The sequence below is a fragment of the Hemitrygon akajei genome, chromosome 14 (genome assembly GCF_048418815.1).
Source record: "Hemitrygon akajei chromosome 14, sHemAka1.3, whole genome shotgun sequence".
In the NCBI taxonomy this organism is placed as follows: Eukaryota; Metazoa; Chordata; class Chondrichthyes; order Myliobatiformes; family Dasyatidae; genus Hemitrygon; species Hemitrygon akajei.
This window is the reverse complement of record NC_133137.1, coordinates 18,569,776-18,630,723: the sequence shown is the minus strand read 5'-3', so window position 1 is coordinate 18,630,723 and position 60,948 is coordinate 18,569,776. Positions and strand designations below refer to the sequence as shown.

General features: G+C 42.0%; 1 protein-coding gene across 1 annotated transcript; it reads right to left on the bottom strand.

Moving 5' to 3' along the window:
- Nucleotides 1-296: 296 nt before the first annotated feature.
- vps37ba (VPS37B subunit of ESCRT-I a) lies at nt 297-33,776 on the bottom strand. Its single transcript, XM_073065540.1, has 4 exons — nt 33,554-33,776; nt 21,934-22,105; nt 5,077-5,159; nt 297-2,745 (listed from the first exon to the last, which is right to left on the bottom strand). Exons 1-4 carry the CDS (start codon nt 33,650-33,652, stop codon nt 2,287-2,289), a joined length of 813 nt encoding a protein of 270 aa, XP_072921641.1. The 5' UTR covers nt 33,653-33,776; the 3' UTR covers nt 297-2,286.
- Between the last annotated feature and the right edge of the window lie 27,172 nt (nt 33,777-60,948).

The following is a 60,948-nucleotide window of genomic DNA, read 5'->3' as shown; positions in this document are numbered from 1 at the left end:
CAGAATTAATATTAAATTTCATTGAGAATGGGAATGTTATTTCTAACTAAATTTCCTTTCCTGCATTTCATTTTTACAAATACAGAAAGGATTAAAAAATCCCGATTATGATTAAAGTAGAATCTAAGAGTCTGTCTCCCAAAGAAAATGCAAGAACCAGGTGATATTCAACTTTTACCAGAGAACTACTCAAAAGCCACTTTAATTACCTGGAATGAGCAAGTCAAATTCTGATTCACATAGTAATGAGACAATCTTTCAAAATGCATAACTGAAAGCAAAGACAGCAAAATAGATAATGTACAATACATTTTATTAATAGAACTGATTAAAATGAGGTAATTTTTTTTAAGCTCACCACTACATTAGTAACAGCAGTCATGAACTATAAGACTTTACAAATGTACTGTCAAACATTTTAGTTAAAACATGTGAAACTGGAGTGAGGGTTTTTCCCTGCGGTATTAAAGAAGTTGTTTTAATTTACTGATGAATGAGGAGCTGTAGTAGAGACAATCTTGAGGCCTTTCAAGGCAACTTAATTTTAAAAAAGTCATCCTACAAAAAGTGTACTCAAAAGCAAATCCAACTGTAGTGTCTGAAATGTTGCTACAATCAATTTACCAAAGTCTTGAGTGAAGCAAAGAATTTGTGTAATTTCAGGAAACCATTTAAGATAAAAGTTTCAGTCTCCTGCATTCGCAGTAATGCATTCTTGAACAAGTTATATTGCCACCAACTAATTTGCTTATTTTTAATATTGATTAGTTTTATTAATCTGACTTTGATGTACTATAGATCAACAAAATATTTTGATTAACTGCAACACTCCATCCCTTGGAACATAAATATGAAAATCTATGGTGCTACCTCATGAGTACCACAAGTAACATTTCCAACAGTCCCTCAATGAATATTACTAAGGCACATAAACATACAGCCACATATGACACTTCTTGAGCTTGCAAATAAATAAGGTAGTCCATCTGTTTGAAGCCCTAAATAGAACTGTTTCTGAATGCAGATACAAAGGATAGAAATATGTAACACAGCTTAACACTAAAAAAAAGTTTTTTCCCCTCTTAATACACATTAGAAAAGCTATCTAACGCTTCATTTTTAAAACTGTTCTGCTTCACAATTTTAAAGTATCTGTTTCATTGTACCTGTTCACCCAATGAAATTCAGTTTGTTTTGACATAATTCCCCCTCAACCAATGTAGTCGAGCAGTTTCCAGTCGGTTTGCAACCCAGCATTAATTTCTTGATTTACAAACATTAGATTGACAATTTTTTTGCTATAACATTGTTAACTCTTTTGGATATGAATCTTCAATATGAAATGTTGTTATAAGAAAAATCTGTTACACTCCCCACACAGGAAGACACTGTACTGAAACACCTAAAATGCATTTCACACAGTTTTTTTTCCATTTATGAAATGTCACAACACTTTCAAAGAAAACATCCCTGTTGCAAATCCAGGAATCATTGTCTTCTAGGGTAGGGAGCATCAAAAACAGCTAAATCGGTGCCTAGTTTTGACAAAATCTTAAGACTATTTTTCTACCAGAAGTATTAAAGCTAAATATCAAATGTCAAAATAAGTTTATTTTTTAGTTATTAGAATGATTTAGTTTTAAGTGGTGCGTATGTGAACAAATATTCAAAGCTAATAATTTGACAGCTTAGTGAGAGTTAATCAGGATTCAATAAATCTGTAATGTTAGCATTGACATAACTGAAACAATGAGAAGATAAGTATACCCAATCACATAGGCACAAACCTCAGAGCCCTGAAACTCCAGTACAAATTACCTTTCTATAAAAGCTACATTTATACATAACCTATGCCTATGGTCGATCACAGTATTTTTTTTCCCTAACTGAAACAGTAAATGCATTTCTAGAAACTGTGCTAATTGACTCAGTAAATTATGATTTTTTTTTGTATCAGCATTTGTATTTTTGTGGCAGTTGCTGCTAACGAACTTCTAAAATGTCCCTGCAGAAAGTGCAATGAATTCCAGAAGTAAAAGGTTTAGAAATCACAGAAAGGCCCCATTATGTTTCGTCTTCCATCCAAATGCTTCACAAAATAGAACTTCGTGGTTGCTGGGTAATTTAAGAGATTCGCGTTGAAGTAGGTGCAAGGTTCTGATCTGCAGTCTACCAATAGAGCCTTATTCTCCCACAGAGAAACGCAGATCACACACACACATCAGACACTGAACTCTGCAGAAGTATCTATGCACAGAAGGGTGCACCGGAACCCATTCTGCAGGATTACTGGTAAATAAAGCCTGGTTGAGGAGGATGTCCGGCTTTCTGAGTGGCAGGCAGAGGGCAGGGTGGCCTGTACTGTAGTGGAGAGATGAAATTTGGAGCAGCGTTCCCTGATCTTGGTGGGATGGGTGGATATGGAACAGGGTAAGGTGCTCCTGATGTTGCTCCCAGGGCTGCACTCGTAAAAGGAGTGGGAGAGGCTCCAACCTGAGGTGGTGGTGGAACCCTCCGAGGTACGACAGATTCTGCATTGTTGGAATTCCAGCTTGTCTGTGGTGGCTCAGGTTGCATTTGTGGCTGGGGTAACCGCGGCCGGGTTAACTTTGGTCCTTTGATGACCATTTCCTGAAGCTTCTCAATTTTTACACGCCGTTGATGTGCCAGTTTTCGTTTTGTTGGATACTGCTCTATAAACACATCCAAGGGTACTTCACCATCTAGAAAGTGTTCAGCCATGATCTACAACAAAATTGAGAGTAAAGCAATCAGTTGTTTGATCAACAAAGCAAAAAGGCATTTATAGGTATTGTGAATTCCAAAATAGCAAACTGCTGGAAACACTTGATCAGACAGCACATGTGGGCAGAAGCACTATTAACAACTTTCACTGGATCTGGGAAAATGTTAGAAAAGTAACTTTTTTTAAACTAAAGCAACACACACAAAATGCTGGAGGAACTCAGGAGGTCAGGCAGCATCTATAGAAATGAATAAACAGCCAATGTTTTAGCCGAGACCCTTCTTTGGGATGGGAAAGGAAAGGGGAAGACGCCAGAATAATAAAGTGGAGGGAGCGGTTAGGAGAATAACTAGAAGGTGATAGATGAAGCCAGGTGGGTGGGAAAGGTCAAGGGCTTGAGAAGAGGGAATCTGATAGGAGAGTGGGTCATAGGAGAAAGGGAAGGAGAAGGGGCACCAGGGAGGTGATAGACAAATGATGACATAAGAGACTAGAGAAGAGGAGAGGGGAGGGGGAGGGAAAAATAACAAAAGGAGAAATCAATGTTCATGCCATCAGGTTGGAGGCTACCCAGATGGATCCTCCACCCTGAGGATCAACACCCTATTTTTTAAAATTAATGTGCTGATGAGGAGGGTGGAGGTTGGGGTAGGAGGAATAAAAAGTCAGGTCTGGACAGGGCAACTGTGAGTAAGTTCACAATGAAAATGCACAGCAAATGCAGACAAGCTGGGTTGGATGAAGGCGCAATGGGAACAGCAGGAACGATTGTTGGCCATTGCTGAATTCAGTCTCAAGTATGGAAGGTATTTTGCAAGTTGTCTCCTTGAGCTTAAGCAGAAAAGGAGACGAGGAAGGCTTGAGGTAATGAAGAGTGGAGCAGCTCCACAGCAACACACAGATTAGGCAAAGGCAAGTTACAAAATGATCACCCAGTTAGTGTTTGATGACCCACTAGGGTCCTATATAGTAAACAAATACAGAATACCAAATTGAAATTAGAATAAGAAATTTACTTATCACCTGAAGGTAACATTTGGTGTTCAACACAGAGCGAGACAGGTGAAGGATAAGTATAGCAACTCCTGCACTTGATAAGGATCACGGACAGTGAGGGGTGAAAGATAAATAGAAAGGAGAGATAAAAGAGGGATGATGCTTATGTATACAATCTGTTACATACAGAAACAGATGAAATGAATAACAAGCACATCTTTATTCTGCTTTTGGAACCAAAGCAAAAGGAACAAATGCTGTTGAGTTATCAACAATGTGGAAGGGGAAGTCCTTTAAAAAGGAATATGAGGAAAAACTTAGAAGCAGTGGCATTGAACAGATTTCACTAAGACAAAATGGGGAGCAAGCTTGGAAGTGTAGAAAAATTAGCTTTGAGCTGACCTGGATACTGGTTTAAAGCCCATCCTCAAAAAGACTGAGAAATTGTGCAACACAGGAGGATAGTCAGTGATGGATCACATGAAGGTGTGAAAAGGCTGGAAAATTATTAAATATTTCAGTTCATAACACAAGTTTGAAAAGGCACATTATACACTCAAAATGGTATTGAATAAAAGGGACCATTAGAATGGGTCTCCTCATGGGGATGATGGACTGGACAACAAAGGAGAAAATAGTTTGCTGTCTTTTTGCACACTGGTTGAATGCGAAGTTGGTGCAGTGTTTCATTGACTCTTATGATTATAATTCTACTATGGATTTATTGAGTATGCCTGTTGGAAAATAAATCTCAGGGTTTTATGCTGTGATATACATATACTTTGACTAGCAAGTGGTGATAGATGAGGGTAGGAAGAGATTGGACAAAAGGGATGGAAAAGAAATAGAAGTTTAAAAAAAAATTGTGGGGCAAGATTCCACATCCAAAACGAAGTCTCCCGCCTTTATGATTACTTAGTCTTTCTCAGTCATTATCATAGAATTACTAAGATTACTTGTGTTGGTTTACAGTAGACATTGTCTCCTTCAGTCAGAATGATCTCGGAGCACAAGAGAGAATGAGAACTGAAATGAAAGGGGATTGGGGGGTGGGGGTCATAATTTAAAGCAAGTCATACTTGAATGCATTTTGAGAATTGCAAAATGAACCATCAATAGCTCATTTGACATTGGGGAGCAGTTTAACTAATTATAGTTTTATGCAACTGCCAATCTCACCCAAAACTCTTTTCCTCCCCCCGTCACAAGATCACCAAACAATTGTGCTTAGTCAGCTCAGCTGATAGAAGAGTTTACGATATCAGTGGTGCTCTATCATGACTGGTTGTTCACTGAACAAACAATTTGCATAAACTGAACCGTGAAACATTTACCTCAGTTTCCTCTTCAATTTTTGCTCCTTCTGTCTGTAGGAGTGCAAGTAGTGTGTCTAGGGAAGCACTTCTGGATTGGCTTTCTGCAAAGAGGAAGGAAAAAAAACCTGTTCAAAGTCAATTTTTTCCCCACCCAAAAATGTACACTGTTGAATTCTAAATTTAAAAATGGGACAAATCTTGTTAATTTAAATTGACCTGGGAAAACTACATAAGATGCTGCAGCATGAATGTTATGAGTTTACAGCTCAGTACCAATCTATTCAGCCTGTTGTATCTCCGCTCGTATAATGTTGGAACAAAATGTCAATGCCCATTTCCATAGTTCTGTCCGCTTATTTACATTTTCTCCATAAAGACAATGTATTCTTTTTCAATATTACCTGCATCAAGACATTCAAGGCAATGACCACTGCCTATCTTCAGTGGCACTTCAGTACATTGTATTGTACAGAAGCTGAGACAAAAGGGAAAGTTTGGGTAATATTTCATAATCGAAACCTGTAAGAGAGGCTTGGGTGAAAAAAATAGGGAAAAAAAAGATACAATTCAAATAATTAAATTACCTTAAGTTCAGATTATTTGGACCATCTTTTACAGAGGAAAAACATTTCTTTAAAAAAAGTGCCTGATCTCAGCAGCTAACCCTCTTGGATTTTAAATGTTTTGTAATGATCTCAACAAATCACACAGAAAATAGTCCAAAACTTCCAGAATTACGTTTTTGAAATGCTAGTTTCAACAACTAGAAAAAAAGTACAGCAGATCCAATAAATTTAATTAAACATTTACATAATAGAAATAAGGAAGATGTGCTCAATAATTTGTTCATTGTAATCTCTGGAGAAAATTATTGTTTGAATATCCAGAAATTTTTTAACAATTCGTAATATGAAGCCCATCTGGACCATTTGAGGGACACATTTCCAACAGTTTTAATAGACACGAGTAGAGCAGCAAGAGATGGAAACTGGCCAGCCTAGATTCATTCTTCATGATTCAGTGGAAGGGAAATAAAGCAGCGATGATTGATACTGGACTGGCAATTTCAGGTTTGAATTACCTGCAAGGAATAGTACTGGAAGCAGATTATCCACCTTTCAAAATGGTGCTGTAAGGAAATGTTTGAACTATACGGAGCCTTTTCTACAGTGCTTATCTGAAATATTCCTGATGTGAAAATTGTTTTTTTGTTAAATGGCTGCCAGGACTCTTTACAGTGCAAACCAATTGACCTTGTACTGCAAGTTTCGCTTTGTTGATTACATATTAGTTAAAATTCAAAGGTTCAAAGTACAGTTATTATCAAGGAATGTATAAATTATATAACTTTGAGATTTGTTTGCTCACAGGTAGCCACTAAGCAAGAAAGCAGAAAGAACCCAATTAAAGAAAAAAAAAAGACAATACCCAGTATGAAAAACCACAAATCATGCAAACAATTGATGCGAACAACATTCCAAACCAAAAATAGAGTCCTCAGATCCGATCCCGGAGCAAAGCCTCGTTTATTAGTTCAGCATATTAGTGGGCACTGAACACAACAGCTGGGGCAGTCTTAAGACAGAGCCATCACAGAGAACGAGCAAAATCAGCTCTTGCCCTGGATCCCGACACCTGGCTTTTCAGTCTATCTGGGCTGGCATTTAAATTGACCAAAGGAGCAGTAGTAAAAGGATCTGGCACCCTGGAGAGAGGACTGAACATCATGGAGAGTGGGCGAAATTGGCTCTTGCCTCTGATCTGGGCCAGCATTTATACTGTCCAAACAGCATATCGTACCTTGCACTAGGACTCGGGGACTACTGCAGCGAAAGGTTCCGGGACTAGACCACACTACCCAGCGACTTGCTCCGGGCCCAGATTTCACCAAAGCCGCTTTCAAGCCCTTAAAATCAGCTCAGCAACTGATCTCACATCCGAGCTGATTGTACGGGCATCAAATCTCCTTCTGCCCTATGCCCGACTTCTCTATTTGGTGCCAGAGTGATCCAACCTCGCACCTGGGCCAATTGTATGGGCATTGAACTCAACCTGCAACACACACCTCAGCCCACCCCCCAAACTTGCTCCACCATTGCTCGCCCCTTCACTGTTTGCAGTGATAATTTAACAGAATTTACCTCAGAAAAGGCATTTTTAGTGGTGTTTTTACTACCAGAAAGCTGTTGCACACATTCGATAGTGCCATCTCAACCAGAAACCTGGGTCTATACCTAAACATTGATTATATGGTGTTATGATACCAGCCCCCTCCTTTGTGAGAATTGCAAGAGCCCTAGTGAAAGGGGGGTCAATGACCCGAGAGAGAGCAAGAGAGAGAGAGAGACATGCCGAATGGACACAGGAAATGGAAAGACAGCGACGTGCTGGATACCGCATTCCACTGGGACAAAAGCTGGCGACTGTGGCATTGTTCTCAGGAGACACCTGGGAACTGCAGACGTGCCAACTCGCAGGGACATTGTAAAGCCCTCGGGCAAAGTGGGCTGGTTGAGAGAGAGATTGCATCACCTGCAACCTGATTGACACCTGAGATCCCGTGAGGCAGTATAAAGAAGGGTCTGAAAGAGGACGACCCTCAGACGCACCAAGGAGACACCGAGAAGCACGATACCGCTTCCCGTGGGAACGGGAAGCCATTTTGAAGGAAGCCACGTGCGTTAAATTCCGAATGCGGAGTTTGTGGCTAGAACCAACGGAAAACCGCTTTTATTTAACACCAGGGAAGCCAAATCCTCTGAGGCTGAGGATTTGATTCATAAAGACAACGGCAAGTGTTCTCTTTTCCTAACAATCTCTCTCTCTCTCTCTCCAACACGTGAAACCAAAAGGGAAAAGCCTGCAGACTTCAGAGTGACTCTTTATATTTCCAATTGGACTCAGTATTATACCCTAGACAACGAAAGAGCTTATTTCTGAGTGATTACTAATGTACCTGCGGTTTTAGATTGAGTATTGACGCATGTTATCTGAATGTTTGTATTAACCTTAATTTTTGTGCCCCTTTATTAATAAAACTTTTGAAAATAGTACCATTGGACTTCAACTGACATATCTATCTTTGCTGGTAAGTGAAACCAGTTACTGGTTTCATAACAATGGCAACAGGGCAACTTTCTTGCCATAACTTAGAAAGATTGATATTAAATTTTTAATTTCACACTCAAAAGTTTGTCAATGAAGAAGATTCCCACTGCCATTAATTCTGTTGGTTAAGTGGAAAAAAACATGTTCAAACATGCAACATTTCTACTGTTAATTATTGATTAGCACCACAGCTAATTAATACAAATCCTGCAGAGACACAAACCGAACAGTCTTACAAAACTTTTCCTGTTCTAAACTAAGGACTTCTGAATTCTAGCCAACAGAAATAAAACAAATTCAACCTCCATCCATCAAGTAGAATACATCTCTGTAATAAATGCAAAAGGTACATACATTCCTCACCCAATCAACTTCACCGTGGCTGTCTGTTCTGAAAAGTGCCAACTGCTTTCAGCTACTTTAATGACCACATGTTCTGATCTTAAGTGGACTTGCTCCTACCATTTGACTGGCAGATGATGCTGCATGCCACCATACTCCTGTGACTGAATTAAGCGGAGTTCAGTGGCAGAGACTAACCTTGTGTAAAGCTCTCCCCATCACGGGTAAAGCTCTTCTGAGCACATCTACATGAATGCTGCCACAAGAAAGCAGAATCCACCATCAGGGACCCCCACCATCCAGGATATGCTCTCTTCTCACTGCTGCCATCAGGAAAGCGGTACAGGAGCCTCAGAGCTCACTCCCAGGTTCAGGAACAACTATCAGGCTCTTGAATAACTTCACTTGCCCCATCGTTGAATTGTTCTGACAACCTATGGACTCGCTTTCCAAGGACTCTTCATCTCATGTTCTCGATATTTATTGTTTATTTATTATTATTATTACCTCTTTCTTTTTGTATTTGCACTGCTTGTTGTCTTTTGCTCCCTGGCTGAACACCCAAGTTGGTGTGGACTTCCATCGATTCCGTTATGGTTATTATTCTATGCATATATTGAGAATGCCTGCAGGGTTGTATACAGTGACATATGTGCTTTGATAATAAATTTACTTTGAAATGCAAAGTGAGAAAATTCACTTCCACTAAAAACAATAAAGGTCAGAAGTTACTAATTCAGGGGTGGGGGAGAAGGGGAAAACAAACTGGACCAAATGTTCAGAGTTGAGACACAGATTGGTGCTTGCAGGTCAGTGCGTATTCACTGAGTCAAAGGGATTGTTTCCAATCCTGGCCACTCATTTCCTTGGAGAGAAAGCAGGGACATTTGAGAGGTGAAGCTCTGGTGTAGGTGCAGCAATCAATTCAGAAACCAACAGCAGGTTGGTCTTCATGTTAGAGGAATGGAACACAAGAATTAAGGCATCTTACTACATTTGTGCAAAGCCTAGGTACGATCACACCTGGATTTTGAAAATCTGCTTGCCATAGAGCAGGGGTTCCTAACCTTTTTTTTTTATAAACGTTGTGGGTCAATACTATTTAGCAAGAGGTCTGTGGACCCCAGATTGAAAACCCCACTGTAAAGGAAGTGCAGTGAAGATTCACCTGACTGATTCTTGGAATTGTAAGTCTGAGATTAGGTAACTAGGGTCCTGATGTTAAGATTTTAAGAATGAAATGTAGGAAACATTGTAAGATACAATTCCTAGAGAACTCAACAGAATAGATGCAGGTAGGACATTTCCCTGGCAGAGAGATCTAAACTAGGGTCAATCGCAAACAAGGGATAGGCCAAAGAGGAACAAGCCAAGAAATTTCGTTCATGAAAGATAGAACTGTGGAATATCATCAATGCAATTCAAAACTGATCAACATATTTTTGGGTATTAGTAGAAGAATGACATTTAGGGAATAAAACAACAAGTTCGGGCATAATCACGTTAACAAGCAGAACAGTCATGGTCTACTCCTACTCCCATTTGTTCCTAAACTTGATACTTTACTTTGAAATGATGAAATAATTTAATAAATTAAAGGTCACTAGAGTTGCCTAAAGTAGTTGCATCTTCCAGAGACAGTATGTCTTTTCTAAAGCACCAAACAATGGACTCAAAGGACTGAAAAATGGTCTGAGATTTTTAGTTGAACAGTTTATAGAAGAACCATTAAGAGAAGCAGTAATAATCTCAAACAGACTGTTATTGAACAATTTGTACCAATGAGCCTGCGGAGGCTCACTGAACACATTTTTATTGGATTCTACTGTTCATAGTCCTGCAATAAAACATTTCCAATGATTATGCAAAGAAATCTACGAGAATAGCAAACTCTTGCAACTAGCATCTTATATCTATCTGTGGCTCAGCAACAGGGTTTTGATCATCAGAACCATGGAGATGTCCAGACCAATTCCAGTCAGGATTTTTAAAACAATAAAATCTGGTGCATTTAAATCCTCTGCTTAAACATGTGCAATCAACACAACAAATTGTGCAGTTCGAAGATGGTGTTCATATGTGCCTCAGTATAATCAATACAAAACCATATTTGAAAATTACTATTCAACCATGACCATAGATGTGTCCTGTTAGGATCCATATTCTAATTGCAACGGAAATCTCACTAGAATGTGTGATACCACATAATTACTGATTAAAATGCATCTGTTCAGTTCATTTCAGATAGTTAAAACTGCTCTTAAGTTACTTCCACTGTTCTGAGGTTCCTCCTGCCCACAGGCAAGGCAGAGGTCGTGCAGTAGAGCAAGCAAAAAGGTTCTTGTTAAATTAGAAACCCCAGGAACCAAATTTCTTTATTTTTAAAAAAAATTGTAACAAGGTGCAACTGATGCTACAATGCAGAAATTCAAAAAAAAAGCAGAACAGAATTGCAGAACTCTCCCCGCAATGTTTTCCCCTTTCACATAATACAACGTACTTGGGGATGATTCCACAGCCTCAAAAGACCAAACCACTTCCACAACTACTCCACTACAGCTGCCTGTGCAGCCAAGTGTAATCTTGTAAATGTATGCAGGCACTGTTGGCTAGTAAGAGGGAATCCCATCTACCAACAACAAGTATGCTGCAGTATGCCTCACACACCTCCACAGCTCAGATCAATACACGTGACTAAACCTACAACCTGTCCTGAACTCAACAGCACATCCTCAATGCCTCAACCAGAAGGACACTGCAAGATTGAGATTGTTGTGCCCACTCCATACAGGAATGTAATGACTGTTTTAAATTCAAAAAATCTGAGAACTGAATGCTGTACATACACTTAAAGATAAACAAATGTTGGCTCAGTTTATACAAAATTGTACATCAAATTTTAGTTGTACAAAATTCAGTGGATGACTCTTACTTCCTACAACACTTAATTCTCCTTTGCATAACAAGGTGACTCTCAATAGTCCAGTTGTATTAGTGGAAATGTAGTGCAGTTCAGAGCAGTGACAAATTGAAATTTAATTCAACCAGCCGTTTACAGGATTGTCAGTGGGGCGCTAATGCTAAAAGTAGACTTGAGAAAAAGGTCACAATATGCCAAAATTATATATAATACACACACACACCTGTAAGATGCTCAGAGGACAGACAAGATGCAATAAAGTGACAGACAAGAACCTCCGCAGACCTCAAATCTACATCACCAACAGGCATCAATTGATGCCCAGCTTTAGAGAACTCGACAGCTAAGATTAATGGCTATGCACTTACCAAAAAAAAAGTCTGATTTGAGAATTGTTATAGAGGTTGTTATCAACAAGTTTCATACCGAAGACTCACTTAAAATGTTCAAAGGTTCATTTTACTATCAAAGTACACAACTCTCAAATTCTTCTTCTGCAGATTGCCACAAAACCAAGAAAGAATGGCAGCACAATCATCAACCCTCAAATTTCAACTCCCTGTGCAAAAAAAAATACAGAACATGCACATCGACCCCCAAATCCCCCTCCCTGCACACAAAAAAAACAAGAAAGATCGAGCAAAAAACACAGAATACAAAAACTATAATGCTGAGAAAAAGTCTACAGTCCAAGGCCATTATCAAAAATGCAGAAAACCTGGGTCACATACTTTGGACACAGCCACAGGCCTTTCCCTCTCCGTAGCAGAGCAGTCTCACCAGCAATCAAAGAAGTGAAACATAAGGTTTCATGATCTATCCAGAAGATGTTGACTGAAGGAGTATTGTACCCAGGTGCCATCTTGATCAGAGGTAAGACAAGTTCAACCAGTGCCAGACCGGCCCAGATGTGTGCCGTGGAGCTAGCTCTGCTACTGGTGTGGTGAGGCGGGCCATGTGGCCCTGACCTGACCTGTCCCACAACCTCTGGCAGGGCAGCTCCAAAAGCAGACCAGGCAGGCACAGCAACCACCACCACTGGTCTCTCAGTGGCCCGTCACAGTGCAGCACACCCCGCGGCAGCCCAACGCAATGCAGCGCACCATCGCTGGCCACTCCACTGCAGCACATCATGCCCCTCATTAGCAACTGCATCAGTGTAGTGTGACGACACTGGGCCACCCAAGCAGTGCGGGAGCTGTGGCATCGGAGCAGCAAGGGCTCGGATCAGGACCTGCGGTGGTGGCTGAAAGACCTCCTGGACCAGCCCCTCAACATCTCCGCAGCCAGTGACGAGGGCTGCAGATGTTCAGGGCTGGTCCAACACCACATTAACACTGGGGACGCCCGGCCCATCCACCCAAGGCCCCAATGCCAGGCCCTCCCCATGTGCCAGACAAAGAGCCCTCTGACACCAGTGGGCAGCCTCGGTGTTGTTGGTCAGAAAGAAAGACAGGTCCTGGTGGTTCTGTGTATACTACTTCTCAATGCCGTGACCCAGAAGATCTCTTGCCTGCTGCCCCGAATTGAAGATACCCTGGACTGTATCATGGGTTCGACCTGGTTCAGCTTTCTAAATCTTTGGAATGGCTACTGGTAGGTCGAACTGGCCCTGAAGGCTCAGCCCAAGACTACCTTCACCACTTGTGAAGGGCTGTGGCACTTCCAGGTAACGCTGTTTGACCTGTGTAATGGCCTGGCCACATTCGAGAGACTGACGGAGAGGATGGTGGCTCACATTCTGCAGGGTCACTGTGTCATCTATTTGGACGACCTGCTGGTGCACGCTGTCGTTTTTGTTGATGCTCTGCGGAACTTGGAAGAGGTCTCTGCCGCCGTCCACCAGGCTGCCTACTGTGCTGTCAGATGAAGTTCCTGGGCCTCGTGGTGAGCACAGAAGGAGTGGCGATGGATCCCAGGAAAGTGGCAATGTTGACGCCCTCTCTCGCTGTCTCCGTGAGCCCAACGAGTGTCGCTGCCTCAAGGAGCGGGGCCAGGGGCAAGCGGTGGTGGCAGCCGGCAGTGAGGTAGACATCCCCACTATTGACCACCAGCAGCGAACAGGAGAGTGATTCAGCGCTGGCCCGGGTGAGGGAATGGCTGATCGTGGGATGGCGGCCAGAGTGGGCAGAGGTCTCCGCCCTGGATCCAGGGACCAAAGCCCTATACTCACACTGGTGATGCGCGATGGGTTGCTGTTCTGGCTTTGGCAGTTGCCCCCGGCGACAGACATCTCCTGCAGTTGGCGCACGGGCTGGTGGGGGCCGGCCATTTCAGTGTTGCAAAGATGTTGGGCAAACTGTGGGAATGCGTCTATTGGCCTGGGTGCAGGCAGGACGTGGAGCTGTCGCGCACTGCTGCGACCCTTGTACGTCCCAGAAGGGGCCGGGCTGCTAGTCTAGGGTACCAATGCAGCAGTACCTGGTGGGTGCCCCAATGGAGCGTGTAGGGATGGACATCCTGGGTCCCTTCCCCCACACTAATGCCGGGAACCACTATATCCTTGTGGCCATGGATTACTTTACAAGTGGCTGGAGGTGTAGGAGGCCCTGGACCAGAGTGCCACCACCACCGCTAAGAGGTTTGTGGAGGAGTTCTTCAATGTTTTGGCGCTCCCGAGCAACTCCGCAGTGACCAAGGGTGCAGCTGTTTAGCAAGGTCTGCAAGCGGCTGGGAATCACCGAAACACAGACCACCCACCTTCACCTGCAAAGCGATAGGCTGGTGAGGTGCTTTAACCACACTCTGGCTACGCAGCTCGCCATCCTTGTTAGCCAACACCAGCATGATTGAGATGGCCACCTACCCCTAGTATTGGTGTCCGAGAGTCCACCAGGTGTACGATGGCTGTGCTCGTGCTCGGGTGGGAGCTGTGCACGCTGGTGAATCTGGTGTTTGGCTCCCCCCACCCACCCCTAGCCAGAAATTCTTGGGGAGGCTGGATTGGAATATCTGTAGCACCTCAGGGGGTACAGGCAGGCTCTTTATGATGCGGCTTTGCAGAACCAAAGTGCAGTTCGTTGCCAGCAAGAACAGGCTTATGATGCCACAGCTGGGGACAGGACTTTACAGTGGGGGTCCGAGTATGGATCTACTGCCCCTCTCGGTAGGGACTATTCTCTAAGCTTTGAAGCAACTGGAAAGGTTGAGGAGAGGCGCTCAATCGCTTCTCTGGCGTGACTTACAGGGTGCAGCTTCCTGAGTGGTGAAAGGCAGTCATGATGCACTGGGACCGGCTGGTACCGTATTGACCGACGGCCAGTGAGGTTGAGGGAAGGATGTGACACACTGGGAGCCCTGCCTCTTACCTCACAAAACAGGGGGTCTACAGACACCCCCCAACACCCCAGGCAGCAGTGGTGTCGACCACCATTGGGACTTTTGCACTTTGCTGTGGACGGCTGACTTCCCAGGTGGGGGCAGTGCGGTGTTTCAGGAGCGTGGTCACAGCTCGCCCCAGCATTCCTTGCAGCCAGTGCTACTCATTGTTATAACGAGTATAAATAATTTTATTACTTTGTCACTTTAACCTCTGCCACAGACTGCGGTGGAGGCCAAGTCCGTGGGTATATTCAAGGCAGAAGTTGATAGATCCCTGATTGGTTGGAGCATTAAGGGATATGGTGAGAGGGCAGGTGTATGGGGTTGAATGGGATCCGGGATCAGCCATGATAAAATGGAGGAGTGGATTCAATAGGCTGAATGGCCTAATTCTGCTCCTATGTCTTATAGTTCTGGTTTTAAAATGGCTTTGTGGTGTGTGTGTGTTCAGTAGAATTATGGTGAGATGTTCAAGTTTATTTAATGTTACATTTTAGCATGGTTATATCTAATTGTTAACTAGTGTTTGTGTGCCACCCTGAAGATACTGGAATGTGTATAATCAGCTGGCCCATCTGTATGTGACTGAGTTAGTTCTCACTGAGCTACAGCGGTCTGTTACTATGCTTGTCGCAATTTAAAAAAACAGTTCAGATATACGAGCTTTTCTAGTTTGTCATGAACCAAATGCTTGTCATGGTATGTTCTTTTACTCACCATTTAAGAGGTGAAAATTACAAAAATAATAAAATTAATTATACTTGTTATAACAATTTTTGTTACCTTGAACATAGAGCTCTGTCAAGACAGTTAAGCCCCAGCATAGATCCTTGTGCTAAAACCTTCAGTCAATTCTTTCTATATTGTCCCTAATATCTGTGTGCTCTCCAAAGACAGAGCTAATCCTCTCCATATTTTAACTAAAATTAAAGCACGTGAAGCCAAGGCACATCTTCTACATTAAAGCTTTCTGAATGTCCATATGTATTTTGTCTCCCCCATCCCAAAAAGAGCCCAAGTGTTTTAATTGCAATTCAGAGTACCATTCAGAGTGCATTATATTTACATCTTTCCCAACTTGTGAATGGCATAGGCTTTGGATGGCTGGGTGGAGATATGTCACTACTAAAGGAGGTTTAAGGCACTCCTTCCCTCCACTAGCCCGAGTTCACCCTTACGCAAGGTGTAGCACCTGCTTAGCACCCGATCGGGGTCACATGATAGCATATGAGCAGCTGTTGCATATCACAACCTTGGTTATGTAACCACTGACACTAGGCAGCCAATATTTGAAGAGTATTGATAATAGCGGGAATAAAGACATTGCCCAGAAGAAAGGAATGGCAAATCACTTCTGTAGAAAAGTTTACCAAGATGAATCATGGTTCTGGAAAGACCATAACCGCTCTCATCATATGACACAGTACACACTGAATGAATAGGCTTTAAACAAGCAATTCACTTCAAGGAACTTAAAAATAGATGAAGAGAACTTAATCATAGTGAAGAGCAGAATAATGTTCCATTACTCATCTATGACAATCCTATTGAGTTAGGTTCACAAAGACAGGAAGATCTGAGATGCTGGAAATCCAAAGCAACACACTAAAAATGCTGGAGGAACTCAGCATATCAGGCAGCATCTATGGAAAAGAGTAAACAGTCAATGTTTCGAGCTGAAACCCTTCATCAGGGCTGGAAAAACAGAAGTCAGAGCAAGTACCTTCTTACTCATTTTTTTCCTAGTCCTGATGAAGGGTTTCAGCCAGAGACGCTTTTCCATAGATGCTGCCTGGTCTGTTGGATTCCTCCAGCATTCTGTGTGTGTTGATTGTAGGGTCACATCCATTTCTGAAAATGGTGCACAAGAATCTAAGCTGACACTTGTTCAGTAAAGGACAAGTTAACTATTCAGCACTGGGATTGTTGTACAAGGCACTGCACATGAATCTTTTTTTTGTCCTTGTACGACTTCAAAATCTCCATTCAGCTCTGCCACTGATCAAAGTAAAGGAAAATCAATTGCAAAAATGATTAAAAAGGAATATTGTCAGTATCTACAAGTACAATCAGTACACTCATGGTGACTAAGGAATCTTACTGTTCCCACGTTGCTAATTAATCTTTATAAAATATTCAGACTTGCTAGTTACTTTGCTTTTATTGGTACAATTCCCTTGTTACAGATGAAGGGAACATCTGTCTGATGAGTTTGAGCTGAGCCATTACATTAAATTATTCCATGATTTTTCATTAATTTGTTTTATTAAATTGGGCTAATTGCAGCAATCAACAGTTCCACCACTACAAAATATTTCCTGGAACAGCAGTGAGGAATGCCATTTTGGAAGAGAATGTATTTTTTTTGCTGGTGCAAATACAATGTGTTAATTGGAACACATTGGGGCCAGTGCATGTTGGCCCAATTAAGCAGATAGCCCAATTAGCCAGTTTAATAGAAATAATTTTTAAAGTATGACAAAGGTAAACTACCACTTAACTGAATAAAAAGTAACTGAATGAAATACAGAACAAATTGAACACTATCAATACTACTGCCATACTACGGATCGGCAGGTGGCGCAGCGACATCAGCGCTGGACTCTGGAATGGAGTTTCCTGGGTTTGAATCCAGTCGGGCGGTTCTCAAGTACGCTTTCCATCCGTGCCGGGTTGAGTGTTAAGCTCACAACTCGACCTCGTAAAATAAAGAAAAATACTGCAAAATGTCTGTGTGAGGAGTGGCACGCCACACAGTCTTTCATTCTGCGCCTTGTAAGGCATGAAAATGCCCGACGCTGGCCTCTCAGGCCTGAGTCGACGTCATCATCATCAACCATACTACAAAACAGCATACTAGTTCCTAATAGTTACTGATGTTGGAATTTATCTACCGTACACTGCTACTTTTTTTGACTGACTGTAAACTAACAAAATCAATAATAATGGACTGCCTTCATAACATGCTTTCAATGATTGTATCCTCTTCATTTTACCTGTAACATTAAAGATGATTGTTGATACCTTCAAAATTTTCATGGTTCCTGGTAGATTCTGCCCGTCTATTTTTGTGACTTAGATGAAGATTTTATGAGTAATTAATGCACAAAACCAGGTAAGTACAAAGGGTTTACAAACTTTTTCTTGCAACTGTGTATTTAAATCTCTGCTTTAAATATACTCAGTGACTTGGTCTCCACGGCTGTCTGTGGCAATAAATTCCAGACTCACCATCCTCTGGATACAGAAATTCCTTCTCATCTGTGTTCTAAATGGATGTCCCTCTATCCTGTGATCTAGACTCACTTACTACAGGGAACACCCTCTCCATATTCACTTTATCTAGACCTTCTAATGTTTGATAAAATTTCAATGAAACTCCCTCTCATTCTTCAAAACTCCAGCGAGTACAGGCCCAGAGCCATGAAATGCTCCTCATATGTTAACCCCCTCATTTCTGGCATCATTCTCGTGAACCTCCTCCGATCCTCTCCAATGCCAACACATTTTTTCTTAGATAAGGAGCCCAAAACTGCTCACAATATTCCAAGTTCAGTCTGACCAATGCCTTATAAAGCCTCAGCATCACATGCTTGCTCTTATATTCTACTCTTCTTGAAATGAATGCTAACGCTGCATTTGTCTTTCTTTAACACAATTTCAACCTGCAAGTTAACACTTAGGGAATCCTGCAAAAGGACCCTTTTCACCTGGGAGTTTTGAATTTTCTCCATTTTGAAAATATACTACACCTCTACACATTCTACCAAATTGCAGTACCATACACTTCCCTACACTCTATTCCATCTACTACTTCTTTGCGCATTCTCCAAATCCAAGTCCTTCTGCACACTCACTGCTTCCTTAACTCTATCTGCTCCTCCTCCCATCTTTGTATTGTCTGAAAACTTGGCCACAAAGTCAACAATGCAGTAATCCAAATCATTGACACATAACATGAAAAGAGGCAGTCCCAATACTGGTCCCTGCAGAATACCACTAGTCACTGGCAGCCAACCAGAAAAGGTCCCCTGTATTCCTGCTCTTTGCCTCCTGCCAGTCAGCCAATCTTCTATCCATGCTAGCATCTTTCCTGTTATGCCATGGGTCTTATTTTGTTAAGCAACCCCCTGCTTAGGGCCATGTCAACATCCACTGATTCGCCTTTGTCTATCCTGCCAGTTATTTCCTCAAAGAATTCCAACAGATTTGTCAGGAAAGATTTCCCCTTAAGGAAATATACTGACTTTGGCCTACTTTATCATGTGCCTCCAATTTCCCTGAAACCTCATTCTTAAAAAAACTGGACTCCAACATCTTACCAACCACTGAAGTCAGGCTAACTGGCCCATTTTTTTCCATTCTTTTGCCTCCCTCCATTCTTGAAGAAATGGAGTGACATTTTAAAGCTTACAGTCCTCCAGAACCTTGCAGAATCTAGTGATTCTTGAAAGATCATTATTAATGCCTCCACAATCTCTTCAGCCACCTCTTTCACCTGGTCCTACATTCAGATTTTATCTACCTTCAGCTTCTCAAGCACCTTCACCTTAGTAATTACAACAACAATCACTTCTACTCCCTGACACCCTTGAATTTCTGGCATACTGCTAGTATCTTCCACAGTGAAGACTGAATCAAATACTGAAGTTCGCCTGCCATTTCTTTGTTATTTCAAATTACTATCACTTCATCGACATTTTCCCCATGGTCAGTTCTCCACTCTTGCCTCTTCTACTCTTTATATACCATATCTGATAAAACTTCTGGTATCCTCTTTTATATTATTGGCTAGCTTACATCTATTTCATCTGTTCTTATGGCTTTTTACTTTTAGGTGCTTTCTGTTGTTTTTTTTCCCCAAGAAAAGCTTCCCAATTCTCTAACTTCCCACTTTTTTTTGTTATTTTGTATGTCTTCTCTTTTGCTTTTATGCTGTCTTTGACTTCCCTCAGCCATGGTTGCCTCATTCTGCTTTTAGAATACTACTTCATCTTTGGGATACATCTATCCTGCGCCTGCCGAATTGCCTCCAGAAATTCCAGCCATTGCTGTTCTGCCACCATTCCTGATCGTGTCCTATTCCAATGATCTTTCGCCAGCTCCTCTCTCATGCCTCTAATTCCCTTTATGCCACGGTAATACTGATACATTTGACTTCATCTTCTCCCTCCCAAAATGCAGGGTGAATTATATTATAAACACTGTTTTCAAAGGGTTCCTTTACCTTAAAATCCTTAATCAAATCCTGTTCAGTACACAACATCCAATCCAGAATTGTCTTTCCTCTAGTGGACTCCAACCACAAGCTGCTCTAAAAAGCCATCTCAGACGTTCTACAAATTCCCTCTCTTGGGATCCAGCACCAACCTGATATTCCCTATCTACCTGCATATTAAAATCCACAATGACTATTGTAACAATGTCCTTATTACATACCTTTCCATTTCCCATTGCAATTAATTTCCCATATCCTGGCTACCGTTCAGAGGCCTGTAAATAACACCATCAGCATCATTTCACCCTTACAATTTCTGAACTCTACCCAAGCTGATGCTGCATCTTCCCACCCTATGTCACCTCCAAGGACCATATGCCTTATTCCATAAACAGTGTAACATTCCAATATAACACCTTCAGTCCTGTATTCATCTCCATTTTTGATTATGCTCCATCATCTGCTTGTCCTTCCTTACAGTTTCACGACACACTGCGTCAACTTGTATACCAACTGGCCCTTCCTCAGCCCTGTCATTGTGATTGCTTCCAGGGAAGGTATGACCTCTACAAAGGAAGGGATACACCTGAACCCGAGGAGGACCGGTAAACTTGTGAGCAGGTTTGCTAGAGCTGTTGGGGAGGGTTTCAACTAATTTGGCAGGGTGATGGAAACTGAAAAACTGAAACTACCCCCTGCACTGATTCCTCAGCCACTCACTCATCTGTACTGTCATCCTCTTTCTGTCCTGACTAGCACGTGGTACTGGGAGTAATCCAGAGATTTCTACCTTGGGGGTCCTGATCTTCAGCCTCTTCACCAACTCCCTATACTCACTGAGCAGGACCTCTTTCCCCCCTTTCTACCAATGCTATTGGTGCCGATGTGCACCATGACCTCTGGCTGTTCATCCTCCCTCTTGAGAATCTTCTGCAGGCACTCTGAGATATCCTGGACCCTCGCACCTGGGAAGCAACACTTCATCCTGGCTTCTCTTTCACAGTTACAGAATCTCCTGTCCGTCACCTTAACCGACTTTATCCCTCTCTGCTCACAGCCAGCCACAGTACCACTGGCCTAGCTGCTGCTTTGCCTTCATAGATCATTCCCTCCCCCACCCCCAGCATTATCCAAAGGGGTATACTTGCTGCTGAGGGGAAACCTGCACTGCCTGCTTGTTCCCTACTTTGTCATTCATCTACTATCTGAAGACTGCTCTCTGGATATGACCACCTCATCTATGAGGTTTTCAACCTCTTGTTGGTCCAGAGTGCTTTTAGCTCCAGTTCCTTGACCTTGTCTGTCAAAGCTGAAGCTGGGTGTACTGCTTGCAGGTGTAGTCATCAGGGAGACCACCAAGTACCCGGAAATCCCACATCTCACAGGAGCATTTTACTGCCTTAACTACGATCCTGCCCACACTTGTTATACATCTAACTTCTCAAGCTTAAGTTCTAACCTGCACCTGTTCTTGCTTATGCCTGTTGAGCAAATCCTGACCACTTTAACACTAGTCCAGTCACATAATGGCTGTTCCACTTACACCTCATTTTCTATTGGCCCCTGCTGAGTGCCTAAAAGATTGCAATAATTGCAGGCCACCAAAAAGTTCTGAAAGCCCTTAAGCTCTTTTTAAACCTCACACAGCCTCACTGATGAGCAACTTCTCACATTGATTTCAACTTTTTATTAAAAAAGTTCAAAAAGTGCAATTAAATCCCCCATTTAGGAACTAAAAACAATTAGCATATTATGTCATGGTTGTAAAGAAAAACATGGGAGATCTGCTGCATACATTAGATGCAAATCTCAAAATTTGGAATTGTTAGAACACATTCAGATTCCCGAACCTGATTCTTGTCCAGGAACTGCACACCAGATGATTTTTTAAATTGTGCATTTATAAAACAACACATCAAAGCAGATATCAGAAAATGGTATATTTAAAGAAAACTCAATAGGTTACCTAATCTCGATTTCCTCACTTGATATGCTTCAAACAGTGTCTGGAGCTCTTGGTATTTCCTAGTCAATTGAAGTTTCAGGCTGTCCAATTTGGGATGAAACTGTAGATTCTGTTCTGCTAGACTACGGTTACTAGCAAGACTCATTTCTTTATTTGGTTGTATATTCTGTACCTGAAAAACAAGAAAATTCTGATTGTATACTGCATAAATACACTGGAATTATCAAATCATCCAAGATGCCAATTTGTTGACCAGAATCCTACTGTGTCCACATTTGTACCTTTTGATTGGGTTTTAAAAGGTACCACACATAGTACTAAAATATTTTCATTTATTAAGTACTGTCATGGAAACTAATGGTATTTTGCAAATATTATGGCAACAGATATTATGTCAAGATATTCTCCTTACAAAGACCACACACACTAGGCACATAACAACTGAAGAATGTTTGTCCCTGAGATGGTGGTTAAATTACCAGTGACCAGAGTTCAAATCCCAAAGTAGCTGTGAAATTTAAATTCAGTCAGTATTCTGGAATTAAAACGCAAAGAAGACAGGCACGAGTAATGAAGATGATAAAATTACAAGGTGAATTCTTATAAAACCTGGTTTAACCAATGTCTTCCAGGAAAGCATTCATGCCCTGTCTGACTAATGGGAGGCTAAACCCACCAATGTGCCCGACTCAAATGCACTTTGATTATATAAAACTGAAACAAAGAATAAGCCTAAATGTCTGCCTGGCATGGCTCAGTAACAAAGTCATTCTCCATCCAACTGAACTTGCAAAGCTCTCACAGACATTTGAAGGCTGGTGTCTAAATTGGGTTGGACAAGTTAACCAAAAAGCCTGACAAATTCAAAGTTTTCTATCACAATCTCAGAGTACGCTCGAGCAAGTCACGATTAAATCATAAGCAGCTTTAGCCACTGTTTTCCATCATTAACATCCTAGTCTCACTGATCAGAAACTCAGCAGGACCAGACACTTAATGAGGCTACAAAAAGATACTCAATTTTATACAACAATTCAGGTCTCATTTTAACAACATATGCTCTAACACCAATTTGCTTTTAACACCATTTTAAAATCAGAAGGCCAAGAACAGTAAGGGTTGAGTAAATAAAAGGGATATAGGAATGAAATCATTATTTGGCACTGGTGACATGACTTAGTTATTCTGAGTCACCTTATCAGAAAGCTGCCATATTTGGGATACAAGTTCAATTATCATGTAGGATATTTGGAGCCAGTCAAACATACTGAATAGTTAAGATTCAATTATCTTATGCAGAACTAGAAGAAGAAAAAGAGGGGAAATAGTTTTTATTTGCAAGGCATATCACAAATTCCTGAGGAGTGACATTCTCTGACTAGACCACTAAACACAATTCGCTTTGAGGTGTATAGATGTCTGCAAAATTTACTACACAACCCTTACTACTTTGCAATCCTGAAGGTCAAACTCTTGGCATTGTTGATGCAAGGACTTTAACATGGGGCAGAGTATTTACAAATCATACTTCTTTCCTTATCTACACTAAAATTAATCATGAAATGTCTGATGATTAGAACTGTGGTAAAGTTCTAGAGCAATCACCGTGTGATGTACTTTGTAGATTTAAAAAAATACGAAAGTCAACTTAACTATACAGATCAGATACACTTCATGAGAAGAAAAAACCCTGACAACAGCAGCACTATTCACTGAAAAGAATGTGAAAGCACCGATTATGTTCTCCGATGTCCAAATCCTCACTCGTCCCGAGCCTGCTGACCTTGCTCCAACTGCTGCAGACCTCCTATTGTTAATTGCAATGCCAGCGATGGAAAAAGACTTGTTTTTGTCTTAAAGCTGAAATGGCTATTGATATAGATCTCATTAGTTCACTTTTGAAGCTCTGATCATTCAAATAGAAAAATTAGATGGAATTTAAGCAAGAGAGATTTACAAATAAACATCATTAACAGCCTGAACAGATGCCATTCAACTTCTAGTGTCAATACAGATGTTGTTTCGTAACGTCAAAACATTAAACTAATTCAAAGGAAGACACCAGAGTCCAGGAACGTGGGTCGAACTTCAAGCCTACTTTAAGCGAGGCGTGCCCGTATCATGTGGCAGCATGATGACACATACAATTCATGTATTTTACATAGAACCCATAATGAATTATTTAAACGAAGAATGCTTAATCATTATATACACATACACACTATTATTTAAATATAACTTAAATATTAAATACATAACATTCCTCCCTGCTTAGCTACAAACTTCAACTCAGTAGAGAATGTATCTCAACTATATATGCAGTATACGACTAGTACATAGTACAGATATCTACAGCATAGTAAACTTTAAAATTGTCCCATTTAGGCTGAAAGATTTCCTCACCCTGCAGGAATTACTGTCTTTGTGGGATAATGTCCTTCCTGACAAGGGAGGTCACTCCGCTTGGCAGGTGTGACTTGTGGCTGTGAAAACAATCTCAGGTTCTGAGGCCTCCTCTGTGGTGGTTGCAGAAGATAACTTTGGGACTGCAGGTAGTTCTGACAGCTCTGGACACCTTTTTTCTCCCCTTCCTTTTTCTTCTAGTTTGTGTATCTCAATCGTGGAAAGGTGCGCTTAGATCACTGGAGTATTCTCTTACTAATCCTTCTATTGCTCCCTTTATGATATGATCTCTCCTCTTCATTTCTTCATCCACGTCATCTGATAAATCCTCTTTTTGTATCTCCATTGACTTCTTTCTTTTTGGCCTTCCATTCATTCAGCTGGGCTTTGTTCTTTGAGTCCACTTCTACAACTGTCTCCCACTTTATGTTAATATAATAACCTTAATGCACACTGAGTTGATTCTGGTCTTTGTACACAAAAATGCTGAATGCTTGCAACTTTCCTTAAACTCCTTGATCTTCCTTCTAGCTTAAAACCAAGTCATATTTTATAAGTAACTGTCTGATTAACATATCAGAAGCTTTCTCAGGTATGCTGCCAACAAAGACTGTTGCAATCGGACCACTGTTTTCATCACTTTCACGATTTCTCTGAGCAGCATGGTCCTTTCTTGGTCCAATTTGCTTTTCAACCAGAGGTCGGCACCAATACCTATTGGTCCGCCAGTGGGCAATAGTTCATGGCATTCAGCATGGAGATAGTTGTGGCATAATCTAGTACCTTTCTTAATCGCTTTTGGTTGAATTTTTCGTAGGGGATTGGCATGCAAATTGGGGATGTATCTCCAATCAAGTTGTAGTTGTCTCAGCCAATCACCCACCTGCCCCCCCCCCCCCCCCCCACCGCCAACAATGCTGGTCCTCCTGTTTTTACCACATACAAGTTCAACGTGGCTTGTTCATTGTTGTATTTTATTGTCAGGAACATCATTCCCAAAGGAGTTTTTTTCCCTCCAGTACAAGTTCTTAGTTGGATATCAGCAGGCTTCAGTTTATTATCTTTGTAATGTTGTTCAAACTCATTTTGTGGAATAACTGAAACATCTGAACTAGTGTCCAATTCCATTTTAATTAATTTGCCATTCACTCTGCACACAGTCCTGCATTATTCTCATCATTATCAGATTTTTCATCAAATGCATGCAGATTAGTGCTCTTTTTGACAATGCAACTCAACTTTTTTGTCTTTTTCTCTTCTCTGTGCAGTCCATTTCTTTTTATCTGTCTGACATGCTCTTAGTATGTATCCTACTTTGTTACATTTTCTGCATGTTTCACCCTTAAACCTGCATTGGTCTGGTGTATGTGTGCCACAACAGTAACACAATTTGTTTGGCCAGGCCAGTTTGCAATTTTGTTCATGCTTACTTTCAATCCCGACTGCAACTCAACTATGTCTTTGTCTGTGATTTCCATTGAAACAACGATTTCAACTGCTCTTTTAAATGTAAGTTGTGCCTCAGTTAGGAGCCATTTTTGAATGCTTCCATGTAAGATTCCACAAACTAAACAATCTCTCAGTGCATCCTTAAGACCATTACCACATTGACAATGCTTACAACTTCTTCCAATTGAACCACGTAAGCCGAATTAGACTCCCCTTCCTTTTGATTCCGCTTATGAAACCTAAAGCTTTCTACAATCAACAATGGCTTTGGTTCTAAATATTCTTGCATTACTTTGACAATATCAGCAGAACTAATTTCTGCTAATTGATTTGGAGCAGTTAAATGTCAAAGCAAACTGTATGCCTTTAAACCCAATTCACTCAGCAAAATTGACCCCTGTTTCTTATTAACAGGAGAAAGTTTGCAGATGCTGGAAATCCAAAGCAAAACACACAAAATGTTGGAGAAACTCAGCACACCAGGCAGCATCCATGGAAAAGAGCAAACAGTTGATGTTTCGGACTGAGCCCCTTCACCAGGTCATGTCCACTTCCTTTCCTTCATCAACTTTCCTCGTGACCTCTTTAAACTCTGATTAGACATAACTTACCACACACAAAGCCATACGGACTGTCCATAATCAGGCCCTGTATATCCAAATAAGTATAAATCTTCTCCCTCAGAATACCTTCTAATAACTTACCTATGAATTGGCCTGCAATTTTCTGGTTTATTCTTATGAGCTTTCCTGAATAACAAAACAATATTTGCAGTCCTCCAGCACTCACCCATGGCCCAGGACATTTTAAATGCCTCTGCAATTTTGCACTAGCCTCCTGCAAGGTCAGAGGGGACACCTTGCCCGGCCCTGGGGCTTTATCCACCCTAATTTGCCTCAAGACAGCAAACACCTCCTTTTCTGTCATCGGGATTTGGTCTACAATCTCACTACTCTTTTGTCTCAGTTTATAGATTCTGTGTCTTGATTACTGAGGAAATACTGATACAAAAGAAATCATTTAAAATCTCCACCATCTCTTTTGGCTCCATGCATAAATGACCACACTGATCTTCAAGAATACCAATCCTGTCCCTTGTTATCCTTTTCCCTTAATATATCAAACACCCTTAGGATTCTTTCACCTTGTCTGCCAGAACAAACTCATGCCCTCTGTTAGCATTTCTGATTTTTTTTCTCCCAAGTGTTCTCTTGCATTTCCTGTACTCCACAGTCACCTCATTTAATCCTATCTACCTATAGTTGATGTCCACCTCCTTCTTAACCAGGGCCTCGATAACCCTTGAAATCCAAGGTTCCCTAAACCTATTAGCCCTGCTTTTATCCTAACAGGAACAGTAAAAACTCTGAATGCTCAATGTTTCCCTTTCAAAGGCCTCCCACTTCCAAGCATCTATTTTCCAGGAAACAATCTATCTTATCCTGCCAGATCTCTCCTGATATCATCAAAATTAGTCTTTCTCCAATTTAGAATCTCAGCACGAGAACCAAGACATGGAAACTAATGGAATTATGACCCCACACACACACACAGTGTTTGAGAAGATGGAAGAAGAGAAGCCTCAACTGTTACGACTACAAAGAGTGATGGCCCATGTGACTATGAAATGGGAAGCAGGAGCAAACTAAATGACACAGATTGAAAGTTTTCTACATTTAACATGACATCCAATATTGCTCAGTATTTTTGTACAGAAAGGCTACAAAATGGCAAAGGCTAAACAGGAAACTTGCAAAAGCCAGTTCAAGCTCAGTTTGTTGTAATTCAAGCATATACAGCCAAACGAAACCAACTTTCCAGACTAAGGTGCACAACACAATACGCATGTTTCATACACAGAACATAGAGCAATATTACCACAGATAAATTAACGGATGATAAAGTGCATTTACAATGCAGGTTAAAAAGTAAACAGTATAACACTACAGTACATGATGAAACCTGGGTGGTGGCAGGGAGATCAGAAGTCTTACAGCCTGGGGAAGAAGCTTTTTCCCCATCCTAGCAGTTCTTGTCTTAATGCTAAGGCATCTCCTGTCAAAGACAGGGTCAAAGAGATTGTTGGATAGACAGGAGGTATCATTAATGTTGCTAAGGGCCCTGCATATGCAGCGCTCTTCATAAATATCTCTGATGGACAGAAGAAGGATCCTGTAGATCCTCTCAGCAGCCCTCACATTCATTTAGGAACATGGTGTCAGATGCCTTGCAATCCCTTACCAGAGAGGGACGCAGCTGGTCAGGACACTCCTAATGGTGCTCCTGTAAAAAACTGTTAGACTAGGGTTGGGGGGTGGGGGGGAGCCTTGCTTGCCACATTCTCCTCAGGAAGTGGAGATGCTGCTGTGCTTTTTTGAACTTTCTTGACCAAAGAAGTAGAGTTGAGGGACCAGGTGAGATCGTCCTTTATGTGCACTCCCAGAAATTCGATCCTCCTAACTCTCGCCACAGAGGAGCTATTTATATGCTGTGAGGAGCAGTCAGCCTGCACCTTCCTAAATTCCTAAAGTCATCCCTTTGGTCCTACCTATATTGAGACTCAAGTTGTTGCGCCTGCACATTCTGCTAGCCACTCCATCACCTTTCTGTACACCATCTCGTCATTAGATGACACCTATCTGTTGTGCCATCAGTGAATTTGAAGACTTGGTTTGAACCGGATCAAAGTTCAGTAAAGGAATGCAGTCATGTATCAGCAGTGTGAACAGCAGTGGGCTGAACATGGAGCCCTGGGTGGTGGTGGGGGGAGGGGCACCGGTGCTCAGTGAGATGGAGCTAGATAATTTCTGCCAGCACCGACTCACTGTGGCCTTTCTAACAAGAGATCCAAGATCCATTTACAGTGAGAGCTGGTAAGATCCAACGAGGACAGTTACCCCATCAGCTTCTGAGGGATGATCATATTAAATGCCAAGCTGGTCAATAAACAGCATCTTGGCATGTGAGAGACCTTTACATATACCCATTGATTCGGCCACCATAGCGATCTGTGGCAATGAATTACACAGACTCACCACTCTCCAGCTAAAGAATTTCCTTCCTATCTCAGTTTTAAAGAGACATTTTTCTATTCTGAGGAGGTGCCCTCTGCTCCAAGACCCCACTGCTTTAGGAAACATCCTCTACACATCCATTTGGTAGGTTTCAATGGGATCACCCCATCATTCTTCTAAACCAAAGGAAGTACAGGCTCATAGTCAAACATTTCTCATATGTTAACCCCTTCATTCCAAGGATTATCTCTTAAACCGCCTCTGGACCCTCTCCAATGAACATACATCATTTTTTTTTTAAACAGATGCAGACCAAAACAGTCTGACCAATGTCTTATATAGGATATTATGCTGAGGCTATACAACTTTCATATTCCTATGCTCTAGAAATGAAATACATCAACTCAATCTGCAAGTTAACCTTTAGGAAACCCTGCAGCAGGATTCTCAAGTCCCTTTGCAGCTCCAATTTCTGAATTTGCTCCCTGTTTAGAAAACAGTTTATGCCTTTATTCCTTCTACCAAAGTGCATGACCATACACTTCTCTACACTGTACTCTATCTGCCATTTTGTCCATTTTCCTAATCTGTTCAAATCTTTCTGTGGACTTCCTGATTCTTCAAAACTGCCTGGCCCTCCAGCTATCTTTACAGTATATCGTGCACAAACTTGGCCTCAAAGCCAACAATTCTGTTATCCAGATCATTGACATCTGGATCTCTCCCCTCCCATTCCAAATTCCTCTGCAGGTCAAAAGCCAATTTCCTAACATACTAATTTTATGAAGATCAGCTTGAAACAGTCAGACCACAATTTACATAGAGGTGCCAGAGAAAATGGTAATTTGCCCAACCTGAATTGATCTGTGCTGGTGTTTGTTCACAAGCTTGCTCTCAAATGTTTCATCCATCAGCGAAGCTTATTCCTTCATCGTGCTCTAAATGAATCGCTGAATTGTTAATTGCTTCATTCACATTCCACAATCTTGCCAACTGAACACACAAGTTCCTTCTGAATGTTCTACTTAGATTAGTGACCATCTTTTATCATTTCTGGTTTGGAACTTTTCCCAGAAAGAAAAACTTCCAGCTTGTATCCAACCTGTCAAAACCCCTCATGATTTTAAAGTTTCTCTCAAATTTTTCTGAAAGGCTGGTTCTCTTTGCTGACATGTCATTGAATTTTTACCAATTCCTAAACTTTTGACAAAACAGTGCTTTTCACAGAACTTCACGCATGTGTTTTTTCTCCCCAACAAACTAAAGAGCTGAGCTCAATTCTGTGGGCATACATCTGTGAACATATAAAAATTATGAGTGTTTTTCTGCCTGTAAAAGTTTCAGTTTTAAAAACAATAAGCTGCATAAGATCAGCCGCTGAGAGGTTTGGTTGTTCTGATTTTCGGGGTTGGGCACAGGATGGTTGAAGAAAAAAAAACTGGAAATAAAGTGTGGCCCATACCCAAAGTGAAATTTCGTCATACCAACGACAAATGTGTGCTGGCACATAACTAGCATAAATGTACTTTAAGAAAACCAAAAGTTTTTTTAAAAATAAACACAAGCTAAACCAATTCATAAAATAAAACTAATGGATACAATTTTCAAGTAGCCGAAATGATTGAGGAATCATTTAAATCATCTAATATCTTCTGAGGACCACAATCTTGTTGTAGGGTTTGGAGGCTTGCATGCCTCAATAACCCTGAGAGCTGAAGAATGGTGGCTGGAGTCAGGGCCATGTGTTTTGGCTCTTGGTAGGGTCAACCACACCAAACAGGTCAAAGGGTAAAGGCCAGACAAAGAGTGTCCACCAATCCTCCAGGTTCTGGGGTTCAGCTCAGGGGCCAACAACCCTAACTGGTCAAAAAACAATTGTTATAGAAACAGCAATGAAGAATCTTCCTGTACAGACAGAGATTGAGGACCTTCACTGCTGCCCTAAATGTCAATGGCATAATGGGCAGGTGCTACAACTCTAAAGTAAAAGCAGTGAAAATTAAGTATTCAAAATGAAGTCTAAAACATGGTTCTTGCCAAGGAAATCTCTAGCCTAAATTGTTCACATTTTAAATACACTTTTATAGGGTCATTCTAAACTCAAACACTATTTGGAAAAGACTTATTGGGGCATCTGATCTTTTCTTCCTGCTTTGTTTATATGTAGTAAAATTAACAGTCTTAAGAAAAATGTTGAAGTTATATTCACAATAGTGTCACATAAACAAGGTGACATATTAAGCAACAAGTAGATTGACTTATCTAATAAGCCAACTAATCTAATAGGCAGAAGGACTGAGTACCCTTACTGTTCAAAACAAAAAAAGTGGAAAGTAAATACTGGTTATATTTACCCACAACAATTCACTCTTTCACCTATCATATGATGCTTCTCAAAACCTAATTTGACTGAGCTTTTGGCAACATGCCCCATGTGATTGTCATTTGGTTTACTATTATTCTGGGGAGTATTTTGAGGCATTTTATTGAGTTAAAGGTACTATAAACACAAATGATGTACAAATTTGTTTATGCTATGATTAGAAACAGAAAATGATTTAAATAACATATCAAGTAGCATCTGAGGAAAAACGTTATTTTAAAGGAAAATTACTAGTTAACAAGAGGGAACAGCAGTTACTCAATATTTCATTACCACAGATAAAGGTTTTGACAAGGTTAGTCTTGATGGTTCATGGAAGAACTAATAATTCTAGAAGCCATATTAGAACATAGGACAGTACAGGCTCTTCAGCCCACAATGATATGCTGGCCTTTTAACCTCCTCTAAGGTCTATCTAACTCTTCCCTTGCACAGAGCACTCCTCTTATTTCATCCATGGGCTTATCAGAGTCCCTAATGTATATGCCTTCATCAACCCCACCCCCACTCTCAGGCAGCCATCTGGTGGATCTACCACTGTGCAAAAAAAAAACTCTGACATCCCCCCCTGTACCTTCCACCAATCACCTTAAAATGATGCCCCCCTCATATTAGCCATTGTTGCCCTGGCTGTCCACTCTTATCTTAGACAATTCTCATCCTCCTTTGCTTCAAAGGAAAAGTCTATGCTCACTCATCATTCCTCACAAGATATGCTCTCTAATCCAAGCAGCATCCTGGTACATCTCCTCTGCACCCTCTCTAAAGCTTCCACATCACTCCTATAATCCAGTGAACAGAAATATTCCTATAATATTTCAAATAATCCTGTTCTCCTGTATGATTCATCCCCTTCAGAAGCAGATAGGAACCTCCAACTGTAGTGAGAGGTTGAAGATAAAGTTAATACTATTTCTACATACTGTTATCATTGTACTCTGACCATTTATTATCATGGTTTCAACTCTACAGCTCATGCAATTACTCAGGTTCCATAGCAAGTCAAAATTAACTTTTGTAAAAGTCAGTTTTTGAACAGAATAACCACAGATTTCGAAACCTGTGTTTCAAATACAAATCTAACAGTACTGTAGAAACCATTTTCCCCACCTCCCATTGAGAAGAGAATTTAAGAGTCCATTCTATTTCTCAGCTTTGCCTTCAAATGTACACAACTCCTGCTTCACCCCCCCCCCCCACCCACCCACCACCACCACACTTACACAAAAGTGTCACTGGCCATTCAACAGGGAAACAGTAGTACTCTAAGTGAAATCTGCTATATATCATCTGATGTTTGAAATACTGAATGGTTTCAATAAAACACCTTGCCTCAATACTAAATTCTCTCATTCTTTTCCTTTATTCATTAATTGACCTGAAGCTCCAGTTCAAATTACACCCTCCTCCACCAGCTTCCAGGACCAGGACAGAACATCACTCCATCCACGATGCAAAAACAGAATTAAACTCGATACTTAGCTGCTGTTATGTACTCTGTCAAAAACCAAGACAATGGAACAACTTCTAAGAAATTGCTGGTATGTACAACAGAAACGGAGAACTGCCACAACCACCTGTAGTGTTGCTTCACCTTTAAACCAAGGTTGGGGTGGGTGAGAGCATTGCAGATTGAAAGACAAGGCAAACTATTTGTAAGCCTTCATAAACACACAACTATCTTGACACAAAGAATGCAAATCAGGGCAACAGTGAACATAAATAGCCATTTAAGATTCCATTCCCCCCCCCCCCACAGATTTAACCACTATCACATTAATATTGATTTTCGATCAAAACCAGTTTTTATTGGGAAGTGCAAACGACTTCAAAACTTTGATTGACAGGACTTCTTGCAAATACCCGAAATCCGTGCGCTATTTTCCATAAGACAACAATACAGTAGTTAGTCGAGTGAGCAGCGACATTATAAGCCGAATGCAAGTGTTAAACGAGGTGCACCTATGCAAATCCAGGTGAAAACTCGACACCGACTCCACCCACCCAGTTTTACTGCTTTTGGTTTCCTGGTTCTTGGACTTCGCGCAAATTCAGCAGGGGTTACTCACGGCAACTGTTTACGAGTCACCCAGTAAACACAACTAACCTGCTGACTGTTCGCGAAGTGCATTTTTACCCTCTGGAAACTTGACGTTGAACAGCTGGCTTGATCTCGCCGCCGCCTCACCGATGAGGACAGCATCTCCCCACCCCACCCGACCCCCGGCCACTTCACACTGCCCTCGCCGGACCTCTCGGCAAGCTGCCCACCCCCCGGGCAGGGCCTAACCCCGACCACCGGCTCCTTCCTCTCCCTCTCCCTTTGTTAGCGCTCGCTTTCCCACCCCCCGTACACACACCCCACACCCACCTCCTCCAGTTGCTCCGCCATCTTATTCAGCTTCTCCTCGTCCTCCAGCAGTTCGTTGAGTTGCTGGAGGCTCAAGGAGCTGAGATCCGGCAGTGCCATTCCGACGGCCAGCCCGGGCGACCGCTGACCAGACTCGCCACTGTCAGCCCGCAACGGAAATGACAGCTTTGTACCGAGGCCCGGCCTCCCCGCCTTCGTTTACGTCGTCACCCACGTCGGTGAATCACACACACACACACACACACACACACACACACACACACACACACACACACACACACACACACACACACACACACACACACACACACACACACACACACACACACACACACACACACACACACACACACACACACACACACACACACACACACACCTCCGCAGATGCTGCCTGGCGGTGTTGAACAAGGCGCGGAGAACCCTGCAGGAGGTCGGGCAGCGTCTGTGGAGGGCAACGAGCAGAGGGGCCGAGACCTCTCCTCAGGATTGGAGAGCAAGGGGGCAGAAGCCAGACACTATGCCTATCATCAAGTCGCCTCTCCAGACATCCCACCCTGCCAAAACTCATTTCAGGGAGGTAGCAGCAGCACCCCCCCCCCCCCCAGATCGACCTCCAAAGGGTGTATGTATACAGGACATTTGATTATGAAAGAACACAACAATTTATTTGATCACATATTGAAACTATTTACACACACACACACACACATATATATATGTGTGTGTGTGTGTGTATAATATATATTCCTTGTTGAGTATTTTGTTGGCAGTCTCAATGCTAATAGCTAAATGCTGATGCTAATAGCTTTTCTATTTCTTTTGCAAACTTTCCTTGTACTGTCATTTAATCCACCATGGGCAATAGAAAAGTCGCTGTTGCAAACAGTGCAGCGAGCAAGCTGTCATTATTTTTGACCCCTGTTAGGCAGGGGTGCACTTTAGTGTAGTCTGGGGTGAAGTAGGTATTATATTTTCTCTGTTTGGAACACTCTTCCATGGCGCTGTAGGACACGAAACTGAACTGATGGACAATGAAAGGGTGAGAGGTGGACTGTAAAGCCCGCCCACAGGGAAAACTGATAGGTCTACTTAGCACAAAGAGAGACCAATCAGGATGTTCTCTCTGTCACTCTCTCTTTCACACTCTCACTATGTCTGTCACTTGCTCTCTTAGTCTGTCTCTCTCTCCCCCTCCCTCTCGCTCGCTTGCTCTCAAAAAAATCAATTTCCAGGATATTGTATATAGTTTGCGGGTGTCAGGGAGCTGCTATCAATATGTGGGAGATTCCTGGAACTTCCGGGAGAGGTGGGATGTCTGCCTCTCATCCCCCTTCACTCCGGAGAAAAGCCTTAGCTCGCTCAATCTTTCCTCATGGGACATGCTCTCTAGTGGACTCAGCATACTGGTGAATTTCCTCTGCACCCTCTCGAGAGTTTCCACATCGGTAGAGAACTGAACACAATATTCCAAGTATGACATTGTATCAAATGATTTTTGTAAGGCCATATATATACCATATAAGATACTGGAGCAGAATTAAGGCCATTTGGCCCATCGAGTTTGTTCCATCATTTTATCATGGCTGGTCCATTTCCCTCTCAACCTCATTCTCCTGCCTTCTCCCTGTAACTGTTGATGCCCTAACTAATCAAGAACCTATCATCCTCCACCTTAAATGCTTCCAAAGACCTGGCCTCCTAAGCCACCTGTGGCAACAAATTCCACATATTCACCATCATTTTGAGGCTGTGCCTTCTGCTCCAAAATTTCCCCACCATAGGAAACATTCTCTCCACATCCAGTCCATCTAGGCCTTTAAACATTTGATAAGTTTCAATGAGATTCCCCCCTCCACCCAATTCTTTTAAATTCCAGTGAGTACAGGAATTCAGGAGTATGGAGTTATTAATTGCTCCTCATACAATAAACCTTTCATTCCTAGAATCATTCTTGTGAATCTCCTCTAAACTGTCTCCAATTTTAGTACATCCTTTCTTAAATAGGAGGAACAAAACTGCCCACAATACTCCATGTGATGCCTCACCAATGCCTTATAAAGCCTCAGTATTACATCCTTGCTTTTATATTCTAGTCCCCTTGAAATTTATGCTAAAACTGCATTTGCCTTCCTCAGTACCAAATCAACCTGCAAATTAACCTTTAGGGAATCCTACACAAGAACTCCCAAGTCCCTCTGTACCTCATATTTTTGAATTTTCACCCCATTTAGAAACACGTCTCTGCTGTTAATCCTCCTACCCATAGTACATGACCATACACTTCCCAACATCATATTCCATCTTCCACTTCTTTGCCCATTCTTCTAATATGTCTAAGTTCTTCTGCAGTCTTCCTGCTTCCTGAACCCTACCTGCCCCTCCACCTATCTCCGTATCATCTGCAAACTTGGCTACAAGCCTTCAATTCTGTCATCCAATTCATTGACATGCTATCAACACCGACCTCTGCGGAACACTGCAGGTCACTTGTAGTCAATCACAAAAGGCTCCCTTTATTCCCACTTTTTGCCTCCTGGCTAATCAGCCAATCCTCTATCCATGCTAGAATCTTTCCTGTAACACCATGGGCTCTTGTTAAACAGCCTCGTGAGTGGCATCTTGTCAAAAGCCTTCTGAAAATCCAAGCACAACAGCCATCAATTCTCTGTTGCCCATCCTGCTTGTTATTTCCTCAAAGAGTTCCAACACATTTGTCAGGCAAGGTTTTCCCTTAAGGAAACCATGCTGACTTGGGCCTAATTTATCGTGTGGCTCCAAGTGCCCTGAAACCATCTTTAACAATGGATTCCAACATCTTCCCAACCACCGAGGTGAGGCTAGGCCTATAAATTCCTTTCTTCTAACATTCTCCCTTCTTGAAGAGTGGAGCAACATTTGCAATTTTCCAGTCCTCTGGAACCATGACAGAATCTATTGGCTCTTGAAAGACCATTACTAATGCCTCCTCAATCTCCTCAGCTCCCTCTTTCAGAACCATGGGATGTAGTCCAACTGGTCCAGGTGACATCTACCTTCAGTCCTTTCAGATTCCCAAGCACCTTCTCCCTAGTAAAAAACAACTGCACTCACTTCTGCCCCCCGGCACTCTTGAACTTCCAGCATATTGCTAGTGTCTCTATCTCCCATTGTAATTTGTAGCCCACATCCTGTCTACCATTCAGAGGCTTGTATATAATTCCCATCAGGGTCTTTTTACTCTTACAGTTTCTTATCTCTACAAGGATTCTATGTTTTCTGAACCAATGTCACTTCTTTCTAACGATTTGATTTCAGTTTTCACAAAGAGCCACCCCACCCCCTCTGCCCACCTGCCTGTCCTTTTGATATAATGTGTATCTTTGGACCTTCTTTCAGCCACGACTCAGTGATGCCCACAACATCATAGCTGCTAATCTCTAACTGTGCTACAAGATCATCTACCTTACTCCTTATACTGTGTGCATTCAAATATAACATCTTCAGTCCTATATTCATCACCCTTTTCAACCTTGTCCCCTGTTACACTACATCTTATCCCACAGACTGCAATTTTGCCCTATCATCTGCCTGTCCTTCCTGACAGTCTCACTAGAGACTGCCTCTGCTTGTAAACCAACTACCCTATCCTCAGCCCTATCCATCAAGTTCTCACCCCTTTGCCAAATTAGTTTAACCCCGCCCACTCCCCAGCAGCTCTACCTGCAAGGATATTGGTTCCCCTTCAGTTTAGGTGTAACCCCACCCTTTTGTACAGGTTATATTTTCCATATAAGAGATCCTAATGATTCAGAAAACTGAAGCCCTGCCCCCTGCGCTAGTTTCTCAGCCATACATTCATCTGCCAAATCATTCTATTCTTACCCTCACTGGCAGCAATGCAGGAATTGCTACACCGAAGGTCCTGCTTATCAGCTATTCTACCTTGCTCCCTAAATTCTCTCTTCAGGACCTCCTCGCTCTTCCTACCTTTGTTATCGATGCCAATATGTACCAAAACTTCTGGCTGCTCACCCTCGCCCTTCAGAATGGACCCGATCCGAGACGTCCCTGACCCTGGCACTTGAGAGGCAACATACCATCCAGGTGTCTCTGTCATGTTCACAGAATCTCAAGTCCACTCCTCTAACTGTCACTATTGTAGTACTCTTCTCCACCCTTCCCTTCTGGGCTACAGTGCCAGAGACCCAGTCATGGTGGCCCTCCTCATTGGTATCCAAAACGGTATGCTTATTATTGAGGGGACCAGCCACACTCTCTACTGGCTGCCCACTTCCCTTCCCTCTCTAGACAGTCACCTATTGACCTGCCTCCTGCAACTTCAGGGAGACTACCCATCATCTCCTCAGTTTCCCATATGAGAATAATAATGAAAGAAAGCAATGAGGAATCATGCTCGCATTCCTTAAGAAACGTTCACAGAATCGGTTGAATCTTACTTCTGCTTTGCAAGTGATCAGCTCTCCTGTACTGGGTACTGGAAGATCTAAAGAAGCACGTTGTGCAGAGAACTCGATTCTGCCTCAAGCCCTACAGAGCTAGGCTGCTTGCAGCAGCAGCTGGGTGAGTGTAATGGGCAGGAGTAACTTTCTGTTATCAGCAGCAACATGCTTCGCACTCCCAGATCTCAGCGGGCTTGTAGAGGCTACGGCACCAGATGCAGCTGGCCTTAGCTGCTCCATGTCAGCAGAAGGGCTGGGACTCCCTTCTGCTCACAGGGCGTGAAAAGATCTTTCCAGCGGCCTCAGACTCTGAGATACTATCTTCATCGACTGGAGCCAGCCCATCAAGGGCCTGAGCTCATGCTAAGCAAATTAAGAAGAAACCCGTATCTCGGTGCTAAGATGAAAACCAACTTTCCAGCGGCCATGGGGAGCCGAAGGGGGAAGCAATAGCAGGGCTTCCAACCTTACATTACAAACGTAGCACCTGACATCGATCCAGAGTATCACAAGGCGAAGGGAGATGAATGGTTAAACCACCCTGGGCTTGATGGTTCCTTTTACACAGGTGACAGGTGTCGAGATGTGATAGCACCAATAGTTCTTGATTTTTCAGATTCTCTTTTCCTCTTCCTCTATTCCAGCTTCCACAAAGTTCAAAGTAATATTTGTATATCAATGTACATTTATGTCACCATATATACAACCTTTGCGGGCATTCACAGTAAATACAAAGAAAAAAAACACACAAAATAATAATTAAAAAATAAGCAATAACTATTGAGAACATGCTGCGGAAAGTCCTTGAAAGTAAGTGCACAATTTGCAGGAAAAGTTCAGTGCTGGGGTGAGTGAAGTTATGCCCTCTGGTTTAAGAGCATGATGGATGAGGAGTAATAACTGCTATGAGTGAGCAATCACCTTTGTGCAGGTGCTCCAAGCAGGATTATCTAAGTGATATTAGGAGCACGTAAATTTGTGTTCATTACCGTATTTCAGTAAGTTTTCTGCAGCAGCCAGCCACGTTGTATCATTAGAACTGTTGTCGACACTTCGTGGAGCTCAAGCAGTGTGAAGCCGTTCTATGTAACTTCTGCCTTGCTGCTGCCTCACTCAATTCCTGACCTTCACTTAACTAAGCTAAGTTGGCTAACGTGTGTAAAATGCTGGAAAAATTCAGCAGGTCAGGCAGCATCTGTGAGGGGAGGGGTCCTGATGAAGAGCCTTGGCCCAAAACATGGACTTGTACTAAGGAATCCTACAGACTTCTTATTTCCCTTTGTAGATGCTGCCTGACCTGCTGAGTTTCTCCAGCATTCTGTAGAGGCTGTAGATATCCAGCATCTGCAGAACTCCTTGTGTCTATGATTAGTTAAAGTGGCTGACTATATTAGCACATTTTTAATTTGTATTTTATTTAGAGATGTAGAGCAGTGACCTACCCTTCAGGCCCAACAGACTCACACAGCCCAATTACACCCATGTGACCTTTTAACCGCCTTACCTGTATGACTGGAGTGTGGGAAGAAACTGGAGCACCCAGAGAAAACCAGTGAGGTCACGGGGAGAATGTATTTACCGTACTGAATCAGGGTTGCTGGCGCTGTATTAGCATTGTGCTAGCCACTATGCTACTGTCTGTCAAAGGAGGTGTCAATGAGCTCAGGTATATCTGGGTAATCTAGGGTGTCATGTCATATGACCATGTGGAACTACTTTGCGGAGTCTGTCATCATAATCAACAATGCAACTAAGAGTCTGCCATGGACCCCCATACTTCTCAGTCCGCCTCACAATGTTGTACCCCTCCTCCCTCAGGGGAGGAGCTTGACAACCAATGTCCACCTATGAAAAGCAACGCACACTGGAGGAACTCAGCAGGCCAGGCAGCATCTATGGAGAAGAACGAACAGTTGACGTTTCCGGCCGAGACCCTTCATCAGGGCTGGAAAAGAAAGATGAGAAGTTAGAGTAAGAAGGTGGGGGGGGGGGGGGGGGGGAGGGGAGGAGGTGGTAGGTGATAGGTGAAACCGGGAGAGAGGGAGGGTGAAGTAAGAAGCTGGGAAAGTTGATCAGTGAATGAGGTAAAGGGCTGGAGAAGGGAAATCTGATAGGAGAGGGTAGAAGACCACAGAAGAAAAGGAAAGGGGAGGAGCACCAGAGGGAGAATATGGGCAGGTAAGGAGATAAAGTGAGAGAGGGAAACAGGAATGGGGATGTTTACTGATTCCTCTATCTTCTGGTAATTGCCCCCCTTCATTATTCCACTATTCCTGTTCCCCTCTCTCTCCATTCCTGATGAAGAGTCTCGGACCGAAACGTCAATGCTTTGCTCTTTTCTAGCAACGCTGCCTGTCCTGCTGAGCTCCTCCAGCATTTTGTGTGTGTGTGTGTTGCTTGGATTTCCAGCAGATTCTCTTGTGTTTGTGATCCTCATTATTTGAGCTGCAGTACACAGACAAGGCTTGAACTACGCGTGCTCAGAGCTTAAGCTTCAATATTGAACAACACATACAAGATGCTGGAGGAACTTAGCAGGTCTGGCAGCATCTATGGTGGGGAATAAAAAGTTGACGTTTCAGGCCATGACCTTTCATTAGGACTAGAGTGGAAGGGCACAGAAGCCAGACTAAGAAGGGCTAGACTGTTGATTTATTTGCCAAAGCATACGAGAGGCTAGATGTTATACTCAACATGCTTAAGATCAAAACCCTCTACCATCCTACCCCTCTAATAACAAATGTAACACCTGGGAAGGATTTCACTGCTAACGTAAAGGTCTTTCAGTAGGATTACTGCTAATATAATAGATATTCTGTAGAAGCAGTGTTTGGGTTATGGTTAGAGATAACGGGTGCTTTGGAATGTGAGCCGTCTAGTGAGGGATTGTGCTTTCGTGCTGTGTGCCTGACACCGAGATGATCTGAGGCTCTTGTTTGGCAGAAGGTGGAGAGAGAAGATTCTGGAGCAGAGCCATGACCTGAGAAAGGCCGGGAGATCGAAGGAGGATCGGCGAAGGGGGAAGCCACGAGCTCCAACTTGTGCGCACTAGACTGTCCCATTAAAATGGGCCCTTTTCTTTTTGTTTTTCTTTACTAACCCTCTAGTCAAATTAAGAATTATAAAGCTAAATCATCTAATTGAATATGGTGGACTGGCTGTTATTTCGTGGTACTGATTTGTAACAGGGTGACACATCACGCAGCATCCACACAAAACAGGAGGTTTTGCACCTCAATCTCATACGTTTGGTGGGGCCGGAGAGCGTCTTCCCTAGACTTACGCAGCCGACAGAACCTGACGGTTACATGAAGATTGATGACAAGACCCTGGGAAATGTGGATCTGTTCTCATATCTTGGAAATCACCTCTGGGCAAAAAGGGATGAGAATGCTTACCATCTTTGATACACCAGCTCAGTGGGTGACCATCTTTCAAGCCAGCATCCCCAGCCCCTCATTACTCTCAGATGACTATGTTAGGCTGGCCATATCATTCCCATGCCAAATACCATACCCCCAACATGTACACTTTTGTCCTGGGCTCTGTCTTGGGAGGAGATTACCAGATAGGGAAAAGGGTTCAAGACCTCCTGGGGGCTTTTGACTGTTCAAAGAAGAGAAGAAGCAATCGGAGTGGTCTTCTGAACCTTGAGGCCGTCAGGAGCACACAGGAGTTCTGCTGGTGCAGCAGGAGGACGTCCCATCAATCCACTTTCACCCCCCATCCCCCGTGTCTGTCACCTCCTGCCCCAGTGGAGAAAGAGTCTTCATTCCTACATTGGTCTCTTTGGCTGCCTCAGAACCCAATAAACTGGGAGCAGTTCATTGTTGATCCCAAGTGACATCCGAAGGGAAAGAAACCAGGGCAATCTTTAAAATTTGCAACAAAAATGGATGCGTGAATGTTTTAAAGGATTGTGACTAACTGCTGAGGTATGTTCACTCAATGGTTCTACAGTAACACAACATCATATTTGGGCCCACTCTCATCGGTGCAAATCTGAGCTGCCTCTGGAAGCCTATGAATGGTGGAAATGTTGCGATGGCACTGCAGGACTCCAGTTGCCAATGGAACAGGTCTTCCTACAAGCTTTACCATCCGGAAAATGTCTGTCAGTCAAAAGGTAACTGTTGAGCAAAAAAAAAAATCATTCCCAGCAAGGATAGAAACAGGTCCTCCTGCTGTCTGTCTTCACCTTGCTGCTCCTGGTGTCTTGGCTGCTGATCTTGACTTGACCCAATCTTGAGTTAATTTAATGGTCAAGTTATGCAATGCAGAGCGGTGAATGGTGCCCTGCTCTTAGATATGGCACAGTGTCACCGAAGGGGTGCAGACTGGGAAATTCCTTTCTAAACAACCATATTGTAATGTCCTTTAATCTCCTGTTTGTGACATATTGCCTATAATTGTAGCGTCGTTCACCTGGTGTGTTTAGAGCTGCAAACGGTGTAATCAAACATTTGAGAAAAGGTCCAGTCTTAGTCTATAAGAATCTATCCTTGCATATGAGATGAATAAGATGAGAGTTAGCTGTGACTGGCTAAAAATGAATGAATCATGGGAGCTGCCAGACTGACCATGGTTAAAATTCTCCAAGTGCATGTTGAGAAAACATAGTAAAAGCTGGTTCAACTGTGGTTAGACAGTCGTCTACAAGAGATCAGTCGATGTGATGGAGATCATGCTGTCGACAAATTCTGGGCATTGAACTGCCATCGTGGTCATCGTGGGCTGTGTCTGACACAAGAAAAGCAATTGTATCGAACATGGAAAATATCCAAAAATGATCATTATTAGCTACCCGGCAAATTACGCAATATTATTTCATTGCATATTGGTGAGGTTTTCAACCGTGCAATACTTTTCTTGCTATTGTGTAAATGGTAGTCCTACGATATCTGTCGGTGCACTTGAGGCCCTCTGTAACTACTGAGCGCTGGGAGTATTCTGCTGTGATGTAATTAAAAGGGAAAAATAATTGGATAGGTTCTAAGAATGCATTTATACAAAATATTTACCATGCAACTATCTTGCTGATACAATGAGCTTTTACAACAATTTGGTAGTTTCATGGACACTGAAACCGAATTTAATTTGGAATTTATTTAAATATTTTAATTTTAATTCTTCACCTGCAATGGTTGAATTTGATCACATCTCTAGATCAATGGCTCAGGGCTCAAGCTGCTAATTTAATAAATTGACCATTGAAGATATGTACTTCTGATCTGTTCTACTTGCATTGACTCCAATGTCACAAGTTCATACATTCACTTAACTATTATTTGCAAAAGCAAATGGTAGTCCTATGATATCTGAGGCCTTCTGTAACCGATTCTGGTTTTTGGATTTCTCTGGATGTTTTGAACTCTGCCTAAACTTTGATGCTGACTTTGTTTGCACCTCGGGATTTGCTACTCAATTAATATCACTGTGTGCACAGTACTGGGTCTGCAATTGGATCCCTGCTCCAGCGTCCTGACATATTGTACTAGGGAACCATTCAATAGTCTTAAAACATTGGGGTAGAAGCTATACTTGAGCCTTGTGACTTCTGTGACACATGCTTTTGGGATTTTGAGAGAAGAGAGAACGTCTGGAGTGTGTGGGGTTTTGATTATGCTGGCTGCTTCATTGAGGTAGTGAGAAGTATAGACACTGTCCATAGAGTAGAGACTGGCTTCCATAATGTACCAAGAGGGATCCACAACATCACATAAGAAATGGGATTGCAGGCTGTGGTGAACTACATATACCTGTCTGGACACGCGCCCCCCCCCCCCCCCCCGCTGACTGCTCCTGTGGCTCCTCCCACTGACCGTGGCTCCTCCCACTGACCCCGGGATAAAGGCGATTGGGGACACCGCCGGCCTCAGTCTCCAGGATGCAGTGTGGTGGTCAATTGCTGCTTGTTCTTTCTTCCAGCCAATAAAAGCCTATATCTCGCCTCACGTCTCGGAGAGTTATTGATGGTGCATCACAGGCAATCACAAACTGAGTGTCTGCAGGAAATATTTTTAGTCCCTTTTATTGGCTTAATTCAAGATTCAAAGATTCAATCTTGAAGAGTTTGAATCATTAAATCTTTGCTTTGAATTCGAATCTATGAATATTTTTAATCCCTTTTATTGGCTTAATATAAGACTTCTGTGACACAAGAGATTCTGCAGACACTGGAAATTTTCAGCAGCACAAACATAATGCTGGAGGAACTCAGAAATCCAAGCAGCATCTATGGTGGGAAATAAACAGCCATAGTTTTGGTCCAGGACACTTTATTAGACCCTGATCAGATCTAAAATGTTGACTGTTTATTTCCCTCGAGTAGATGCTGTGAATGATGAGATTTTGTTCTTTCATCCATATTGTGAATAGCTAGGATGAAAACACTGATCCCCATGTTATCCTGGAGGGACTCAGCAGGTCAGGCAGCAGCTATGGGAGGGAATAAACAGCAGTCACTGTTTCAGGCTGAGACCCTTCCTCAGTACTGGAAAGGAAAGGGGCAGGAGCCAGAAACTGCCTTATTTATTTCACCGTAGGGGTTGTTTGATTTGCTGACCATTCACAGTACTTTCTGTTCGCATTTTCAGAAGTTTAGCTATTGCATGTTAATAGTCAAATTAGACTAATCCAACAAGTGGCATCCTGCCAACCCAGAAGGACACTGTAACCACACCTGCCTTTGTTTTGTTTTCCATATTGAAACCGTGTGTCCTGAGATAGAGTCATGTGAATCACCCAAACAGATATAATGCTGGAGGAGCCCAGCAAGTCAGGCAGCAGCCAAGGAAGGTAAAAGCAGTCAGTGTTTTGGGCCATGATGCTGATTCATTCTGGAAATGTTGACTGTTGATTACTCTCTATAGATGCTGCTTGATGTGCAAAGTTCCTTAAATTTTTTAAAAATATATTTTTATTGAAGGAATGACACAATACGGAATACATAATGGATTACATTTTCCTCCACTTTGCTTTTATATCTTACCCCTAAACAAACCTCCCCTCACCCGCCCTCCTCGAACATACCACAGCAGCTAGTGTATTTACAATACAACACTTCACAAATACAAGTACGGACATTTCACAGCCATACCCCCACACTACTTCAAGACGAAGGCCCACACACATCCACAACATGTCAGATGATATAAAATACACTCATATTACAATTCATCAACCACCCGGTGAGGTAAACCATACGTGTGTTAAAAGGGAGGCAACTTCCCAAGTACAATCCTTAAAATTTGTGTACATTGCTCAAGATTTCTGTGTTGCAATGCCCAGAAAGTACATCATTATGGAGCAGCATAGCAACGTCTGGAACAATAGATTTAATATTGACAGTGACACACTCATTACTTCCTGCTCATCTTTTTATAGGTACCTGGTCTGAATTCTAACCACACAGGCATTTCTTTGCTCGGAAACCATGTTTGGTTGGAAATGTTGTAAGTGACAGCAGATGGCACTATGAAAATTTATATCAGTGACACTGTTGAAATTAATCCACAATCATACTTAAATGTAATTCCTTTTCAAAATAGAAGTAACATACGACTTATATAATTTTAATAAATTAACCAATTATAGCACATAATGATCAACTGTAATCTAAATGCTGTTTTTAGAATTAATTGTAATTATCATTTCCATTCTAATGATTAGTAATCTCAGTTGAACAGTGCTGAGTCATGAATATAAAATTATTTTATCCAGTTCTCCAATTGAGCAGTTAACTCTCATAGTTAACTTATTATTTAATCAGGGAAACTTCACTGTAAACCTTACCATTGAGTACTTTAATCTCCATTAAAATAGACTCTAGATAAATGGAAATTGTTGACAGCTTGTATGTTACAAACAAGAGAAAGTCTGCAGACGCTGGAAATCTGAGCAACACACACAAAATGCTGGAGGAATTCAGCAGGCCAGGCAACATCTATGGAAAAAAGTAGTTGGGTTTTGGCCTGAAATGTTGATTGTAGTTCTTGCAAGATTAAGTAATTAAGTAATTAAGTAATTAAGTAATTTGTCCATCTCAAAAATCGCCCTCCAAGAGGACCACAACATTGTGGTGGTTTGGAGGCTTGCATGCTCCAGTGACCAGGTGAGCTGGGTTGGCTGGAAGTCAGAGCTTTATGCTTTGCCCCTTGACAGGGTCAGCCATACCAGACAGGTCAAAGGGTAGAGACTGAGTGGCCCACTAATCCTCCATGTTTGCCGGTTCAACTCAGGGCAACAAAACTCTGACTGGTAAAATAAAGTTGTTACGGAAGCAGCATTGAGGAATCCTTCCACATCTGAGTCTCTCGCATGACTGAAGAGTACTGAAAACTGAGAGGAAGCTACTGACATGATGAAGGAAGCTATGAACACCACAAGAAATGGAGGACATTCATTGCTGCCCTAAATGACAGCGACATAAACAGGGAGTTTAAAAAAAACCCCACAAAAATGGCAGCCCAAATAAATGATCTGACATTGCAGATACTTCTAACAGTCAAAGTGGTAACCACAAAAGATATGAGCATTTCTGTAGAATTAAGGGTACAGCTAGGCATTTTTCCGTACACACCCAAAAACAAAAATCCCACATTGTCAACCACTTCCTTTCCATAGTCCCTTGAATTCTAGTGGTAAGTAAAGTTTAATTCCAGGAAGTTGAAATAAGAGCTAACACTCCTTTTAATAATCTTCCAGTAAAATCTAATCAAACGATGGGGGTTCAATAGAGTTTGACCATGTGGCTCTTTAGCAGTTAGTTTTAAACAACAAATTCAATTGACTACTTTCTGTGGTATATGATTGACATCTGCACTTTTAACTTTTATCCTTTTTTTTTAACTTTATCAGTATTCTAGCATTCCCTAATTGAAAATAAGTGAAGTTTTCTGGCTCCAATTTGTTTCCCAATGTTCAGTTCCCAAGCTAATGTGATCCATATGGCTGTTGGGCTTGGAGATGCTGAGGTCCATAAAAGAAAAGAAAAAATTGTTATTTGCCTTGCTTCATGCTGTGTTTTAATTATTTCAAGCTTTTCCAGCATTATATATTAATAGAGCCTTGAGGTTTCTCTCAAGACTTTGTTAAGGTACCTTTGTTTATAACTGGACAAAAATTAATGATAAATTTTCAAGTGGTTGGCTTTAAGTTAAAAAAGCTTATTTCAGCTGTTGTTGTTGATGCCACAAGCTGTAGCGGTCCCAGCGTTGAGTTTCGAATCAGCAACATCAAAGCATTCCATTTATGTAATGTCGCCCAAATGTCCCATGCACTTCATGTGAAAGTTAGTAAATAAACATTAACACAAAGCCACGAGAAGATTTGGTAGATGGGTTCAGGGCAATGGCAGATTTAGATAGCACATGTACAGAGAGTTGCTTCCATTAGCAGAAACAGAGAGGAAGATTAAAAGTGAAGAATGAAAGGTGAGGAGAGGATCTGAAGAAAAGTTGGCCTACATTGAAAATGTGACTGAATAGATTACCCTACAGTGAGCCTGTCCAGACGCAAAGAGACTAATTGTCTCCTGTGCAAAGAATTTAGCGCAGATAATCAAAATCTTGGTTAAAAAGGGAATATCAGAAGCTAGACCCTTGGCAGCTGAAGACATGGCTGCCATCAATGGAGTGGCACAAGCAGGGATAAATAATTAGAATGAGAATTTGTTTTATTTCTTACTTCCATCTAACAACATGAGGGTGTAAAAATCTTTATGTTGTGTCTCCGTCGCAATGTACAAGCAAATAAGGAAGGGAAATGTGGGAGGATATTGGCCAAGCACTAAGATTGTATACATAATTGTTTTGTGTATATGTATGTTCAGTCCGATACAATGTTCAGTCAGGTATGCAATTAGATCAATGTGTATTGATAACTCTGATGACCCGGTGAAAGAAGCTGTCCCGGACCCTGCTGGTCCTGGCCTTAATGCTGCGGTACCATTTGCCAGACGGAAGCAGCTGAAGCAGTTTGTGGTTGGGGTGGCTGGAGTCCCTGATGATCCTCCGGGCCCCTTTTTGGCTGCTGTAAATTTCCTGAACAGAGGACGGTTCACACTCACAGATCTGCTGGGCTGACCGCACCACTCTGCAGTGCCCTGCTTTTGAGGGTAGTACAGTTCCCGTACCAGGCGGTGACACAACCAGTCAGGATGTTGTTGATGGTGCCCCTGTAGAAAGTCCTGAGGATCTGGGGGCTCATGCCGAACTTCTTCAGCCGTCTGAGGTGAAAGAAGTGCTGTTGGGCCTTACTCACCACACAGTCCAGGTGAGATCCTTGGTGTTGTGTATACCAAATAAGGACCAGCATATGAGAAAACAGTAAAGGAATTGGTTTATATCAACACCAAGCCTGTTCTGTTATCTGTCTTTTGTACAAATTCCTCTACACCTTTGGTTAGGAAATGAACTCAGTCTCTCTGAGCATTGAAATTAAGTGGCCTCATCTTAATTGTCTTTTGTGATGAGAGTTCCAAATTTGTAACAGTTCTCTCCAAACAGAATACTTTCCCAACATTATCCTTGAAAGGTCTAGTGGTAACTTTCAGAAAATGGCCCTTGGTCCAAGACTTAATGCTGGATTATCCCATATCTTGAAATTTTTCCAAATTATCAAAGTCCCACAAATTCTCAGGAATGCAACCCTGGTAACTGGAATATAGTTAACCTTTGGATTATAGGAATTGTTCTGTTAAACCTACTACAGAAGGCAAATGTACAAGGTGCAAGATTGCTACAGCCTTTGACAGATTTGGTGCCAGAATATTACTGTTTACTTTGGAGCCTAACTCTCACCCCTTGAAGTCCAGTCAACAGGTATTCTAGCATCCTGTGCTGTGCACTTTACACGAATTTTGAATTATATTTTATTCACTTATTTGTGGTAATATTTTGTTTTACATGCTGTGTATGATATACGTATTGTGGGTGCACTGTTGTTTTGTTTGGTTATATATATGTACAGTTAGATGACAATAAACTTGAACTCTAAGATGAAATTCACCACTCTGCCTTCAATGTGCTAACCTTTGGTCAACTGTAGATGAAGTATTTAAAGACCTCAGATCAGGCACGAATCTTGTGGTTACTGGGCAGCTTTGATCAAAGCCATTGTATATGCTTCTGAGACCTGGACTACCTACAGCAGACATCTCAAAGTTCTGTGGAAAATCCTCCAATGCTGTCACTGAAAAACTCAACAAATTCTTTGAAAGGGGAGCAACTTAACGTCATTGTCCTCCCTCAGGAGTGAGGCACCAGCCACACCTTGTTAGCCAGGGTAGGCTATATCATTTCTATCCCTCGCACCAGACCCCTGGAATGGACGGTGTATTCCAAGAGCGAGAAACAAACTGCCCGAGGAACCTGGTGGATCTGGCAGCATCTGAGGAGATAAAGGGAGTCAATGTTTCAGGCTGAGATCCTGATGGAGGTCACTATTCCTCTGCCTCTAGGGGTGATGATGGAGCATTGAGTTTCTCCAGTAATTTTTTGGTATGTTTCTCTAGTTCTAAGGCCAGCAGTCTCTTGTGTCTTCGCTATATTCTTGTCACAGAAAGAGAAAGAGATGTGCTCAAAGTTTTCTCGAGGAAATGCATCATCCCCCCCCCCCCCCCAGTGATTCCTGGGGATCTCTGGTCTCTGCTTGTTAAAGCGGGGAAGGAACATTTAGATGATATTCAGGACCTCGAGCCCGTATGCAGGGAGCATACAGAAGTTTTGTGTAAGCAGGGGATGGAGCAAGCAGCTTTTCTCATCGGCCACCATGCTGTCGCTTCTTTGAAAGTGTCCTCAGTTCCCAGATTTACCTCATCTGGGAACCTATAAAACCAGAGTGGAATTGAGTTATCCCTGAAACCTAGGGATACCTAATAGGGGATGAAGAAAACTCTGTTGGCCTTTTCTGTGCACTATACCCAGATAGGTCACAATCAGGGTCACGTGAAGCCAGGGGAGCAGGTGGTGTTGGTCGCACGAACGGCTGGTGCATATCTCAAATCCTGGTTATGTGACCACTGGTGGCAGGCAGACAGTCTCTGAAGGGTATTGATAATGGCAGGGGTCACTTGTCTTGTAAAGACCCTACCTAGAAGAAAGCAAGGGCAATCCACTTCTGTGCAAAAATTTTCCAAGAACAATCATGGTCATGGGACCATGATCGCCCATGTCATACAACACGGCGCCTAATGATGATGTCATATGACTCCACAGTTAATGATGTTGATGGTGAAGATACTAAAATGATGGAGTTCTGTCTCTATTAACCATCACTGTTTTGAGCTTTTTCATCATTCCACTCTATCCTTTTTGGTGCAAAATGGCTGATCTTAGTTTTATCTACCTTGAAGTCCCTTAGCAAAAGTTTTATTCCTATGTTTCATCAACTAATTTTCCTTCGTAATTTACTCCTTCCATCTACATTGGATTAATTGCTGTGTCTTTGGCAGACTGGGATATACAGCAGCCTAACCCATCATCTAAGCCATCTATTAATATTTGATGAGTATTTGCTACAACCACACACTTCCTTGCAGGGTCCCTTGAGTCATATCCTGTCAAAGTGAGCAGCCTTCTTTCATTCCTCCTCTACTTCCTGATGGCAGGCCAATTTCATTCCCATGTCAGCAAGCTGTCTCCAATTCCATAAACTTGGTTATCTGTTATAAGCGTCCTTCCCAGAAGCTTTCTCGAAGTGTTTATATAAATTACATTCTGTTGTCCATTGCTTTTACACCTTTGCAAAAATTTCAATCAGATTCATGTACTGAGATCACCTATTATGCAGATATTTAGAGAATATTATTTATATTACCCAAGAGACGTCACTGTGCTCTCAAGACTTCAAACTGATTTCAAATTTTACTGGCTGTTTGCTTTTCAAAAGGTAGCTACAGCTATTGAATTAAATGTTTAGTTAAGATAGCAAATGGATATAATCTGAACCAGTTCCACAACATGTTCGCATTCGGCCTTCTCTTAGGTATCTCACTTCAAAAGATTTGCATCAAAAAGAAACTATTTCTACATGCGCCTCTGCTCTTGTCTCTGCCTTTGAAGTTTATGGATTCAATTTTCACCTCTATTTTCACGCACAAAATGTGGACTGATATTCCAATGCAGGTCTGAAGAAGTGCCATGGTGTGGGAGATGCTGACTTTCAGATGAGGACCTGAAACTGAGTCCCATGTAACATAAGAATATTGTGGAAGTTACTCATCACTCTGCACTACAGAAAACCAGATCATCTGATTTATCACACTGGGGTGCGCAATCAATTACTTATTTCCTGTAGCACAGCAGTGATTACACATAAGAAGCATTTCATTGGTCATAGAGGACTTTGGAACATCCCAAGATCAAGGAAGGCAATATAAATGCAAGTGTTCCCCTTAAATGTCACAGCTCAATGCAATATTATGAGAAAGCTCATGGAGAAATGTTTTACTTTTGCTAAAAAAAAATGCATTAAATGAAAACTCACTTTTGTTATCATTGGAACAATGTTCATATAAGTTAGCATAAATATTTCCTTTCCTTTTGGTCCAGTTAATTGTATCTCAATTATACTAATTGAATGGAAACAGCATACTATTTGTCTATCAGGGCACATTGGCCAATTAAACAGACATGCTGATAAGCTTGTTGTGAAGCCAATTTCTGGTATAGCAATATCCTACCAGACATATGAGTTCAAGTTGGACTTTGATGGCTAACCTCAGCTGGGGCAGTATGACTCTGGAGCAGTATCTCTGCTAAGGCCCCTGCAAATTCTGCACCTGTCTCTCACAGGGTCCGAGGGGACACCTTGTCAGGCCCCAAGACAGCAAACACCTCCTCTTCTGTAATTGTACAGGGTCCATAACCTAGTGCTGCTTTGCCTCCCTTCCATAGACTCTGTAACCATCTCCTGAGTAAATACAAATGCAAAAAAATCCATTTCAGATCTCTCCCATCTCTTTTAGCTCCATGGATAGATCGCTGTTTTGATCTTCTAGAGGACCAGTTTCGTTCCCTGCAGTCCTTTTGCTCCTAACATGTCTATAGAACCCTCAGAATTCTCCTTCACCTTTCTGCTAAGGCAACCTCATACTTACTTTTAGCCCTTCTGATTTCTTTCTTAAATGTTCTCTTGCATTTCTTATACTCTTCAAGTAGCTTCTTCATTCCTACCTGCCTATACCTGCTACACATCTTTTTTCTTCACTAGGGCCTCAATATCTCTTGAAAATCAAAGTTGCCTAAACCTGTTACCCTTGCCTTTTATTCTGACAGGCACATACAAGCTTTGTATTCTCAAAATTTCACTTTTGAAGGCCTCCCACTTACAAGGTACACCTTTCCAGAAAACAGCCTGTCCCAAATCCACACTTGCCAGATCCTTTCTGATACCATCAAAATCGGCTTTTCTCCAATTTAGAATCTCAACCCGAGGACCAGAGCTATCTTTTTCCATAATTACCTTGTAAGGAATGACATTATGATCACTAGTATTCCCCTACACAGACTTCTGTCACTTGTCCTGTCTCATTCTCTAAAAGCAGATCAAGTATTGTACATTATCTCATTCGGTCTTCTATGTACTGATTAAGGAAACTTCCCTGAACACATTTAACAAACTCTACTCCATCTAGTCCTTTTATAGTATGGGATTCCCAATCAATATATGGAAAGTTAAAATCACCTACAATCACAACCTTGTGTTTCTTGCAACAGTCTGATGTCACTACAAATTTGTTCCTCGAAATCCTGCACACTGCCAGGTGTCTATAATATTGCCCCATTAATGTCATTGAACTTTTCTTATTCCTCAGTTCCAGCATAAGGCCTCGTTAGTAATGCTACCTCTCATTCTTTAATCTCTCCCACTCTATCACATCTAAAGTAAGGGAACCTCAGAATATAGAGCTGTCAGTCCTGCCCCTCCTGAAACCAAATCTCGCTAATGTCTACAATATCTTAATTCCGTGTGTTGATCCAATGCTTCTTACATTGACAGATACACAACTCAGAACATTAGCCTCACCATGCTCAACCTTTTGCTTCCTGAGTTTGTCTGTGGTCTTACCAACATCTGTTTCTGCAACCTGTCCACTATCTGTTCTGGTACTATGGTTCCCATTCCCCTGAACTCTAGTTTAAATACTACCTATGCAGCATTAGCAAACTTTCCTGTTAGGATATTAGTCCCCCTCCAGTTAAGGTGCAAACAGTCTCTTCTGTCCAGGTCCCACCTTCCCTGGAAGAGAGCCCAATGATCCAAAAATCTGAAGCCCTTCCTCCTACACAACTCCTTAGCCACATGTTCAACTTTCTATTGTGTATGATCTTCCTATTTCAGGCCTCACTAGCATCTGGCACAGGTAACAATCCTGAGATCACAGTGCTGGAGGTCCTGTCCTTTAACTTAGCACCTAACTCCCTGAAGTCACTTTGTAGAACCTCATCCCTCTTCCGTCCTAGGTCATTTGTGGCTACCTCTTGCTCACCTTCCCACTTAAGAGTGCTGATGACTTGATAACTGGGAGGCAATGTACCATCCAGGAATCTTATTCTCATCCACAGAACCCCTTTTCTGTTCCCCCAGCTAACAAATTCCCTATCATCACAATTCGCTTCTTCTTCCTCCTTCCCTGCTGAACCAGAGAGCCAGACTCAGTGCTGGAGACCTGACTGTTGTGAGTTCTCTCTGCCAGGTCAACAGTGTCCAAAGTTGTGTATCTGTTGTTGAGTGGGATGGCCACTGGGGTACTCTGCTCTGGCCTGTCATCCTGCCCCTGGGGTGTAACTACCTCTCTGCACGTCCTGCCTGTCACCCCCTTGGCCTTCCGAATTATCTGGAGTTCGTCCAGTTCCACTCCATCTCCTTAATGACGTGTTAAAAGCTGCATCTGGATGCACTTCTTGCAGCTGTAGTCGTCAGGGACACTGGAGGTCTCCCTGCAGACCCACATCCCTCAGAGGAGCATACAACTATCCTGCGGGCAAGATTTTTCTCTGTGTGTTGCTCAATTAAGTGAGAATTCCCACGGGGGGGGGGGGGGGGGGATAAACCATTTAGAACGCCACCTGCTGGGTTCTTCTTACGGTGTTCCTAGCGAGTGTTTCAACCATTCCCACCACCCACGCTGGTAGCTATCCTACTGAAGAGAATATCCAGGCTCTTTCACTAGCTATATTGGTCCCATCCTTCTCCCCATACAGCCTCTCTCTTTCATCCTTAAAGTTGCTAACCCATGATGTCTACGTCTGATGATGTCTATGTCTCAAGGGGAGTGTGTCATCCTCTGATTCCGTTCTCAGATTATCACACAGCAAATTACTGTAAGTTGCATTCATTTGTGGAAGATGTTGTCAGAAAGCACAAAGGACCATGTTAGTACATCTTTCTGAAGTTAAGATTATCATCATCTCATCGGATGATCCATGACAGGTGATCAATGCAGATCGTCAGAGAACAAGCAAGTGGAGGGAGATTGAAAATCTGTCATAACCACAACCTCTTACACAATGTCAGCAAGACAAAGGAGCTGATTATTGACTACAGGAGAAGGAAACCAGAGGTCCATGAGCTAGTCATCACTGGAGAATCAGAGGTGGAATGGGTTAGCAAATTCCAAGGTGTTATATTTTGGAGGACCTTCCTGGGCCTCGCACATAAGTGTGATTATGAAGAAAGCATGGTAGGGCCTCTACTTCCTTAAAAGTTTGAGAAGATTTGGCACAACATCTAAAACTTTGACAAACTTCTATAACTGTGTGGTGGAGAGTAAATTGGCAGGTTGCATCACAGCCTGGCATGGGAACACCAAGGGCCTTGAACAGAAAACCTTACATATGGCCCCGTCCATCATGGATAAAGCCCTTTGATATTAAAATTTACTTTGAACTTTGGAAGTATTATAAGGGTGCTTGTGTTTAACAGTGGGATATAAATTAGAAAATATTTTGCCAAAGCAACAAATGAATACCACATTCCACAACAGGCATCTCAGAGGGAGTATAATCCATTGCCCTTGGTACCATTCCAAAGAAAAAGATTGTACCGTTACCAATATTTTTCTTGAATCATCAGTTTTAAAATCAGATCATTATTGCATTATTCTTTGTGGAGGCTTGCTGTGCAGATATTATTTGCTGTATTCCCTGTATCTGTGTAGTTCACATACTTCAAGAGAACTTTCTGGGGATGTGGAAGAACAGTAAAATGCAATAAGAGCACTATTTGGTCCCTGGGGCCTGCTGTTCTTTTCAATATGTCGGACTGTTACTTTAAGAAGCAACATGTTGGCGATAACTGACGGTTTGAAGTTTGCTCCGCCAAAGATGCCCAGTTGGCTTGTCTGAAACAGATGATAGAACTCCTCTGTAGCGGGAAAATTAATCCAAAATCAAAACAAACCGCTAGCCTGCAGCCGTATGGACTGTTATACTTGCATGACATGCTCACAGCTCCAATGATTGCTCCAAATGTCGAACCCTTTATTCAATCCATTATTAGCAATTAGTAAACAGGCAAACTTGAAGTGATGAAACTTAAGCGTGCCCAAGTGTAAGCTGAGCACTATTCAGTGATATTAAGCATTATCTCAGCGGTTAGCAAAAGATACACCTCCTCCAGTCCCAAGCTACAAACTGCGCAAAATAAGCAAACATACGTAACTGATTCCCTTTGCTTTTACCACACCCCCACTCATGTGACTAGTTACCACAGTAAGCATATTAAGCGCTCGACACAGATTACAAAGCAAATAGACTATGGATACGTAACTCCTACATCCTCTGCAAGGACATAACTTTCTCCCTTAATTCTCAGATTTTTAAGGATCTGAGTGTTGCGGGAAAGGCTGGGATTTATTGCCCTTCCCTAATTGCCCTTGAAACGAATGGCTTGAGAGTGTAATTCAGAGGGCATTTAACAGCCAGCCACACTGGTGGGTGTAGTCACAGAGGCCAGACCAGGCAATGATGGAAGATTACCTCCTCGAAGACCATTGGTGAACCAGATTGACTTTTACAATGGTTGGGTAGTCTAGCCTTTTAATGCAGATTATTAACTGAATTGGAATTCCATAGTTGTGAAAATAAAATTTGAAATCAGTTCTCAGGATTAGTAGTCCAGCAACATACATCAGTGTTCTATTTCTTTAGACCATAAAACCATAAGACATAGGGACAGAATTAGGCCACTCTGCCCATCAAACCTGCTCCACCATTCCATCATGCCTGATTTATTATCCTTCTCAACCGCATTTTCCTGCCTTCTCCCCATAACATTTCATGCCCCATCTAACCAAGAACCCATCAACCTCTGCTTTAAATATACTCAACGACTTGGCCTCCATAGCCATCCATGGCAATGAATTCCACAGATTCACTACCCTCTGGCTAGAGAAATTCCTTCTCATCTCTGTTCTAAATGGACTTTCCTCTATTCTGAGGCTGTGTCCTCTGGTCCTAGACTCATCCTCTCCACATTCACTCTGTCTAGGTATTTCAATATTTGGTAGATTCCAATGTGATTCCCCTCATTCTTCTAAGTTCCAGCAGGCACAGGTCCACCGCCATCAAACTCTGCTCACACATTAACCCTTTCATCCCTGGAATCATTCTCGTGAATCTTCTCTGAACCCTCTCCAATGGCAGCACATCCTTTCTTAGATAAGTGGCCCAAACCTGCTCTCAATACTCCAAGTGTGGCTTTACAAAGCCTCAGCATCACATTCCTGCTCTTATATTCTAGTCCTCTTAAAATGAATATTTTAGCCAAAATAAAGGGGCTGTTTTAACTGGGGCTGTCACTGGGACGGTGTGAATGCTTCTCCTGGTTTTATGTTGAACCTATAGCGTTCTGCTGACCAATGTATATCCAGTCACCTATTCATTGTTCCCTTCCCCAAGTGGAGGAGCGTGGCAAGTTTGCAGTGTTCAGAGGGTGGATATAAATCATTTTTGGGCCTGTAAAGGTGTGATGCAAGAGGAAGAGGGCAGTGTTGCCATATCTCCTGAAGAAGTAAGCACTACTTTTCAAAACAAGCCATGAGGTTCACACATCAATGGTTTCCAGGTGTTACTGCAAGTTGCAACCAGGATGTTTCTGTCAACGCTGTTGTTTGGAACAAAGGCCTATTATGCAACACCAAACAACCATCTAAAATTCACACACAAACTCAGCAGCTCAGGCAGCGTCTATGGAAAAGAGTAAACAGTTGGCATTTGGGGCTGAATCACCAAATTATGCTACTTCAAAAAAACAGAGAGGCCTCTAAAAAATTCCACAGCTTGTGATTCTTAAAAATTAAACAATTTTGATAAACCAAGTCATTGGCCTCACTGGCAATAGTTGAATGTGATCAAGGCTGCTGAACCATTGACATCAATCTTAGCAGGCAAGGGAGTTGGCGAGCTTCTCCCACTTGGAGAGGTGGTACCTCAACCATCACTCCACATGCCCCATGGGGACAGTCTCCCATAGCTGCTTGCTGGATGTGAAAACTTTTGTTGCACACATTAAGTGGGAATTTGTTGGATTTGTTTGGGAAAGAAAAATAAAAATCAGAGATCAATTTTTCTTCCCAGAGCTGTTCTGAAAATTTTCTAAGCGTTAAGTCCTTTTGTTATACTCAGTATCATGACATTTCTGGTTTAGTATCAAATACTAGATTTGTATAATAGATTCTTATGACTCACAGTAATTAAGAAGTTTGAAAAAAAGCAAGTCATGAGTACTGCAAAGATCATTGGCACTTAGGCATTGTCATTCTGTCTTTTGTTGAGGGGTACACAGTCAGGGATTCAGGAACAGTTTTTTCCCCTCTGAATGGACGTTGAACCCATGAACACTATCTCACTACTTTTTCAACTACGTTTGTACTTATTTAACTATTTTATATATAATCTTCCTATAAATCCTTCCTCAGTTTCTAACCATTTTACTGTTCATGAAAGTTGCCTTTAATTAGTTTTTTTTTCTCTGTCATTTTTTTTGTTGCTCCAAAATTCGGTTTCTGACCACACACAAGTCCACTTGTTCCCAAAGCTTTCAAGCAAAGTAGAATAAAGATGATCTCTGTTTGGGTCATTGACTGTAACTTGGTTCAGAATCAGAATCAAGTTTAACATCACTGGCATATGTCATGATATATGTTTCATATATGTTATATATATATATATATATATATATATATATATAAAACGTAGCTAAATAAATAGTGCCAAAATAGAAAATAGAAATAGTGAGCTAGTGCTCATGTATTCAGTGTCCATTCAGAAGTTGGATGGCAGAGACGAAGAAGCTGTTTCTGAATCATTGAGTGTGTGCTTTCAGGCTTCTGTACCTTCTACCTGATGGTAACAATGAGAATAAGGCATTTCCTGGGTGATGGGGTCCTTAATGATGGACACCATCCTTTTGAGGCATCGCTGCTTGAAGATGTCATGAAATTTGTCGCTATGCAGCAGCAGTACATTGCAATACATAGTAATATTAAACAAGTTAAATTAAAATAAACAGTGCAAAGAGAGAAATAAAGAAGTATTGAGGTATTGTTCACGGGTTCAATGTTCATTCAGAAATCTGATGGCAGAGGGGAAGAAGCTGTTCCTGAATTGTTGAGAGCGTGCCTTCAGGCTCCTGTACCTCCTCCCTGATGGGAGGATGAAATATGTATAAAACGTAGCCACTTTCTTCCTGGATGGGAAGGGGGCCGAGGGTAGTAGATCTTCCTTTGAAAGACATTCTGATTCGAATTAGCAGGTAAAATCAGGCTCTATCTCATATTACAACTTAGATGGGTGCAATTCGACCCATTGTGTCAATGCAAGCTCACAGAACAATCCTATCCTCTTACTAATTTTCCTTGTAACCTATTCTCTTAACGCTCTCTAGATTGGGGTTTCCTAACCTGGGATCCACGAACCCCTTGCTTAATGCTATTGCTGGTTGGTGTAAGAAAGGATGGGAAACCCTGCTCTAGAATTCTACCTACCTATCCTCTTGTCTTTGGGATGTGAGAGGAAGCTGAAGTTCCTGGAGTAGCCCACATTGTGATTGGGAGAAAATGCAACCTCCACACACAAGCACCAGAAGCCAGAACTGAATGCAAATTGCTGGTGCTATGAGGCAGAAGCTCTACAAGCTGAACACTGTGCTGCCTTCTCATATTGTTGTTCACTCAGTAACTTCAAAGAGATGTTTAAACTGAAACATATTACAGGACCATGAAGAGAAAATGCACAAAGATTCACTGGGATTTGTTTCAAATGGCATTTCCATTGACTGTAATACAAAACAGCAATCCAATTGGTAAACACGAGAAATCCTATTTGTAGATAGAGTCATGGAAGTACAGCACAGAAACAGGCCCTTCAGCCCATCTAGCCCATGCTGAAACCATTTAACCTGCCTACCCCAATGGACTTGCACTGGGACCATATCTCTATGATACATGTGCCTACCCAAACTTCTCCTAAACATTGAAACTGGGCTTGCATACATCACTTGTGCTGGCAGCTCATTCCACACTCTCATGACCCTCTGAGTGAAGAAGTTTTCCCTCATCGGTATCATTACATCCCAGTATGACTTTCCACATTCTTGAATGTTATGAGATGAAGTAATAAAAAATCTTGTATATATGGACTGACAGCATTTGTAATCCCTACAAGTAAAACTAAGCAACGCGATAGTCAAACGCACAAATCTGAAATAATCACTCGAATCTATTTAGGTATGTAATATCAATGATTCATGCCTGCTCCCTGAGGTAGCACAGACCCATCTGCAGGGTTTGCTGAGTGATTTTGCTGTCAGAACATTCTGGGATTGGGCGAAAAATCTTGAGATCATAAGCTGAACTTCGTGAGTGCTCCGAATTATCAAAGGAAATCTTCACAGAACAGCCTTGTACACTGACCAGCCAGTGACATGGGATTTTCCCAAACCTTGAAAACAAAATTATCAAGTTATAACCCAAGATAAGTAAATTGCCCTCAAGTGAATGACTACAAATGTTTTTTTTTTATGACATGTATAATTTTAGCAGACTTTAAAGACTGTTTGATTGACTATTTATCTAAGAACTCATAAATCACTCGTGGAAAAATAAAGATTTTCGCTCTTTAATGGTTTGGCGTAGTGTATAAGTGTGTCGCCCTGTCAGGCTTTCTCTAAACAGCTCTTTCCTCCCCTTCTCATTCTGCTGCATAGTATCGGAATGTCAGAGAGGAATTTATTTAAGCTTATAATGCATCAGCGATGTATACTGGATAATGGAGACTTAGCAAGACAGTGTACGTAAGGCTGGATTTTAGATTGAGTGGTTGGCCTTAAGAGCAACATTAGAAATAATTCATCTTTTCATCTGTTTGCATAAACACACTTGTACCTGTGAGACGTAGTAATGCTTGGGAATAACAGGGTGATAAGCATATTGGAATTAAAGGCAATGATGGGCTGAGTAATTGACAAGATCAAGATCAAGAGTGTTTAATGTCATTTCCAGTGTACAAGTGAAAAGGAGAATGAAATAGTTGTTACCATGAATCCAATAAAGCTTAAAAAACCCCAGAATAAAACAATAAAAACAATAGTAAAAGAACAAAATTACGATAAATGCATAAGATTGCTTTTATACATTCATACCCACTGGGGCGGCGCGGTGGTGCGGTTAGGACAAGGCTTTACAATACAGGTTCAATTCCTGCCTCTGCCTGTAAGGAGCTGGCGCGTTCTCCCCGTGGGTTTCCTCTGGGTGCTTCCGTTTCCTCTCACATTCCAAACACGTCCCAGTTGGTAGGTTAATTGTTTAGGCTAGGGTTAAATCAGGGATTGGCTCAGAGGGCTGGAAGGACCTATTCTGCTCAATAAATAAAAAAGTAAATAAATAAAGTGACGCCAGTCACAGGAATGTCTGTACATAAGTTGACTCTGACAGGAAATGATAAAGTA

What these genes read in the sequence shown, in the direction of transcription:
- vps37ba (XM_073065540.1), bottom strand. Translation starts at nt 33,652, where the DNA reads ATGGCACTGCCGGATCTCAGCTCCTTGAGCCTCCAGCAACTCAACGAA. An exon ending in TGGCGGAGCAACTGGAGGAG is followed by an intron (nt 22,106 to 33,553) that starts GTGGGTGTGGGG and finishes CTTGTTTTTCAG; the next exon opens with GTACAGAATATACAACCAAA. An exon ending in AGTGAGGAAATCGAGATTAG is followed by an intron (nt 5,160 to 21,933) that starts GTAACCTATTGA and finishes TCCTCTTTGCAG; the next exon opens with AAAGCCAATCCAGAAGTGCT.